Source organism: Aptenodytes patagonicus, chromosome 1 (assembly GCF_965638725.1).
Source record: "Aptenodytes patagonicus chromosome 1, bAptPat1.pri.cur, whole genome shotgun sequence".
Lineage (NCBI taxonomy): Eukaryota > Metazoa > Chordata > Aves > Sphenisciformes > Spheniscidae > Aptenodytes > Aptenodytes patagonicus.
Window position 1 is genome coordinate 140909506 of NC_134949.1, and position 72089 is coordinate 140981594.

General features: G+C 44.3%; 1 protein-coding gene across 1 annotated transcript; it reads right to left on the reverse strand.

Moving 5' to 3' along the window:
• Window positions 1-15166: 15166 nt before the first annotated feature.
• GRPR (gastrin releasing peptide receptor) lies at window positions 15167-42658 on the reverse strand. Its single transcript, XM_076357048.1, has 3 exons — window positions 41663-42658; window positions 21830-22181; window positions 15167-18203 (listed from the first exon to the last, which is right to left on the reverse strand). Exons 1-3 carry the CDS (start codon window positions 42079-42081, stop codon window positions 17811-17813), a joined length of 1164 nt encoding a protein of 387 aa, XP_076213163.1. The 5' UTR covers window positions 42082-42658; the 3' UTR covers window positions 15167-17810.
• Between the last annotated feature and the right edge of the window lie 29431 nt (window positions 42659-72089).

A 72089-nucleotide genomic window follows, 5' to 3' on the forward strand; every position in this document is an offset into this window, starting at 1 on the left:
AAATACAATACTGGAATGAGACACCATAAAAGGCTAGGGATACAGTGTTGTAACAAGCTTGTGACAGCTGATAGACTTGCACCCCATCAAGCATGGATGCTGTTCCCCTGCCCTTTAACCACTCTCAGGGACATGTATTCACCAAAGCACTATTGAAAAGAAGTTTGAACCTATGATCTAAGTCTTCAGCCTTGGTGGCATCAACACCAAGGATTAGAATGGACTTCAGTGGTACAAATGGGAGCTGCCTTGGGATGCCTCAAGATGGTCTGTTACCAATATCTGTGACAAAGGATATTCCCTTTAAGGTGAGAATTTACCATTAACAAACACTCATCACAAGAATAACTCATCACATACATGGCTCAAATGACAGTTAAAAATTGCAGTTTGAGAACTTTTTTTTTTACATCTCTAAATCCACACCACCCTGACTAACTTTCCCTTCAGCCTTTCACCTTTTGTGGAAAAGTGCCCTGACAAGACCCTGCACAGCCAACTCAGAAAATAAAAGGATCTGAGAGTGCCAAACGCAAACAGATCTGCTGATGTGGTGCTCTGCATCTCTGCCCTTCAGACACTGCCAGAGAAACACAAGAGCAACCATCAGTAGACAAGGACCTTTCAGATACACCCAGGAGAAGGCCCACACTCACATGCCTCTCTTCAATATTCAAGTCAAACCCATGTTTCTCCACTTTGGAAGGTGCTGAAGGCTATATTCAACCCAAAACAATGCCTAATTCCCTGTATCTTTCTGTAAGAAGAGTCTGATGGGTTCTCACAATATCCTTGAAGCTGATGGACCGTCCATTCCCAAAGTGAGTTAGAGGTGGTGCTGTGCTCTGCCGTGCGTCCAGCTTATAATCATTGCAGCACACAGGGAGAAGATGAACTTTGTTTGTCGTTGGGACGATAGTTTAAACTGGCTGACAAGACTGATAAATGTTTAATCAAAAAGACTACTTCATAAAGGAGCTGTCAAGGTTTCCTACAGCTCATCATTTAGAAGCATGAAAATTAACATTAGCTTTTTGTTTCATGTTGGTATAAAGCCAAACCCTTCCTTGATATTTGTGGAGATTTAGCTCTTATGGTAACGGTGCCTATGAAAGCACAGAACCAGTATTTTTCTGGTGTTTGCATTTTGTCTATATTGCACCAATTTTAATCATAAAATTCACTGCAGTGAGAAGCAAAATCTAAAACCAAAGAATCATATTTTTGTCTTTAGCCATGTGCCTTTGCTTTTGTTTTGAAATGATGTTTAGACTCACCTTAACATCCTCCATATACTGCCAACAGCTATGTTCAGATGAGAAGCTGATCCTGTGCTCATAGAAGAAGTCAGCATAAACATTATGCACATGCAAATAATGTAATGAAAAGGATTTAAATGTTTAGCAGGAGTGAAATCAGTGTGACTCCCTCTTTTCAATGAACAGCATTCAGCCGAGGCTAGGTAAGGCACAGCACTAGCTCACTGCAGTGCCCACCCTGGAGGTAATGGCAGGGGGTGCTATGCTTTGAGAAGTGTCTTGATGTTTTGACTGAAAAAAAGAGTAGGATAACCCTGTTTTTTTCACTGAAAGTAATGCTGGCCTGTGTGGCCAGTCACTTTTGCAAACTTCAGCCTTCCTCTCGGATTTCTCCATCACTTTTTTCAGTTGTCTCCCTGCCCATTTCCCCAGGCACAGCAACTTGGCCTGCTTTTCTCAAAAAAACATCTTGCATTGCTTCAGAAGGCTCCACTCGTCCTCCACAGTTTTCTTTGAAGCCTTATTTGCACATGGCATCTAGAAGAAATCTGCTAAGAAGTCAGTGCTGCTGGAAAGAGCCGACAGGGACTGTTTTACAGAGACCTTCCATCACCTCTGTGTTTGTACACCCGGTGTGCTCACAGCTGGTCCTCTGATCTCCCCTCCCAATCACCAGTTATGATGCTCGTGATCCATACCTGCTTGTATGCATACACTATACATAAAGCAGCGAGGCCTCGCTACAGAAAGCAGAGAAGATAACACATTTAATTAATAAGGGTACATTATAGGGTCTTACAACATTAGTGAGTGTTGGTTCAGCTCCCGCTCTTTGCAGTAAAAGAAGGCTTTCTGTGTGAGCAGCAGAGTGGCACAGGTTTGTGCAGGTGGACATATGCTTTTATAGAGTTGCCTTTGTGCTCTCTTATGTGAAGCTGAAAAAAGACTTAGGTGCATTGGTAGGTTTCAGGAGACTTTTTAAGATTGATCTGCCACTACAGCCTTGGACTCAGAGAGGCTTGTTAATGGGCTACCTTAAATGAGATTAGATTGAATGAATAGGAGGTATTTCCTTTCCACAGGGAACATTTTATCTTCAACATTGGAAATGTTTCAGCTCAAATTTCTCAACTGCTGACACACCACGACTCGGTTGTAGCAATGTTTCAGTTGGTCCTTCCTGCATAAACTCATTTTTGTTTCTGGAAAAGTTCTATGTATCGGGCAGACTTTGGAGAACATCATTGCAGAAAGTTATCCTGGGCTGGCAAGACAGCAGGGACAGCACATTTTTCTGTCAGCAAACATTTGTTTGTTTCCACCAACACCATATGCTATATTTCCTTTTTCAGTGCAAGAGAATGTATTTGTAGATCCTCTGCCTTAATTTGAATTTTATAGTACTTTCTAAGATCTGTTTGTGTTTGTGTGACTGCATAGTGACTTATCAGATCTGTTCTCTTCTTAAATGAAAGCTGCAGTCCCAAGTTTCATAGAATCACAGAATCATTAAGGTTGGAAAAGACCTCTAAGATCATCGAGTCCAACTGTCAACCCAACACCACCACCCACTAAACCATGTCCCTAAGTGCCTCATCTACTCGTCTTTTAAATACCTCCAGGGATGGGGACTCAACCACTTCCCTGGGCAGCCTGTTCCAATGTTTAACCACTCTTTCAGTAAAGAAATTTTTCCTCACGTCCAATCTAAACCTCCCCTGGCGCAACTTGAGGCCATTTCTTCTCCTCCTATCGCTAGTTACATGGGAGAAGAGACCAACACCCACCTCGCTACAACCTTCTTTCAGGTAGTTGTAGAGAGCGATGAGGTCTCCCCTCAGCCTCCTTTTCTGCAGGCTAAACAGTCCCAGTTCCCTCAGCTGCTCCTCATAAGACTTGTGCTCCAGACCCCTCACCAGCCTCGTTGCCCTTCTCTGGACACGCTCCAGCACCTCAACATCCTTCTTGTAGTGAGGGGCCCAAAACTGAACACAGTATTCGAGGTGCGGCCTCACCAGTGCCGAGTACAGGGGCACGATCACTTCCCTACTCCTGCTGGCCACACTATTTCTGATACAGGCCAGGATGCCATTGGCCTTCTTGGCCGCCTGGGCACACTGCCGGCTCATGTTCAGCCGGCTGTCGACCAGCACCCCCAGGTCCTTTTCCGCCAGGCAGCTTTCCAGCCACTCTTCCCCAAGCCTGTAGCGCTGCATGGGGTTGTTGTGGCCGAAATGCAGGACCCGGCACTTGGCCTTGTTGAATCTCATACAGTTGGCCTCGGCTCATGGATCCAGCCTGTCCAGGTCCCTCTGCAGAGCCTTCCTACCCTCGAGCAGATCAACACTCCCGCCCAACTTGGTGGCATCTGGAAACTTACTGAGGGTGCACTCAATCCCCTCATCCAGATCATTGATAAAGATATTGAACAAGACCGGCCCCAAAACTGAGCCCTGGGGAACACCGCTCGTGACCGGCCGCCAACTGGATGTAACTCCATTCACCACAACTCTTTGGGCCCGGCCGTCCAGCCAGTTTTTGACCCAGCGCAGAGTCCACCTGTCTAAGCCGTGAGCCGCCAGCTTCTCTAGGAGAATGCTGTGGGAGACGGTGTCAAAGGCCTTACTGAAGTCCAGGTAGACCACATCCACAGCCTTTCCCTCATCCACTAGGCGGGTCACCTGGTCATAGAAGGCGATCAGGTTGGTCAAGCAGGACCTGCCTTTCATGAATCCGTGCTGGTTGGGCCGGATCCCCTGGTTGTCCCGCTCATGCCTTGTGAGCGTCCTCAAGAAGAACCGCTCCATAATCTTCCCCAGCACCGAGGTCAGGCTGACAGGCCTGTAGTTCCCCGGATCCTCCTTCCGGCCCTTCTTGTCACCTTGGCGTCACATTGGCAAGCCTCCAGTCGTCCGGGACCTCCCCTGTTAACCAGGACTGCTGATAAATGATGGAGAGTGGCTTGGCGAGCTCCTCCGCCAGCTTCCTCAGCACTCTTGGGTGGATCCCATCCGGCCCCATAGACTTGTGAGCATCCAGGTGGCGTAGCAGGTCATTGACTGCTTCCTCTTGGATTACGGGGGGTTCATCCTGCTCGCCGTCCCCGTCTTCCAGCTCAGGGGGCTGAGTACCCTGAGGATAACTGGTCTGCCTGTTAAAGACTGAGGCAAAGAAGGCATTAAGTACCTCAGCCTTTTCCTCATCCTCAGTGACAATGTTTCCCCCCGCATCCAATAAAGGATGGAGATTCTCCTTGGCTCTCTTTTTGTCATTAATATATTTGTAAAAACTTTTTTTGTTGTCTTTAACGACAGCGGCCAGATTGCGTTCTAGCTGGGCTTTTGCCTTTCTCATTTCTTCTCTGCACGACCTAACGAGATCCCTGTACTCTTCCTGGGTTGTCTGCCCCTTCTTCCACAAGCGGTAAACTCTCCTTTTTTTCCTGAGTCCCAGCAAGAGCTCCCCGTTCAGCCAGGCCGGTCGTCTTCCCCTCCCGTTCTTCTTACGGCGTACGGGGACAGCCTGCTCCTGCGCCTTTAAGACTTCCATCTTGAAGAACGTCCAGCCTTCCTGGACCCCTTTGCCCTTCAGGACTGTCTCCCAGGGGACTCTCTCAACCAATGTCCTGAACAGGCCAAAGTCCGCCCTCCAGAAGTCCATGGTTGCAGTTTTGCTGCCCCCCTCCTCACTTCACCAAGAATCGAGAATTCTGTCATTTCATGGTCACTAAGCCCAAGACGGCCTCCGACCACCACATCTCCCACCAGTCCTTCTCTGTTTGTAAACAGAAGGTCAAGGGAGGCACCTCCCGTGGTAGGCTCACTTACCAGCTGTGTCAGGAAGTTGTCTTCCAGTTTACTGGAGTCTCTCTTGGGGTTTTAACAAATTCAGGAACAGTTACTACTAACAAATTCAAACTGATAATAATAATAATTAAAAAATCTACCTAAATCAAAGGCCAATATTCTCTGCTCCAGCAGGACTAGCAGGCAGTTGAGGTTACACAATACTTTGCAGGACTGTGCCTTACATTAAAAGGAGGTGGAGAAAGCATAAGGATCAGTTCTAAATCATATTAATTAAACTGAATTAAGTGGCCTGAAGGACCCTAGAGTAACTCCCAGTAAAAATATCCTTAGCCACATTTGACCAGTTCTGAATGAGAGTGCAGCTAATCCTCCTAATACAAACATAATATGGGAAAAGAAGCTTCATTAGCTCCATTGCCTGGTAAGGGTCTCCTTTAAACCTGTGGCAGAAAACTTAATATAACCCAATAATCTGAGGAGCTACCAGGTAGAGATTTGAAGTATTTTCTTAATGAATATCTTAATAAACCCGTAAGTCTGTGGTAGGAAACATCGCAGAAATATATTTTTCTTGGCATTGGAACAGGCTGCCCAGGGAAGTGGTTGAGTCACCGTCCCTGGAGGTATTTAAAAGACGTGTAGATGCGGCACTTAGGGACATGGTTTAGTGGGCATGGTGGTGTTGGGTTGACGGTTGGACTCGATGATCTTAGAGGTCTTTTCCAACTTTAATGATTCTATGATTCTATGATCCTATGATTTTCCCAGTAGAGTGTCTGCAAGATCTCCCATGCAAATGGAAATACATGTGAACTGGTAATTAATGTTAACATTGGACACCGTGCAGCGGAACCAAAGAAAAGCACGGAAAAGTGGGCAGAGACAGCAGTTCTGCTCTGGTACATTTCTACTACCTGCAAGTAATGTAAGGCAGCATAAGGCAATTCTTCCTATGTATTGTATGACCAAGCTGTTCAAGAATTGCTAATGCATGCTACCATACAAAGGTACAAAACTTTCTTAAGGTTAATCAATAGCCAATTTAGTATCATTTTAGAAGATAAGATCTGGCATTAATATCAAATGCCCCATTTACACTTTAAAGCTATTCAGATAATTTCTCATACTCCAGGATTTTTGAAAATATCAGTAGGCATCCAGATTTCTTTAAAAATCCCAGTCTTAAAAGCTATGCAAAGATACTTAATTATTTCTTTACTCTTCCATGTGCACAATTCATGAGATCACTGATGTGCCGGCACAATTCGTACCAGCCTTGTCTCCCTGAGCAGAGAGAAACCAGACTGCAGACGTGTAGAATTTGTGGTCTCCAGGCACTTCGTCACACGCAGTGCCACAAGAGATCTTGCAACACTTTTCTCCACACTACAGGTTTTCCAAGGAGTACCAGGGACTTTCCAGTTTGTGCAAAGTGCCACATTAAAAACAAAAAAAAAAAAAAAAAGAAAAGGGGAGATTATTTCACTCCATACCTTTTTATGTCAAATTCACAGTGAAAGGTCTGAGTTTTGATACCCATACTGTCTGAAAATACCTACTCAAATGCAGTATTCTGCTTATTTAATGGTGTTTATTATTATAATACACTGATCACTTGCACAAAAATGCAATATAAGAAGCAGTTTAGTGCAATAATATATAACAGAACTGTAACCAACAGGATGGAAAAAGAAATTCAAGATTTAAATGGTGGATAGCGCAAATGTGTAAAGAGAACTCCTCCAATAAACAGTCCTTCAACAGTTACCTATACTGTTTAAGCTTTAAATAATATTATTGACAGTAAGTCAAACATGGGGAAAGTGTGAGCAGCAATATAAATCTGAATCAAATAATGCCAAGCAGAAGAAACAGAAGTATGAAGGACTCACACAAGCAGCATCTGTTAGTATGGCAGTCTGCCTCCTGCAGCACTCCTACATGCCTAATGTCTGCGTCCAGCTTGCAATGTTTTTTGTAATAAGGATGGGAAAGATGTTAAAGGCTTGGTGGAATGGATTGCTGACCTCAAATACAATAATGCACAACAAGAGCAGCATCTCCTTCAAGCTGCGAGCTGCATTTGATTCTTGAAGGGCCAAAACTGTTGTGTAACTGATGTTCGAAGTGGTATGGGTGTTAAAGCAAAGACCACTCACAGTTTCTTTCCAGTGAGCCAGACACAAAGCCCACGGACGCCAGTGTGACACAGGAGAGCTTCCATAACATGCCTCTGTATTTTTCCTTTAATTAATCAACCTAATGCAGCTGAGTTTCACAGCTAATAGTTGTTAGGCACATTCAATTATTCTAACGCAACTGCTCTGAGCCTTTTGTTTTTACAGGCGACACCGACCGCAGCTTTTCATCGCTCTCTCTGGCTGTGGCCTCCTCTGTCCCCTGCTCCATCCACAGCCCCTTCGCACTGCATGTGCATCTCCATTGCTGCTGCACGTCAGTGGTGGCAGAAATGGGAGTACTAAAAATTTAAAAAACCTCTGCCAAGTCCTTAGGGTCTGCACATCTGTTGTCAGTCGGGTGTTGCCAACAGGAGCAAACTGTATCCGTGATGAGGATTCTCAGCAGAAAAAGAGAATTCCTGGGTTTTCTTGGTGACACTGCCTCTGCTGTTGTCTATTTGGTCACTGGAAGATAACCCTTTCTAATGCTTGAAAATTGACAAAAAACAAGTAAATAAAAATGCTTATGAAACTTGAGATTTTTTCTAACTAAAAAGCAACAAAAACCTTCTTATTTTGTGTATCATGCTTTATTAGCTCTAAGCTTTGTGTAATTCCATATTTACCTTTTGACAGAGTGTTCAGTTTGAGTCCATATTTCTACAGAAGCCATTCATGAGCATTTTTAAAAGCATGGTGTATAAAATCAGAAAATATATCCAAAGGCAAAAAAACCCCCTCCAAATGAGAAGACGTTTTCACTTTTTGACTTTTTTCTTCTAAATTTCCTTCTAAATGTTATTTCAAGGGAGCTGAAGCATTAACATTTATGCAAATTTTCATTTGATAAGGAAATTACTTTTCAGTGGTTTTCATACCAGATTACACAGCCTCTGGGAAAGAGAAAGCAAAGCATATTTCAAGTAAAATAAACTGCATTGCCTCTGTACACAGCAATTCAAGACATTTGCATTCTATACAGATGGCTGAATGCATACATTACTTTACAAAGCAATAAGTAATACTCATAGGAGATATTAAATTTACACACACTTTATGAAATATGTACAGTCTTGTAGTTCATAACTAAGCTTTTGCACACATGCACTTGGAAACTGATATGAAGTGGGTTGTGTCTTCAGCTGTCTTCAGAGTGCACTGCTGGTAAAGCCAGTCTATGATATGAAACTGCTTCTCTCTGTCATAGTTTTTATAAAAAGCAAATACTGTGTGGTATCTTTAAGATATTTTTTAAGTGCATGTCATGGTACTGGATTGCCATCCTGAATCGATTCCTGGCTTGTTCTAGACTGCCAGCAACTGGTCCTGAATGCACATTCAGAACAATTAAAAGCACACAATGATTTTTCCTCCAGGAGCAACCAACTGAACTAGAAATGCCCTTCTGGAGTTCAGCACTCACCTACCATTTATAGGGCTCTGCTTCTTGGAAATGAGATGGGTTCATCTTGGAGACTCCTAACCGCTGGGTGAGGGAAGCATTTTACAGTTGTAAAATTACTTTTTTTCAACCTAGACTTAATCCCTCAGATTGTACAACACAGTTTACCTCTTCCCTGAAATGCAACACAACACTTACAGGGAGAAACACACCCAACTTTTTCAAAGAGCACCACATTTCCTTCTGGACATCAATGAATTATATTGTTCCTACAGGTTGCCCCTTTCATGGCAGATATAATATTAGTGTGTATCAGACCAAAGGCCATGACTAGCTGTTGTGGTTTAACCCCAGCTGGCAACTAAGCACCACACAGCCACTCGCTCACTCCCCCCCCGGTGGGAGGGGGGAGAGAATCAGAAGAGTAAAAGTGAGATAAAGACAGTTTAATAGGGAAAGCAAAAGCCGCGCATGCAAGTAAAGCAAAACAAGGAATTCATTCACTCCTTCCCATGGGCAGGCAGGTGTTCAGCCATCCCCAGGAAAGCAGGGCTGCATCATGCGTAACAGTTACTTGGGAAGACAAAATGCCATAACTCTGAAAGTTCCCCCCTTCCTTCTTCTTCCCCCAGCTTTATATGCTCAGCATGACGTCATATGGCGTGGAATGTCCCTTTGGTCAGTTGGGGTCAGCTGTCCCGGCTGTGTCCCCTCCCACCTTCTTGTGCACCCCCAGCCTGCTCGCTGGCAGGGCAGTATGAGAAGCAGAAAAGTCCTTGACTTAGTATAAATGCTGCTTAGCAACATCTAAAACATCAGTGTGTTATCACATTATTCTCATCCTAAATCCAAAATAAAGCACTATACCAGCTACTAGGAAGAAAATTAACTCTATCCCAGCTGAAACCAGGACACTAGCCATTGGTCTTGCTTTTCACCTTCAACCTCTGGCATAGATAGCAAAAGCGTAAGCACTGTAGGCATGAGATCGGCCTGAGAATTTTCTGGATTTGCTATTATCTTCTCCTGAATAAGTCTACGGCAATAAGACATTTTTCTTCTCAGTTTTCCTCCTATTCAGTCTGCTACATGAGTAACCACACAGCACAGGGGAGACAGGCCACTGCTCTGTCAGACTTACGGTCTAACAAAGCCTGAGTGAGATGTCTAGAGTTATCCCAAAGGATGACTGTGGCCATTAGGAGTGTATTCGCAGCAGGTTCCCTCTATCATGCCAGCAGGGAGCTAGACAACCCAGAGAGCCAGACAAATGAGCAAACGCCTGAACCACTCTCTGAAGAGGTCTCTTATGTGCCTCATTAAGGTGACTTATTAGGAGTAAAATCCCCTTTCTCCTTGTTAAACCATTTTAACAGCCTGCCTAACGTGGCATCAGATGGTGGTGGCAGGGCTGCAGGCAGCAGTTAGTACGAACAGAAGAATGGGGCATCACGTGTGCCTTTCTGCTGGCCAGCGTGGAGGCAGGGCAGCCCAGTGAGAGGCCCTGGGCTGAGACTCAGGAGAGGTGTGGTGGGGCTTGGCTGGACAGACATCAACCATTTAAAAGTTAGGCATCTAGCCTATGCTGGTCATCTAGAGTTGGTCTGGGTGGTGAGAGATGGGGTGCTGTGTCTCATGCAAAGGGAGATATCCAAAACAGGTGGTATGATGTGCACTGGATGTGCCTGTCCATCTCCATGGATGGTGGAGAGAAGATGGCAGCTCGCTGAGGCTGGGTGCCTGATTTTTCAGGGCAACAGGTAGGAGAGAGGCACCCCACCCCTGCGGACTATGCTCAACTGTGTTGCTGACCTCCAGGGCCAGCAGGCCATCCATTTCTACCTGCTTTGGCTTGGTTTTACACCAGTCATAAAACACAGATAGAAACATCACTTTTCTTTTGGCAAAATTCCTTGAACCCTTTGGACAAGAAGACTTGTTCGATGGGCAGGTGTTATAATCGCCATTCTCTGCCTTACAGTGCAGAGACTGGTGTCAAACCCACCTCTTGCTGAAAAGCAACTGCAGGGAGATGGTGGTGTGAAAAGCAATAATATGCCATTTGACTCCGAAGCTGGAAGTGCTGACACAAAGCCCAGCTCCATCCACTTCAAAGTGACATACTGGGTGGACCTAAGGGACTGACTTGCCTTGAAAACACAGAGCAGCACTTACAAAGAGGTGTTCAACATAAGGCAGGCATTTTACCATTAAGTGTAATTAATTTACATTAAGATAGATTAAATCCTTTATTTCAAAAGAATTCTATGATCAATTATCTTTAATTCATATCCACTTATGCTAAAATAGTCAAATTAATCCAGAAATCATTTGAAGTAGCTATTTCCATAAACAAGCAATTAGGCACTTTTAAAACGAGTTTTGGATGTGATTTTAATAGAAAATTAGATATAGTCTTCATTGATAATCTTAGCATTAAGCAGAGTGCTATTCCGTCTCTGTTCTTAAAAGACATTACGATTGCAGTGATCAATTATTATGAAGTGCAAGGTAGAGACATAAATACTCATCCACTCACCTAGCAGTGATGGACTTACCAATGGGGGACTCTTTCCAAAGGGGACTCTTTCAACCCTTTTGTGGTATGTTCTACACAGATGCCCTACCTAGGTGAGGACTCATGGGTGAATCCTCATCCAGCTGCACCAGTTTCAGGGTGCTGAGCCTTCAAGGTGGCCTGTGCAATTAAACTTCGGGCTTCCTAGGGAAACTATTAGGGAGGAGAAGTAAGTTATAGGAGATCTGTAACTTGGATCCAAGTTAACTGCACTTGGAGTGCCTGAGGCATGATTTGGAGTTGAGTAGCACCTCTCCTTCCAGGGGGTCCATCAGGATGTTGTGCCCACCTTCCGCATATCCCAGCACTCTTCTCACCTAGCCACTTACAGCCCCAGCTGCAGGCAGCATGAGTAGGGGCAAAACCCTGCCAGCTCTTTTGGGAAGAGAGAGGGGTTGGGGACAATGACATGGACAGTGGGATCGAGTGTATCAATGACATAGACAGTGGGATTGAGTGCACCCTCAGCAAGTTTGCAGATGACACCAAGCTGAGTGGTGCGGTCGACATGCCAGAGGGACAGGATGCCATCCAGAGGGACCTGGACAAGCTGGAGAAGTGGGCCTGTGTGAACCTCATGAGGTTCAACAAGGCCAAGTGCAAGGTCCTGCACCTGGGTCGGGGCAACCCCCGGTATCAATACAGGCTGGGGGATGAAGGGATTGAGAGCAGCTCTGCCAAGAAGGACTGGGGGGTACTGGTGGATGAAAAGCTGGACGTGAGCCAGCAATGTGCGCTTGCAGCCCAGAACACCAATCGTACCCTGGGCTGCATCAAAAGAAGCAGCGTGGCCAGCAGGTCGAGGGAGGTGATTCTGCCCCTCTCCGCTGCTCTGGTGAGATCCCACCTGGAGTACTGAGTCCAGCTCTGGAGCCCTCAGCATAAGACAGACACGGACCTGTTGGAGCAGGTCCAGAAGAGGGCCACGAAAACGATCAGGGGGATGGAACACCTCTGCTATGAAGAAAGGCTGAGAGAGTTGGGGTTGTTCAGCCTAGGGAAGAGAAAGCTTCGGGGAGACCTTATTGCAGCCTATCAGTACTTAAAGGGGGCTTATAAAAAAGATGGGGGCAAACTTTTTAGCAGGGCCTGTTGCAACAGGACAAGGGTGAATGGCTTTAAACTAAAGGGGGGTAGATTTAGACTAGATAGGAGGAAGAAATTTTTTACGCTGAGGGCGGTGAAGCACTGGAAGAGGTTGCCCACCAGAGAGGTGGTGGCTGCCCCATCCATGGTAACATTGAAGGTCAGGTTGGAGGGGGCTCTGAGCAACCTGATCTAGTTGAAGATGTCCCTGCTCACGGCAGGGGGGTTGGACTAGATGACCTTTAGGGGTCCCTTCCAACCCAATCTATTCTATGATTCTATGACAAGGTGGTCTTCCCAGAAGAGATGTGCAGGCACGCAGCTGGTGCAGGGCCACTGGCTTTGGGGGAGCAGTCTGGCTGCAGTCTGTGCATGTGAGCTGTATAGCTCGTGCAAGAAATGCCGTGTGCAAGGGAGGGCTGCAGCAAGAGCAGCTCGTCCAGCTTACCATCTGCTGTGGAGACCCAGCTGCAGGCTGGCTGAACTCTCTTGTGAGGGGTGTCTGCAGCTACCCAAGCTAAAATACATTTTACAGCCCAACAACAACGTTTCTGTTCCTGAATAAATACCAATTTACGGAAGACCCAAATTAGCTCTCTCTTTACATGCACGTTTTTCAGGCTTAAAAGATAGTAGCATGTGTAAAGACGGTGTTCTAAAAATTAAAAAAAAATAAAATGGAGTAAAGATAGTACAAATATTTCAGTAAAGGTGTGGAAAACTTTCAGTTTTGAATAATGCTGTCTAACTATTTACTTGCCTCCTTGAACTGCTTTGAACTTTTCCTTTGAACTTTCTTCATCTTGGAAAGGCAATATAAGAAATATCTAATGATTTATTGTGAATGATACAGGCCCATCACCTGTTGTGTTTTCCCAGGATGGAGAGGATAAGCTACCCCATTATCATCGTGGTGCCTAGCACTAACAATGAGCCACGCAGTTACCATTCAGGGGATTGCTTATTGCTCAGATAAGCAGCACTGAACTTCTTGTCTTTAAAGAAGGCTGAAAGACAGTTTTTTCCCCAACTGAATACACACAGATGGTTTTCTGCTGTAAAAAAAAATTGTATTTTGTCAGAAAAATGAGCAAGAAGGTATATTATTTCTGCCAAACCATGCATAAAACTGTAATCTTTCTGTTTTTTAAGTATAACATTCATTCCATATAAATCAAGCTAATTGGGAGAATCAGGATTACACATATCAATAACAGATTTCCTGTTTTCTTGTTAGGTAAATAGAGGCTCTTCAAATGATTTTTTTTGTTTGTTTAAAACAAAGAAAAATTAATTACCTTATATATTATTTGGTAGTTTTTTTTCAATAAAATAAATATTTGTGTTCAACAAATATTTCCATAAATAAATATTTGTGTTCAACAATACAACCCTTCCTTTCCACCATGTGACGTTTTTTCTTGGTTACAACTATTGTTGCCATGCAACAGAGTCAGACACCTTTAATTTTTCATATTAAACATTTCCTAAAAGGCAATATTTGGAAACACTGCAACACAAATGCCCCTTGTAGGCAGAGAGCTGAAGAACTCTGAATCCTTTACCTGGTGTCAATATTAGAAAGTTTCTATAGTTTTTGATTCTTTGCAGTGATTTTCCAAACTTACAAGAAATCATTTTAGATCCAAACTGCACCGACTAATCCTAAACTAAAGCAAGAACAGCTGAAAGCTGTTCAATGGGAGCAAAGGGAATTCAGGAATCTCAGAAGATTCAAATTCCTAATGAAGAACAATGTTTCCTCCTATTTAATTTCTCCTGAGAAAGCATGGACATAACTCAATATGTCCCTGTTAAATATGAGTTTCATATTTCACGCTAATTCATCTAACGGCAGCTACATATTTTTAATAACCCTCTGACCTGTAGTACTTCTGACCTGGGACAAAAGCATAGCTGCACTGTAGTAAATAGCAATACTCCCCCGGCGTGTAACATACAGCATCCTGGCCCAGAGACCATTTTTCCCCCACCCTGCAGCTGGTTGAACATGACACAACTGCCACGTGTCGGACGGGACAGAGCAGACCAAACCCAAAGGGCGATCTGGTTCAAGGGGAATTTCACGTGCTTCCAGTTTTGGGGGAGGTCTGTGTGGACCACAACTGGAAAATTCCTCGGCCTCCCAGGAGCCAGGCATTGCAGGGATGCTGTCTTTCAGAGCCCTGAAGCACAACGTTTCCCAAACAAGGTGGTCTGAGACGCCACTGCAATGCTCCCAGTGCTGGTGGAGAGAGCCAAGCCAAGAACCGGCATGCAGAGCTACCCCAGGGTCACAGCCAGGGGCTCTCCCCATCGGGGACCGCAAAGCTTCCCAGCACCAGGCAGTATCTGAGCGCACGTCTCTGGAGTTGCCTGCCAGGGCAGGGGTTTTATCTTGGGCGCTTTGAAAATTTATCAAACACATGAAACGCTGTAGACAATGCTCCAGGTTGAAAGAATCGGTGCTGCGGGTGTGCCAGCAAACACCGAGATAGCTCTAGATAAGGGATTAGACTGCTGCAGCAGTGTAAAGTACATCGTGTTTTTGAAACCAAGGTAATGAGACAAGGAGCGAGAAACAAAAAACCAATTACAGCTACAAATATTTAAATTACATGCTAGGATATGGAAGAAAAGTTTCTTGAACTCTCCATTCCCTGACCTCAACTGCTGCATCAGGTTTTTTCATTATTTTAACACAGAGATGAAATAGAAACAATTCCAACCTCAGATTTGCTCTTTCCATGGTATTAAAAAATGAGTGCAAGTTTGTGAAATACATTCCAAAATACTTTTTGCCAGGAACCTTTTTTTGATGGATTCCCCCACCCACCCCCCAAAACCACCTAATTGCCTTAAAGATATTAAATGGGGGGCAGGGATCTGAATAAAATGAAGAATGCTAATGAAAACTTACATTCTAGTTTTCATATGAAAAGGCCTGATCTAAGTTGCTAAAAATTAAAAGAAGTTGTAGGCATTTTAGCTTCTGATGAAAAGATTACATTTTGCATGGAACTCCCCCTAAAATTTGCCTATCAGCTCTGAAAACAAAGAGAAAAGGAATACTCAGAAGATTAAGCAACGGTGAGGCTATGGCACATGTGGACACCTGCAGCTGCATTTTTGGAAAGCACTTTCCAGATCAGAGCCAAAGCCATCTTTCCTGTCCTCGGAGAAGTCGCTAGCTCTGTTAGGAAGAAAAGGGTAAAATCCATAGCACTTATTTAATTCCACAGTGCTGTATCTTCATAACTCTTTTGAACACACTCTGCTGTGTTCAAAACAGCATCTTTCTCAGGGAGGCAGGGTCTGTATTCAGCTTAGCCCTGAGGGAGCTATGGCAATGCTCTTTCCCCCGTACTTATGATTTGCTCACATCATAGCTGTGTTTCCCCCTTTCCCTCAGAAACAAGAATTCAGAAACTATTGGAGCCTCTTGTAAAGCAACAGTAATCTGTTGTTCATTACCGACCAGGAGGACACATCATGCAGCACAGTCGGTGTGGCTGCTGTTGAAGTATGTAATTCCTGCTTGCCTTCAATTAAATTCTTAGAAGGCTGAAGGAAATATTTAGTAAAAATACCTCAGGCCAGATAAATTTGTCTCATTTTGAAATGTCATAAACACCTCAAAACTCAACCAAACTCTCTGAAATGGTCGCAGACTGGGCTTCTGGTACTGCGTGTGGCTTCATGTTAAAGCTCAGGGAAAGCGCCATCCTGCTGAAAATTTTAGTAAATGAGGACCTCGGATAGACCAGGAAATTGAAATTAACGCCATAGCTACACAGTCAGCTAAGCAAGGGAATTCAGCCGTAAAATAACCCCACCACACTAGTTTTCAGGCTGACCAGGGTGTGAGGGCACTCAAGCCTGCAGGAGGGGGTGACACAGGTGGTGCTGGACAGGGATGGTGGCGGGACAGGGCAGGACTGCCCTTAGCAGCACATCAGCACAGCGGTATGGCCACATCCTGAGCTCACATACCTGCGTGTTGAACCTCACCCAGAGGGCACCAGTCTCAAAGGCAAAATCAGTTAAAGTTTTCAGAGCTCTGCCTTTGGCATCGCAGCCCGTTTGCAGTCCCTGGAGACAGCAGCTCCCACCAGCATCCCTGGGCAGCTGCAGATGTAGGGCAGAGTGTTTTTACACCGCACACATGACTTTTTCTACATTCACAGAGCAAGACCAACACAAAATTTTACTAGCTTTCATTTTTCTTTTGCTGTGGTAAGGAAAAGGATCATCATCAAAGAGGATGAGGGCCATTAAAAACTCAATATTCCACTACAGTGATTGGTTTATGGCCTCATTTGGCAGCAGCTTTCTTTATCAGGTGTGCGGCTTCATTGCCTGTCCTATAGCCCACGCACTTCAAGAGTTTGTTATCTGTGCTCCTGTTTCCAGGATAGCTGGGACCTGGCACAGGAACTGCTCTGGAGTGAACATTACAGAAGAGCTGATTCTCCATCTGTTAGCCAGTTTTGGCACTCTGTCTCCACAGATTTCTATGAAGATAGAAGGAAAAAACCTGTGGGTTGGAGATCAGACCTTGCATTGCTGATAGCTTTTACTGAAAAACTAGGGTGTTTTACAAAGCACTACTGCATGAAAAATAGCTGTGCTTCATTTTCTGTTAATGGCGTGCCCTTAGACAAACCCAGCTAAAATTTTGTGGTACCCTTTAGGTGATGAAATATTCACTATCTCACACCTTGAAGACAGGAGGAGCAAAATAGTAATGCTTGGAAAATGCCCTGCTGTCTCTTCCACAACATGGCAAAAGCTCACACATTTGAAAACTGTAAACATATTCCAACTCACATTTATTCATGTTACTGCTTTCACATTGATGTGGTGCAAGATACTGCTCATTTCAGATGGAGCCACCGACATGCCCCAGTAAACTCTTGATATCTTTTATACTATGTATTAATACTGTACTTAGAACATTAATAAATACTTGAAAAGTCTGTAAATGACCTACACTGAACTCCTTTGTAAAAGTATTTAACTTATTTAAATGGATTTATTTTGGTGTCAAAATATATTATACCATGAACTGCTGGATGCAACTGTTCTGACAAATTTTGTGCACCTGGAATGGTCTTTGTCACTGCTGTAAGTCTGCCTGAGTTCAGGATTGAGCTGAAAGTGATGAAGAAACTGCAGAGCCAAACTAGATTTGATCTTAAGATGCTCACTTTGCTCTCAGTAAAAGCAGCGGGTCTTGAAGCAATGCAGCGCTTCCCAGGGGGCTCCTGTGCGCTGGTGCTCAATGATCTGCTGCTCCAGACATGCCTCAGCCCAGGATGAAATGTTGGATGCTTCAAGCTCCTCTGAGTTCTCTGAGCACATCAGACTTCCTTGCACACACATGTGCATGCGTGTGTGCGTGCGTGTGTGCATGTATGTGCTACTCACCATCCCATGGCGGAAAACCAAGCAGCCGCACTAGGTACGTGATGCGGCAGTCCCTGACTGTGCTCTTTAGACATAGCCTTCATGGCAGACGTGGTTGCCGTTGATAAGGCTGAAGGTGGCCAGGGAATGGTTGGTGCTCTTGAGGGAGGTCATTCGTGTGGTGCTCCTGACCATGCTCTGGGACCGGATGAGGAGGCGAGCTCTGCAGCAGAACAGTTGGTTGTTGAACTGTTTCCGAAAGCTCTTGCTGAGCAAGTAGAGAGCAAACGGGTTGACACAAGAGTTAGTGAACGCCAGGATCCGAGCGCAGATGCTGGCAATGAAATGTAGCACTGAGGTGTCCACCTCTGAGTAGTGGTAGGACCGGTATAAATAGATGATGTGAGTGGGAAGCCAGCAGAAGGCAAAGAGGCACACAAAGACCAGCACTGTCCTGGCCAGGCGCTTACGGGATTCAATCTGGAAGAAGAAAGAGAAATGCAGATTAGCAGCTATTCCTAGCTGCTAACTATTTTTCCCGGTGCTGCAGCTTTGGGGCTAGTGTGTGACAGGCGGCTCGGCCAGAGCAGGGCAACCTGGACCTCAGGTGAACACAGCATCAAGAACCCTCCTTGTCTCTTCTCAATCTCCTTCCCCTAAAAACAAATAATTCTGAAAATTTATTACATAAGGAAGTAGTCTTTCCTTTCCTCTTTAGAGATAAAACTCCAATGGCTTGTCACTTTGTAAAATACCAGCTCAGGCAACAAAAGTGCAGACACCTGCATTAGTTATCCACACATAATATATATGATCTTATGTAATTTATATATATCAACTATAATAATAAGTTAATATTATAAATACTATTAATGTTATTAATTATGGGGTAGGGGTCTGGGATATTTCACAGAGCCCAGAGGCAGGACTTTCTGCCTTGGGGCCATGTGGTATATGTACACAAAAGTGCTGCCAACAGCTCACAGCCCTCAGAGATCAGGTGCAGCACTCGGAGGCCAAAGGAGCTGGAGAAACCGAGAGAGGAAATTCTGTACTTAGAGAAACACCGAGGCAGCAGCGAGGTGGACCCTTCATCTGAAAGAGCTGGGGCCACGAGGAGAAGGCAGATGTAGGCGGTGAACAGATGGATGACCACCTTTCTTAGCATAATTTGAGCCTTGTCAGGGAAAGGTGCTTTTACAATGTCAGCTAGCACGCAGTATAACCTTCACGCAGACAAGCCTCACTTTTGTTTTACTTACGTATACAGGCTTGGAGTCAACCCAAAGGTATTGCTTAACCAAGGGGAGCTAAGGTAAACCGTACCTTGTCTTTTGTCCACCAGTGCTGCACAATAAGATAACAATGCCACTGAAAAACACATCTTTCTTCCTAATGAAGACAAGAGCTGTGACAGAGGTCACCCAAAAGGAGAGGACAGACAGAGTTGCCCAGAAAGACCTGCTGAAATACCCTGCTCCCTGAGAGAGGTTGCACAGCCAGAAGTTTGCAGGCACGGAAAGTGTAACACCGCTGACTTTTCAGGGCTTCATAATGTTCTTCTCTCTGGTAATCCCTGCATCTCTTCCCAGGCACTACTAGGGAATTTGTTGCCACCCGCTCCCTGTATCTGAGTATGACCTGAATGGCCTGAAACTTCCCCTGGCCCTGCTGCACTTGCTCCTGCCCTGGTATGGCTGCGGTGTCTGGCCAGACTCCCAGGACACTTCCCCATCCTCACTCCCCTTCCGAGCTGCACAGGTAAATCAAAACTGAGCAGCTCACACAGGCTGATCTTTTCTCAGGATGGCTGCAAGCGGGGAGTAGGCAGAAGAGACCTGACAAGCCCATTTTGACTTTATTTTGTGCCCTTTAACGGCACCGACTGAAAATCAGCCATTGAGCTTAGGAAGGATTGACATGTACCAGATGATAATGTCTCCAGAGAGAGGGCTGAAAATTAAATCCTTTGAGAAAGGGCTCTCCTTGGCTAAACCATATATTCTTTTTAAATGTATCCTTAATTTGATATAGGACTATTGAGGCCACATCTGCACTATAAAGAAAGGAAGCAACACAATAAAGAAATCGATACCAGTTATCTCGGATGGAGACCTATAGCTCCTGAATGCACTGCAGGATGGGAATGATGGACTGACGGTGCTAGACTGCAGCCTGGCCTTTTGCTTTCTTTAGAGTTGTCTCCCCAAAACCAATGGGGGAAAGGGCTGCTTTTACTACTCACTTTATTGTCACTAATCAAAACAGTCATCGAATCAGCAGAAAAATGGCTTGCAGGGGAGAAAGATTTATGCACATTCAGAAGGGGAAAAGGATAAGGATTTCAGGGATCGCACATCATTTAACGGGCAGAAAACACAGCTTTCCAGCCCTGCTGTTTCACCTTAGCACCTGAAGGCTACATGAGATGATTGCGTTAGGTCAGCCTAAGGTGCAGATGTCAGCTGGGTGCAATTATATGGACATTTCTTCAGCTGAAGAATGGCTTGTGTCAGTTTAGCTTAGGTTGAAGCACACCTCAGTTGAAAGGAAGAGGTAAGGTAAATAAGGTAAATGTGTCAAGGTAAATAAGTTGTTTAGAAACAAGTTACCCTGTTGTTGCTTTCTTACTTGGACAGCCTAGGGCTCAGATGCATTCAAATTTAAGCAGTGACCCAAAATACCCAGTTGCTTATGCAGGATTTGGATTTCCCCCTGGATTTGACTCTTTTTCTCTCCAGTTGCTTACAACAGGAGCAGTCAAGAGGAAACAGTCTCTGGTTGAAAGGCTGGAGTTAGGTTGGCGAAAGCCTAGCTAAATCCCCTCACTTGGTTCAGGACTTGCACATTTTCAGCCACACATTTTCAACCAGAGCATGAAACTCTCTTGAAATACATGGGTCCCAGCTGAGCCAGCCCAACCATGAGCTCTGCGGTGGGACAGTTTGGGGAGTTTTATAAAAATGCCCACTCACGACTGACAGTAACAGAAGTAACTTTGCTTTCAAGGGTACAAAGGGAAGGTTAAAAGACTGCATTATTCTGGAGCAAATGGTCTGCTTATGTAAGTCAAAGACTGTCTTAAGATGATACCTGAGGCTATCAGCTATTGGATCAGAAGAAGATTGATCAGTCTGGCTTATTAGAGGGCAAATAACAGGTGGACAGGTTACTCTGTCCAACACCACTCCCTTCCAGAGATCCTAGAAAAAGAGGCATTTTTAGGAGGACAATTATAATGACCAAAGGGTTTAAGGGAAGAAGCCAGGACTCTCCTCTTCTCCTGAGATTCCACACTGCAAAGATCACACCATCCACAAGGCACGTAACTTCAGCGCGTCTGTGAGGACCCCGCACTGTCCTGCTCTGTCCTCCTTCCTGGGGACCCTGCACCCACCACTGTCCTCCTCTGGTCTCCACTCCCCCAGTCCCTCTCTAGCCTGTACTGGTTTCTCAACACAGCACAGCACCAGCGGACAAGAGCTGGAGCTGTGGTGAGCGCAGGAGGCATCGCCTCTCTTGCGGAGCAGCCGTGCGTCTCCTGCCCTGACTGACCGGTGCTCCTGGCCCTGGGAAGCCCTTGCAGAAGGGGTTTCCCCCACCTCCACTCCCTCATTGCTGTCTCCCATTTGCTTTTCAGTCCTGAGGACCAAATTACAGAGCCAGCATTTTGCTCTGTGTGAAGAGGGACCGCTTTGCGGAGCAAGGCTTTATCCGAGGTCCTCTCTCTGACAAAGCAACTCTGAGAAGTTTTGCTTTTCTGCTGTGTCACTCCTCAGCTTCAATCTCCAAACACTGTCCCCAGCTCTGCCTCTTTCCCTGCATCCTAGTCAATACCTTCTTAGGCTTTGGCATGGGTTTTCTGCTGTGTTTGCCATGGTAACCACCCTGCCAAAGTCTCTGAACTTAGAAACACAAGAAGATACTTTAACTGTTTAGCGCTGTGCCATGGCTTGTTTCAACCATTTTAATTCTTTTAGCCCACCTAATCTATTAAAATTAGCACAACAGACGCAGTCTGACCCAGTGTATATTTTCCTGAATGCTCACTCTTTACTCCCAGATTCAAGGGGAACGTGGATTTTTGAAGAAAGTCAAGTCTCTACCTGTTTCCTCACATGCACGTTTCCTTCCACAGGGATGTTGTAAGCGCTCCGGATCAAATTCTTAGCAATGAAATAATAATATACTGAAATGACAGATAGGGGAATGATATAAAAGATCAGAAATGATGCCATCGAGTGAATTTTGGGATGCAGCCCGTCAGAATGTGGGTAAGGAGCACAGCTGATGAAGGTTTTATTAGTCCCTTTGTCATGGAAAGGGTGCAGATCTGAAAACACTGCTTCAGGGATGGCAAGCAACATGGATACAATCCAGATTATTGCAGCTCTCACACAAATCTTCATCAGTGCATGGGATGCTTGGATCTCCATTGGCCTTACTATAGCTTTATACCTAAAAAAAAGAGAAAGAAAGAAAGAATTTATTGACCTCAACACTCAGGCATTGTATTCTTGCTCGTCCCTTCCATTTAGAAAAAAAACCCAAACAAAATCCTTCTTTACTCAAGACTGTGAATTTTTTTCTGGTGTTTTATATTTCAATGTTTGCAATAGATTTCTCATTTTAAACCAGAGCCACCTGTCATAGGTCCATTCAGTTTCATGTGTATTGATTCTGAGTTCATTTAATTTGTAATCGACTCAACAAAGCACGGTGCTGCCTGACATTAATATATATGTGTCCAAATAGCATTAAGATAGGAGGTGCAATCATAGACTTTTCCTCAAAAGCATACAGCAGTTTACACCTCTTCACAGAATAGTGTTGAAGGAAACTGGATTGAGATTTTGCCACACATTTAATTTTAAGTTGTGAGTACACTGGCCTCCTGCAAGCCAAATCTCATATTTCCTCAAGCTACAAAGAACATGTTGCCCGTTGTAATTGCTGTTTGGTGGTGTAGCTGGCAATTAAGAGTTGTCCATAACTCAGTGCACCCAGGCTAAGTAGCCAGAGCTGCTAACTGACTTTCTTGAAGAAAAAAAATATTATTGCTTGCTATGTTAGATACGTAGAAGACCTTTTTTGATTTGCAATTTTGTCTTTCATGATTTCAGCCTTTCAGAAAATTGTACTTTAGAATCCAAGAAAATGAAAGAAGCAAACTTATTTGAACCTGATGTGTGTAACGAGAGGACCAGAAAACAGAAGAGCTTCATATCTGCTGGACCCCTGCTCTGGCAGGAGTGTACACTCCAAGTAAATGACAGTTCACATATGCGTATAAGGAACACAGTAGAAGAAAAAAGATAATTAGGAATTAATATCTACAGGTTTCATAAGTTATTATTTAGGGTCATTATCATAACAAGTACAATCTGTTGGATGTTTTTTCCAGGATCTACCTCACACTGCCCACTGCCCCTTTGGTTCATAGAATCATAGAATCATTAAGGTTGGAAAAGACCTCTAAGATCATCGAGTCCAACCATCAACCCAACACCACCATGCCCACTAAACCATGTCCCTAAGCACCGCACCTACACGTCTTTTAAATACTTCCAGGGATGGGGAGTCAACCACTTCCCTGGGCAGCCTGTTTCAGTGTTTAACCACTCTTTCAGTACAGAAAATTTTCCTCACGTCCAATCTAAACCTCCCCTGGCGCAACTTGAGGCCGTTTCCTCTCGTCCTATCGCCTGTTACTTAGGAGAAGAGACCGACACCCACCTCGCTACAACCTCCTTTCAGGTAGTTGTAGAGAGCGATGAGGTCTCCCCTCAGCCTCCTTTTCTCCAGGCTAAAGTTCCTTGGTCACTGTCAGCTCTCTGGGGATTGATGGGTGCCTGGGTCCCAGGCTGTCCCAGCCCACTTTTGGCCTGGCAGGGTACATCCCCCATTCCCATGTGGCTGCTCCAGAGTCCGTTTCTAATCTCCTACCAGGATCCCAGCTCTTTCAGCCAGCCGAATTGCCACTGGGGCGGGAGCAGAGGTAGCAAGAATAACGCCCTGCCTGAGACCAGGGAGCACGCAGTAGGGTCCATCCGTCTGGCAGCCCAAACCAGGGGCACTTCATGTACACGATCGATTCCCTACATATTGTAGCCTGCGTTATCCTAAAGCTCAGCATTTCAGAGAGGACTCTATCAGTCCTGCACTGTTTTAACCGGGTAATTGCCTTATTTTCAGGATGAGCACACATTCAACTTCTAGTTATAAGCAATACCCTGTTCAGCATACCTACCCTTTCCTTCTATGTATGTATATGTGTGTACATCTGTGTGTGTGTATTTTATATATACACATATATTTATATGCATATATTTTATACATATGCGTGTATATACATGTATACATAAGTGCATACATACTTACATTTACATTTATTTATATTTATTTTTATAAAGACTGTATCTGGACATCTCGTCATTTGCAGGTGTTTCTTCATACAATCCCACAGGTGTCTTGTGTAGATAATGTTTCCTTTAATGGACTGCAAACACCTTGCTCAATAGTCTTCTGTTTAACCACTTATTCTCCAAGCTCTCCAGCTCCCCTTTATTCCCGCTGTACAGCTGCAGCAGCCAGACACAGTATTTCTCAGGCTTGCTTAGCACCTCTTTAACTTGCACTCTGAACTTGGGGATTAAGTGGTATCATACTACAAAGCACAATCTTCCAGTGCAAGATCATCATCTCAGGTGAAGAAAATCACAGCACTTAAATACGATGTTATGACTATTGCAGTAATAAAAGGGAAGAGCTGGGCAGATTACTAAAACAATGTAGCTGAAATAGCTCAATTTATAGTCTGATTCACCAGTTATAGATTATTGACAGAAAAACTAGATAACTGAACAACTTCAGTAAACCCTAGGGAAGATAAATGCAAAAGGAAATTAATTACATATCAAGGTATTCATAAATTTAGTTAATTCAAAGGTATTTCAGCAGGTGCTTATTGTATGCTTATCAACATGGCATGTTAGCATAATTATTTCAGGGATTTTCTTACATAATATAGCCAGCTGGGAGAATATTTTCCACTATTGATTTCCAGTAACATGAATGAATTGAAGAATACAGAGAAAGAGAGATTCTGTTTTATCTTTATTGACATTAATAGAATAGGGGGAGTCAGAAAATGAATCCGTTTTAAGTTATTAGTACATTTTAATTAGAGATGGCATTCCAAACAGTATAATTTTGAAAGAACATAACTAGAAATGGCTAGGAATGCTGGCACTGATTATAAGGCATTTAGTTTATTTTTTAAAGCCTGCTACAGCAGATATAAAAGAAGATCTGAGGGATGGTTTGCTTGCAAGGGACTCAGTGTAGACCCAGATCATGAGGCTGAAAGCACAAAAAGATAAAACAGAAAAAACAAAGCTAGAAAATAGGTTTTGAAAATGTAGGTTCTCAGATGTGGGAACACAGGTAGATATTTTCTTAAGAGCCTGACAATTGAATCAAATTATTTTGCTGACTATCTGCATGACTTCTTTGATGGTGGGCTAACTGATTCAGAAATCTTCAGTAATCTGTTATCCTCTGAGTATTAATGCTTAATTGATCAGTATTGATCTGGTGGGAGTCTCCATTTCCAGTCACCTTGCCGATGCGTCGACGGGTCTCTCCTCAGCTTGCATCTCAGCAGCTATACTCTCCCACACCAGCTTGGGTTCTGGACAGCAGCTGCAGGGGCTGCTCTGTGTAAGGGTATGGGGCACGAGCGATCAGACCCCCGGCCTGGGGCTTGGGCTGGGAGACCACTGGAAGATGTGCTTATGGTCGGTGCTCAGGGAGTGAAAAAGCTGCACCTCCTGGTTGGTTTCTGAGTAGGGCTCAGAAACTCCTTCACGCCTTTACTTTTCCACACCACTTTCCTGATAGGGTCAGCCCTGGATTTCATAATTTATTTGACATTTCTGAAGAACTTCAGCAAGGCAGACTGGATTTGAGCAGCAGCTGGTCCTATTTTTCAGCATCTGTATTTCCAGCTTGTGTGTCAAATATTATTTCAAGCTTTCCACAGCTTTGTCCTCTGCAACTTCTTTTTCAATGAGTTAGCCTGAGGCACATAACTTTCCATATTTAACATCTAACATTTGAATAATCCAATCCACTTTGAAGGGGACGTTGATGAATATGCCTTTATACCTCAGTGGAGCCATGGACTGAGGTGGCCAGCTGAGTGAGCCCTCATGCAAAGGTCTTATGACAGTGTTATTTTCAACCCATGCGGTGACACGGGCTCTGAGAGTACATGTCACATTGCATGCTCAGCTTGTCTGCAGTAGATCCAGACATGGCTCTGGATTGACCACCTCTGCTTGCTCTCACATTCAGTCTCTAATTATTGATGGATATAACTTTTTTTCAGCTGAACTCCTTTCCCGACCCGCTTCTAAAGAAATTTTTGAAAAAGTTTAAAAACCACGTCTTACAACAAAGGCCAAAACTTAAAAAGAAAAATATGCCTTCTGCAGATTCAGCTGAATAAAAAATGATACAGTCAAGAAGTTGGGTCAGCTCCAATCTCTCTCCAGTTGTCAAATGGCCCAGATGAAAATGACTGGGTTGCCCGTCTGATAGGAAATATGAAAGAGACGCTGACCTTTACTACTGCTCAGTCTTTGAACTTCTTTGTTCCCACTGCACTTGTGAAGCAGCAACCTGCCTCGTGCACAGCAGCTACCAATGACCTTCTGTCCAAGATGGATGCCAGTGATGTCTGTGTCTCACAGTCTCGTTCAAAGAAGCCCACACAAAGAAATTACCCATGGGGCTATCTTAAGTGCAATGAATATAATCACAGTTCATGAGGCACTGTGAGGATTCACCTTGTAGGGCAATCCTCCTCTCCACCGGCCATGGTGGTTCCGGTGCTGTCCCTCTTCTCCAGGTCAGTCTCCAGGCCTCCAAGAGGAGCCTCGTGAGAGGGTTGCTTCAACCCAGAATGCCAGAATTCAATAACATATAATGCATGATCACTTCTTAACCTAATCCCCAAAATTCACTGGGGATTGGTAGGAGCCCACAGAGTGCGTGCCTCTCCATTGAATCCTGGAAAATGTGTTATACACGTTTCTTAGGATCTCTGTTGTGCTCATTGAATAATTGTTTCTCACAATCAAAACTACTGAAATGACCATAAACCACTAAAATGTGACACACACAAGGTTTTTCTGTGGTAAATACTTTTCCCACTGAGGTTAATATGCCAGGGAAACTGGAAAACTGTGTCATTATCCTTGTGTTAACAATAATGTAACTAACGATAACACCACCTAATGTACTCTAAAACATTGACTATGCAAACATTGGTTAATATCGTACACTTAGCCCCAAAGCCACAACTTCAAATATAAACACAGAAGTAGCTTTATAATGAAAAAGACAGTTACAGATATACTGTCCAAAGACACAGGCCAAAATAAGGCCCCAAATGGATGTCAAAATTTCCTAGATGCAGCTTCTCTGCTGGTGCAAAATATTTTAGCTGTCTTTGTGCTCCTCAGCTGAGCCAAGAAAATACACACCAGCTGAAGTATAAACAGACTTTGCCTTCAAATACATATTGCCTATACGTTCCTAAGCATAGAGATATGAAGGGTCGCAATTTTGCTCTTACAACGGGGAAGAAAGGACCTTATCCCTAAGGTGGCAGCTCCAGTGCATCCCTCATATTTTTTTCCTGTCACCTTTATCCACTTAGTTGTGCCTGCTACAACAGCCACAAAAATTAAAGCAACTAAAGCATGGGAGGAAAATCAGATATTTCCCTTGAATCTTAAATTAATTTAGCTCCATATGTCTCACTGTCTGGTTTTTGTTTTTTTTAGGGAGGTAACTTTATGCTGTGTGGGGAAGCTGGTGCTGTAGGCAGCCTTAGTGTGCTTTCCTCTTTTATGATTGCTTTGTATTAATGCCTTTCCCCCTTCCCTTACGTCAGCAATTAAAGCTAATATAGATGGCCCGTACAACAGCCCTCATTGTATGCTTGGTAGGTATGGGGTGCGAAAAAAGAGACAGGCTTTTTTAAGATGGGAGATACCACCTTCTGCAGTGTCTTTACAAATGGTAGGTCAGTAGATCTTAATTTCAGCCAAAATAATTTGTGTCCTCTGTAATAACTGCAGTTGCTGCCAGTGACAATGGAAAAGAAACCTCCCTCCCTCACGGCAGCGAAGGCTGCTGGTCACACAGGTAGGTGGCTGTCGGAGATGTTCCTGGTGACCAAATATGACAGCAAGGATTGTATAGCAGCTATGTGCTGGCCACTACATCCCTCTCATCTGTTGAATTCGACTTAGTAAGAGGCACTAAGTTGCTTTCAAAGCTCCTTCTCCCTTACTTTTTTCAGCAGTAGGAGTGTGGCAAGAGAAAATGGCTGAAATAGGTTCTGTCACAAAGTACTGCCCTTTTTTATCACAGTCCTTCCAAGCATTCCTATCTTCTTGCAGCTCAACCTCACGCTTGCAAGAAATGCATGAAGAGAAAAAAAATCCTCCCCATCCTTCCTACAGGGAAATGGGACACTGCCCCTCCAAAATGAATTTGAAGGAGTACTTTAAAGTCAAGGAAAGTTTCCTCTAATAGTATCATCCATTACTATGTCCTACACTGTTTACCTAAAAAGATCCTGGGCCCCACTCCTGAATTTATATAATGGTTTAAAAAAACAAGTGCATTAAAACCTGTTCAAACAAAATCTCAGGCTTGCCTGCCCTTGCTTCATTACCAACCCCAGTGTTTAGACTGCATCAGGTTGAAGGAAAGATTTGCCATATTGTTGCTTTCTGTTTTTTCTCTGAAGTGAGAAATCCACTTACAGACTTTTGCATCTGTTTAAACTGAGCTCTATTCTGAGATGTTGAGCTAATGTGAACCTGACACTTAAATAAAAAAGCAGGGATTAGTTGGAATGGACTAATGTCTTACAAAAATATTCATATAAATTACTGTGAAGTGAAAATGCTAAGTTCTTCCTAGCTCTAGAAAATGAGCTCCTGAAATTGCAACCACTTCCTATTGTAGTGATGAAAGAACTGCCTCTCAGTCAGCATGTCCCCATATTTCCTCTGTTCCCACCTGTAACCGAAAGAGGGAGAAAAGATATGCAATTCACAATTCCTCTGATCCCCAGTCATCTGTTCCCATTTATAAGCTTAATGTGCGCACATTGTTTTGGTCTTGGCCCATGAAGAGACTGAACGAAAATCTTCTCATTAAAATTTTGTAATTATGTCCTACTAGTATCACATTATTTTTTTGCCCACATAATATGAAGGACTGGCTCAATTACCATGCAACAAGCCTCAAGCAACAGAGAAAAAGTTGATGCTACACGAAGACTGCATAAATGAAGAATGTGTAGCCTTGTTAAGTACGAAGCTCCACTTGGAAAGTAAAGGAAAAGTCTTACTAAGAAGAAATTTATGAGAAATGCAATGCCCCAAACTTTCTTTATTGTTTCCACCATGAATGTTATGAATATTTATAGCTCTGAAGACAAATAATTCAATAAATCCACAAAATTGCTACACTGTCTAATGCATCAACACACTCCGACAGTCTATTCTGGGTCTATCTGTTTTCCGCATACTTAGTTAAGATTATCATTATTATGCATGATTCTTGGGTTAACATCTGCTTTTAAAATCTTTACTTTAGTAAATTGCATATGGGCACAATGACATCTCTAATGGGTTAGTCTTACATACATTGGCAGGTACTGCCTACTTTCTCTTTTTATTAATTATCATTTAAATGGAAAGAAAAAGGAGGCATTGACGGAAGTGGCATAGTTCTCACTTTTTGAAGCGTGTGTTCAAATTTCAGTCTGTATACCTGCATACTGATACATCATCCTGGAATCTGGATGAATGGGAATTTCAGTCCAGGAATGACTAAGGTCAAAATTGAGACAAGGTGTTTTAGAGACCATTGAACTGCACTACACACGGGGGAAGGAGAGCTTAAATAGTAACCATTTGATGGTGACTGCTATTCCTAACCATGACCATCTAGAGCATAAAATATATCAGAAATTAACTACGCAAATGGAGAACAATGGATACAAAGGTTACTGCAGGAAATAGTGGGAGTCCCATGAATGATGCTTTCCTTACTAGAAATACCCCCTTTGCACCCAGGGTATTTATTCCCTGTAGGTGATCTTCAGCCAAGTCTCTAAATGAAACCCTGATCCCAAGTCAAAGATTTCAGTGCGGCCAGCCTCACAGTTTGTTACAGTCCTTGCAATTGGATATGAGACCTGCTGTCTGAAGAAGGATGGGGACCCATTAATTTAAAAACATCCTTTGACTTCAAAACCAGTGAGTTCCCACACACAGCCAATGCCCCAGCACCTCAGCGCCAGCTAATCACTGCGTACCTTTCTACATGCCCAGTGCTCGGTACAGGCAGAGGGATGTGCCCATGCTCACACTGAATGCTGCCGGATCACGTCCTGGCGGAGCAGCTTGCTGGTGCCGGGGTTGCAATGGGGTGTGCACCCGGAGCTGAGCTGGGAAGGAAGGTGCTGGCACCTGGGCCACAGGGCGTGGGAAGGAGCAAGCCCTGATGATGCTTTCCATCCAAGGCTTTGTTGCCTCAGCCCAAGTCACCAGGGTTGTCAATGGCATGGGACTAGGGGCTCGGCGTGCCTGCGGGTTGAACCAGGGCAACCAAAGCTGGGGCTTCAGACACGGACCCCTCGTCTGACTACAGAATCAGCCTAATTTCTCCTGAAAGCACCACCTTTGGTGCATAAAAACAGCATCACTGGGTAACCTAAACCCGTGGTATAATTGCTGGATATCTCACAGAGCCAGTTATAGAAACTCATTGGAGTTTCTAAAAATAGCAGTTTCTCAACCCAAAAAGTCCTGCCTGCGATGTGCAATAAATCAATATTGTACCTTGTTCTGGCAGAGAAAGAAGAGTTCATCATTAACCTTAAAATTAGCAGTTCCTTAAACTATAGCAGCCATGGTGTGCTTATCTTAATTTTGTGGGAAGGGGGGGGGGGGGGGGGGGAGAGAGAGAGGTAAAATATGTATATATGGAACTTTAGAGAAGGTGGTTTCCTAAAGTTAAAAGCAGCTGTCAGATCAACTGACTGGGAACATAAATGTAAAGGGAGCATGCTAATGATACATGAGTAGCTGAGCCCCAGCCTCCTCCCTTGTCTCCCCCACCTTGCCCTGAAAAAAATGTGCAGGGCAAAAAGCTGCCCTGAATAAGAGAAAATGAGGAATCATACTAAAACCTCAAAGAAGTAACTAAAAAAAAAAAAATACACCAGATGGGAAAAAAGGAAAAGTAAATGACAGCAAATATTGGAGTTTAAAAATGTCGGTGACTGATAAGGGAAGCTAGAAGAGCCAACAAAATGTCAAAGGTCACTGTGTAACTGACAAACGTGCATTTTTAAATACATCAGGAACAAAAAAAATCGGTAAGTCAGGCATACATGTAAATGGTGAAGATATGAACAATGATGAGACAAGGTGAAAAGCAATGACTAGATATGTGTCTTTAAGACCAAATGTGGAGGAGGTATCTATACCATGTGTGCAGTGCTATAGATACAGCAGAAAACTCGTCAGCTGTATTAAAGAAGATGTGAGCCAACACCTGCTAACACAAAACACTTTCACACCAGCAGGCCTGCGAAATTTACACCTAGGAATATTAAAGGAACCAGCTGGGGAACAACTGGTGTCAATTTTTTTACAAATCTTGAAAAAGTGGAGAAATTCCCAAGAAGTGGCTCCGAAGTTGTAAAGTTTGGAAAGCTTGAAGGTGTGACTGAGAAAACTGCAAGTATTTGGGTTGCCCAAGGCCACTTGTAGATAAAATAATGGAGAGTTTAATCCTACTAACAGATGATAATTAATATCAGTCTGTCTTGTTTAATGCATGGCAGATTTAGTATTTTTTTTTTAATTTTGTCACAACGTTGCAGGTGATGTAAAAAGGGTGTGGGCCATGCTGGTGTACACAGGAGGCGCAGCCCACATGGGCACATTGGCATGGGTGACTGTGCATGTAGATATGCACATGCGTGTGCCAGGGCACATGTGGTCCTCCCTCCCCTATCCATGCCCATGCAATCCCAGCCCCTCTCCCATGGGACAAGGGTTAAAATTAGCAGTCCTGGCCTGGGAGGTGGAGCCGTGCTAGATGGGGACCCCAAGCCCCATGGCCTCCCCAGCAGTTCCTCAAACATGCCAGTAAAAAGGTAGAAGTGCCTCGAGCCATGTCTAGCCTGGGTCCTGGGAACCTGCTCTAGCTGCAGTGTTATTTATTGGATATATCAGCTGCCTTGAGCAGGCTATAAAACCTTTGCTGGGAAAGTTTGCAGATGACACAGTGGCTGACCAGGCTGTAATAATATTGTAGAGTCATTGGGATAAATGGCCATAGTCTAACAGAAGCCATTTTAACTCAGACAGGTGTAAAGTAGTATATCTAGGACCCAAGTGAGCAGATTATGCCAAATTGGGGATCTTTGGAGGAAAGAGGAGACTAAGAGAAGACACTGGAGTGTCTGTTCTGCACCTGGCAAAAGGAGATATCCTGTGCCATTCTCACTGTGTCATGGCTTTAGTGTAATCAGTACCTGAGCTAGCTAGTATAAAGCTAAGTCAGTTATATGACGCTTAAGTCCTTTCTGTGGCTTCGGTAAACATAGGTGTCATAAGAGACCATCACCTCTATACGAACTTTCAGCTGCATGTTGGGGCTGAACAGTCTCGTGCTATCCTTGACTGCTGTTATCACAGAATCACAGCAATGTTTGGGTTGGAGGGGACCTTTAAAGATCATCTATTCCAACCCCACTGCAATGAGCAGGGACATCTTCAACTAGATCAGGTTGCTCAGAGCCCCGTCCAACCTCACTTTGAACATTCCAATGATGGGGCACCCACAACTTCTCTGGGCAGCCTGTTCCAGTGTCTCACCACCCTCATCATAAAAAATTTCTTCCTTATGTCTGATATAAACCTACCCTCTTTTAGTTTGAAACAGTTGCCCCTTGTCCTGTCACTACAGGCCTCCGTAAAAAGTCTCTCTCCGTCTTTCTTATAAGCCCCTTTAAGTACTGAAAGGCCACAATAAGATCTCCCTGGAGCCTTCTCTTCTCCAGGTTGATCAACCCCAGCTCTCTCAGCCTTTCAGTCACGCTATTAGTTAGATTATTATGCAGTGCTTAGAGGTCAGACGAATTTTGATTTGAAATATGACATAATTTCTAAGCAGTGAGGATAATAGGATGCCGGAGACACGAGGGGGACAGGGTGATATGTGCACCTTTAGTCTGAATACTCAGGAAGTTGCCTGGTGTCACTGAAAAGTTCTGCTTTAGCCCAAATGCTATGAGATATTCAGCAGCCTCTGTGCACAGGTTGGGGCAAGAAGAGCTACTGAACTGGATGGCTAGTGCAGTTGGTGCTAGCCCAGCATCCGCATCTCTGGCTGTCCCAGGTCATTTGGCTATCCATGACTAAATCACACGCTTCAGGGCTGTCTGCAGGTGTGAAGAAACGTTTCTTCCTTTCAGGGTGTTGTGGTACTGTTTTCTGTTCTGCCTTCCCACGGAGCTGCAGAGACTGGCCGTAGCTGGAGGGCAGGCAAGGACAGGATAGGCAGGGCTCTGACAACACTTTTCCCTTTGATGCTCCACAGTCTTCTGCACTCTGGTTAAACTGATCACTAGCCTGGCGTCAGGAGGGGAGTTTCCTGCAAGGGACTCCAGCTTTCTGCCTTTCTCTACAGCATAGCAATTGGCTTGCTGCCTTTTGGTGCCTCACTGCTGCGAGGGGCCCAGGCATCACCCTCGGTTCCTGCCCCAGAGCAGACTCCTGCTCCACCCGAGGTCATATACAGCAGGAGGTGTGGGTGCGAATTGAAGAGCCTGCTATGGGCAGGAGTTTGGACAGGATCTCGTGGCCCCTGGTGTCTTACATGGTATGGGGTGGGGTGGGCACATCGGTGTGGAACTGGTGAGAAACAAGGCGAGGGGACTTAGCAGGGCTAGCACTGGAATCTCTTAAAAAATAAAACAGGTTATTGCAAGGGCTGTCTGTAAGCAAAGCAGCTACTGGACATTTCACTGCACATACAGGACAGGCTGTGCCTGCTTCTCCTTTTCCAGCTCAACTCCCATCTACTCTTTCGGCCAGGCTGTTGTCTAGATCTGAACGCCAAGTACTAACGCCTGAGCTGATGGGACCACCGTGGCTCTTCTCCCTGCAGCGATGCTGACGTCCCAGCCCACCACGTTCAGTCTGACACACAGCCGGCAAATTCTCCGCAGCCAGTCACTCTCCTTATTAACGGTGTGTACAGCACCTCGTACCGTGAGACCATGACAACTGATTGGGGTTTTTAGGTTTTACTGAAATGTAAACAATAGGTAATCCAACTTTTCTTCCTTTTGATTGCTTAAATATTGACAGTGTCCAGCACATTAGCACTGGCTCTAACCTTGGATTTGTGCACGGGTCCCACTGATAAAAATGGGAGCTCTAATGTTCCTGGTTATAGAAGTGCATCTATTGTGTTTTGGCCATCTGCTCCAGCTAATCAAGATATTCAGAAAGTTTGTGCTGTTTGATCTGTTTCTCTTGGTGCAGACGGATGCAGGGGCTGAGGAAATGAGAGATAAAACCAAGGGTGTTGAGTGTTTATATTATATTGACTCAGTGGCCAGCAACACAGGATCTAAGACTCTGTACATTGGCTGAGAGAGGTACGTGTATCTCTCTCTGCACGTACTCTGTGCCATCAGCACAGGAAGAGCAGCAGCAGGGACACCGTGGCAGTGGCAAGGGTCGAGGAGGGGCTGCCCGGTGCTTCAGTGGGAGGGAAGGCTTTGGGCTGGGGTCCGAAGCCCCTCCGGTTTTCTTCCCTGGCTTGGAAGGACTGATGATCTGGTTGAGATGACGTCAGTGATCCAAAATGTATGCGTGGGGGTCTTGCTCTGCCAGCTTGCATCGACCGGATTAGAGGCTGTTTTTGTAGTACAGAGAGTGGCTTTCTCCACCACCCTCTCAAAACCTTCCCAAGGCTGCACAGTAAATTACAGCACAAGTAGATTGCCCCAAAATAGTGCCTTAGTGACCTGAAGGGATTTCATGAATGATGTGACTAGACTGCCCAGAACAAATTCATAACCACTATGGACCTGACACTTTACAACTGATGGTATTAAAAAAAGTGTCACTCTGTAAATCAACTCAATGGAAATCTGGTTTGGCTTTCCATAGCTTTATTTTGGGGTGGCACACTTCCCTTAATCCTCTTGTGGAGACATAATCCAGTGATTGTAAAATAAAACAAATGAACTGACATGTAGATATTACTCCTCCTCTGGTATTGTATGTAATATTAATAGTAGGGGCTGGAGACATCCAAATCATGGAAGAGATGAGTCCACTAAACAAAGATTTTTGCATGTTTAAAAGTATCTTTCTAGAAATTCTGGATTCGTTTCTTTCCTTCCACCACTGTTTTTTTAGGAGAGAGGGTTGTTTGAAGTTTTTTGTATTTTTTAGATAAACAGTCATGTGAGTTCGGAGGAACATCAAAAGTTGTGGCTGTGACCCACTCCAAGGGACCCAGCGCAGCTGGAGGCACTGCAGCATCCCTGCATCCAAGCACTGAGGTCAACGTGCTTCAACGTTTCCAAAGCTAACGTCCTCATTTCAGGTCTCCCACACAACTGCAATTCCTGCTGTCTGCAGCTGGTCCTACCAAGGTAAGCCACCTAACCTCATGCATAATGTCACCCCATGTGTCTCACTATACCGTCATTCCCTTCTACCACGGGCCAGCAGGCAGCTCTGGCTGGCAGGCATTGCTGCAGTTTTCCAGCACTAAAATCCAGATAATCCAAGGTGCTTAAAGTAAAGATGCTGCTTGTAAACTCTAATTACACTTTACACTTACTCTGCTGTGTACTTGTAAAAACAGCATTACTTCAGGAAGGTTTCACTGCATGAGCACCAGGGCATTTCGATTTTTTACAATGTCAGCAAAACAGTGGGGAAGTATGATCAGTGCTTGACAGCTTGGGTAATTCAAATGCAAATGTATAAACCCTGTCAGTCATGGGAGAAACAGTCAATTAAATAAAGACATCTCCCATGACAAGGGCAATTAAATGGGCTGCTTTTCCTCTTACTGCGCAAAGATTTTCCTTAATTTCCTGTCACTTGCTGAGCCAGTCTTGGCTTTTCTGCCTGGGCTAGCGGCCCAGTTGTGACTGCTCTCACAGGCACCTCTATACCCCTTCCCCTTGCACCGAGGAGGAGGAGGGCAGGCGGGCGGGCAAACCCAAACTCCCTCTTTGCTGGGATGAGCTGAAGAAATCCACTGCCTCGACAGAGCAGAGCAGCAGGGCAGACAGATGTCCTTCCCCTGCCAACCTCATTTACAGTCCTTCTAAAACACACAAACACATACAGACACATCGACTACTTGTTTCCTTGCTCTTGTATACTCAGCCCTGGCGCCTTATCGCTCATGGAGGGTGGCTGTAAGCACAGCGCAGGCCTTAACCCTCTCCTGGCTGCTCTGCAAATTTGCCAAGCTCACAGGAAAACAGGTCTCACCATCAGCTCCCATGGCTCCTGCAAACACAGCTAGACAGACGCAAGCTCCCTGCAGCCAGCGGAATAGTCCCACAGAAAATCCATTTCTAATATTGTTAATTCTTTTTTGCCCTTTCTCGCACACTCTCTCAAATAATTTAACTTTAGCCTGATGCAATCTCATGATTTTACACAGAGCCAACCTAAGCACCTGGGGATCCCTTGGCTATGCCCTACCTAACCAAACCTGTGCAGGCATGCTCGTCTGCATCCATATGCACGCAGAGCACCTTGCAGGCTGGGAGGCTCCCACTGCAGAAAAGCTGAGGTCAGCAGTTTGTCCCTCTGTTTCTCCTTGAGAAAAGTTTGCAAGTGAGCAGTCAATCCTCTGGACAACCACTAGGTCTTGGTGGGTCAAACCACTGAGCAGCTTTAGGTGCTCTGTGGTGGAGGTTGGCACTTAGCTGAGTGTTTGCAGTCGCCAGGAGATGATAGATCTGGTATTATTAACCCTGCCTAACACATGGGAAAGTGGAAATGGAAAGAATAAAAGTGTACCTCAGGAAGGTACACCCTTGTGCCCATGATGTGGGCTGTGCAAAAATCTATTAAAACTGGGCCACTCGTCTTCAGAAGGTGATCCAAAGCAACCAAGGAGCGGCTGAGGTCACTTGGCTTGTTCAGCTTGGAGAAGAGAAGGCTGAGGGGCGACTGACCTCAGTCACACCTTCCTGAAGGGGGGGCAGAGGAGGGGGAGGTGCTGATCTCCTCTCTCTGGTGACCACCGATAAGACACGAGGAAATGGAGTGAAGCTGCATCAGGGGAGGGTCAGACTGGACATTAGGAAAAGGTTCTTCACCGAGAGGGTGGTTGGTCACTGGAATGGGCTCCCCAAGGAAGTGGTCACAGCACCAAGCCTGTCAGAGTTCAAGGAGCGTCTGGAAAATGCTCTTAGTCATATGGTTTAGTTTTAGGTAGTCCTGCGAGGAGCAGGGAGTTGGACTTGTGATCCTTATGGGTCCCTTCCAACTTGAGATATTCTATGATTCTACAAGATGATTTATACCGTTGTTGTAACAAGTAGCATACGTGTTCCACTGCTCTCTCATGTACTGTATCTGCCCATCACACCTACCCACTGCCTTTCATCTTGTGTTTTGATGGCCACCTCTTTGGAAAAGACCCTGTTGTATCACACTCCAATGCTTTTCTTTACACAGCAGATTTCTGATCCCAGAGATGCCAGGTCTCTCTAGGCATCACCACAGTACCTTCAGACCTTCAGTAATGCCAGCAGTTGTTCCCACTTGCTTTTGTCAATGGAAGAACACTGGAACTGAGGGGGTTTTACTACTTTTTTTTGCAGAAGATGAATTATAGACAAAAGGTCTGTGGTGCACTGACAAGTCTCCCTTTCCTTGGAGACAGTGCCATGTGATGCTATTCACAGCTGATGGTTTAGGAGATTTTGCTCTCCCATGGCCCATGGCTTTGATTCATGTGAAAAGGGACATTCACATGCCTCATGTGAACAGCTCAGGTAAGGTTCACATCACTGAACATTAGCCATCACAAATATGGGCATCTAATCAGTGCTAAACAGCAAGGCTTCCTCTGCACCCAAGGAGGGAGATAGGTATCCTTGACACAGTGATTTATCCTGTCTCCTCTGGAATCACAGAATCATAGAATCATTAAGGTTGGAAAAGACCTCTAAGATCATCGAGTCCAACCGTCGACCCAACACCACCATGCCCACTAAACCATGTCCCTAAGCACCACATCTACACATCTTTTAAATATTCCAGGGATGGGGACTCAACCACTTCCCTGGGCAGCCTGTTCCAATGTTTAACCACTCTTTCAGTAAAGACATTTTTCCTCACGTCCAATCTAAACCTCCCCTGGCGCAACTTGAGGCCATTTCCTCTCGTCCTATCGCTTGTTACTTGGGAGAAGAGACCGACACCCACCTCGCTACAACCCTCTTTCAGGTAGTTGTAGAGAGCGATGAGGTCTCCCCTCAGCCTCCTTTTCTCCAGGCTAAACAACCCCAGTTCCCTCAGCCGCTCCTCAGAAGACTTGTTCTCCAGACCCCTCACCAGCCTCGTTGCCCTTCTCTGGACACGCTCCAGCACCTCAACATCCTTCTTGTAGTGAGGGGCCCAAAACTGAACACAGTATTCGAGGTGTGGCCTCACCAGTGCCGAGTACAGGGGCACGATCACTTCCCTACTCCTGCTGGCCACACGATTTCTGATACAGGCCAGGATGCCATTGGCCTTCTTGGCCGCCTGGGCACACTGCCGGCTCATGTTCAGCCGGCTGTCAACCAGCACCCCCAGGTCCTTTTCCAACAGGCAGCTTTCCAGCCACTCTTCCCCAAGCCTGTAGCGCTGCATGGGGTTGTTGTGGCCGAAGTGCAGGACCCGGCACTTGGCCTTGTTGAACCTCATACAGTTGGCCTCGGCTCATGGATCCAGCCTGTCCAGGTCCCTCTGCAGAGCCTTCCTACCCTCGAGCAGATCAACACTCCCGCCCAACTTGGTGTCATCTGGAAACTTACTGAGGGTGCACTCAATCCCCTCATCCAGATCATTGATAAAGATACTGAACAAGACCGGCCCCAAAACTGAGCCCTGGGGAACACCGCTCATGACCGGCCGCCAACTGGATTTAACTCCATTCACCACAACTCTCTGGGCCCGGCCGTCCAGCCAGTTTTTTACCCAGCAAAGCATCTCTCTCCATGGACTAGGGGGCACCTTGCTGACCATCCTGGAGTAGCTCCTCACCTCAGACAGCAAAAGCCAAGTGAGACGAGCCGTGCCTGAGCAGCGTTACCTGCTGGACTCCTGAGTCCTCGTGCTACCCTGCTCTCACCACCATGCCCCTGTCTTCCGCAGGTGTTTCCCTGCAGGGCTGGGCTGCCGCTCATCCTTTGTGCAATGCCACGTCTGACCTCGGAAATGGTTGTCTATGAAACCACCCCAGGTGCCTGGCTCAGCATCTCCCTGCCCCAGGGGCCACAGCAGGGAATATTGGGCTGCCAGTCCCTTCACAGACCCAGGCAGGCATCACCATGCTGGTCACAGTCAGCTCTCATCTTGGAAGTTTTCCCCGCATATCTTAAGTTTATTTTCCAAATGATTCTGACATGATTAACAATGGGTCCTAGAATTCAGGGTGACAGTTTTAAGAAAATAAAGATAGACTAACAGGCTGTGAGCTGAGAAAATATTGACTCTATTATTTTGTAATGAAATTATCCCAGCACCGTTGTTAATATACAAAAACAGAAACTTCAGTAAACATAATAGATAAGGCCCATTTGTGGGTCAATGCACAGCATTTACGATTCATAGACCTAGCAAAGGTAAAAGTTTTGTTATTATCTCCTTCTGCAGTGGACAACAGATGCATTAGAAGAGGGTAAAATGAACCCTTAGAAATGGGAACATAAAGTCTTCTCCCACAGGCATGCCTGTCTCCCTTATAGCCAAGTGGCGTTGAAAAGTGTGGTAACATTTGATTACCAGTGCAGCACGATGGTTAACAGGATCCAGATAAAGCTGAAGTTAAGAATTTAAAGTCACCAAACCCCAAGCTTGTCACAGCTACTGTTTTCTGTTCTGTTCGCTCACTTCAGGCAAAAAACTTTGTTGATGTGCCACTCAGTAAAAGCATTTGCAATGTTTACTTTATGTGGCATGTGATCAGATAGCAACAAATCTCTCTAACATAATCTTCTTTATGATGCATTTTTCTTTTCCTGACACTCTTTGAAACAACTTACATTACAGCTTTGGAAAGATGAGTTTCCTGGAGAAATACTTATTATTTTCCTACCTTTTTCTTCAGAGCAGGTGGGGGGTCCAGCCACCACATGAAACTCAGGAGTGAAAGTGTAGGTGGTCCTTTACTAGAGGATTTGCACTTTTCCTATTTTTCCAACTCTTTTAGAGCAAATCGCTTGAAGAATTTTGTCTACACATAGGCCTGTTTGTCATCTTCTATTGGGGCAGACAGTGCTATTTTTATACATACACCAACGTGGAGGAGTTAATAAACATATTGACCGTTCTGTCTCTGAAACACTATGGAGTCATCTGCTTTCATTGAGACCACATACTGTATATTGAAATATGTGTATGAACTAACTTGAAAACTGAACAAAAATAGTCTGATGTTTTGAAGTAGGAGGTTAGGAGGAGAGACAGAGTGGCGTGCAAGGGACTACCTAAAGCAAACCTAGTTTCACTTCTTTGTGACCAAGAAATACAATTCCCAGGTCTTTTTTGAGCAAAACAAAACTGAAATAATTTTTCTCATTGAAAATCTGAGTACCTCAGTGAGATTTCATAACTTTAGCGTGGTGACAACGTATTCCTTAATCTCTTTCTGAAGCATCCAAATTAGAAACAAAATATCCTGGCTTCTCTGACATACATAGCAGTTTCTATAAAAGCCAACAGTTTAATAAATACTTAAAACCTTTCCAGAAAGGTAGGCTTCATCCTTCGAAATAGCATTCAAATTAAAATGTCTTTTGAATTTAAATCTGAATGCTCGGAGACAGTTTTCCAAAGCCTTGCAGAAATCTGAAATAGAGCTGGCTTATTAGAAGCATATCATTTGTTAAAGTCAAACTTGTTTTCACATATTCTAAAATAGCATAGTTATTACATGTTATTTTTACCAAACTTTACTGGAAGATAAAGTTTCCAAACCAACAGGACTGATCAGTTTTGATTGGATAAGGGGCAAACGGTTTAATCAAGGGAAATATACTGGCTACAGTGAACTGAGATGCCTGGCTTCGGGCATCCTCATTTGAATATTTGGAACATATTTCATGAAATATTGCCTCACATGTAATTAGCCTTAAGGAAGCAAGCCACTAGAAAGAACTGATTCTAACTGCACTTTAAATTGCTGGTCCAGTGCCTTCACACTCCATGAAATACGGATCAATTATCTTTTTGGCAAATATGAACATGCTATCTTTTAACAGTGCTTCATTAATGGTATTTTCTCCCTCTGGTCTTTAGTTTGATCTGCTCTTGTTTTTCTTTTAATTAAGCTAGACTATTAGCTAAACCGCACAAACATTTAGTTTAGCCTAGAAAAAGTATCCTGCGTTCAGTCTGCATCCTCCTCAAGTTGTGTGCTCACAACCACCAGAACTTAACTGAAGTTGTTCTTCTTCCCTCATTAGGTTAAAAATATACTTGTTACCTGAAAACATGCATTCATAATCATGCATTTTATGGAGTCGTAACTATGCAGACTTCTTTTCAAGGCTACAGCAGCCAGCTTACCTGTCAGCCGAGAGAGCAGTGAGAGTGAAGACTGACACCCCTACAGAAGTGAGCTGTATGAAGGGGATAAGTTTGCATCCAGTTCTGCCGAACAGCCACTCATCAGCAAGGTACCTGCTGGCATCCACGGGCACGCAAGTCACTAAAAGCAGCAGGTCTCCCAGAGCCAAACTGGAGATGAACAAATTAGGGACATTTCTCATGGATTTCACAGTACAGAAGATCTTAATCAAAGTGATATTGCCAATAAGGCCTATCAAAATGATGATCCCGTAGATGGTGGGGATGGCGTAGAGGAACGCTGGGTACAACCAGTCGTCACCGAGGAGGGAGAGGTTTGCACTCTGGTTGACGGAGATGTTGTAGAGAATGAAGTTTTCTGTTTCTAGGTCTAGCAGAAGGCACTCTCCAGATGCCATTGTCCTACTTTGCTCTTCTCAGAAGACAACTTTCTTCTTTGAAAATCCTCGAATAAAATTTCTTGCTTTAATTTTGCTGCTGCTTGCTGGCTTTGAACAGTCAGAAGAGTTTAAAAGTCAGACCACTTTGTGAAAGTCATATCACTTTGTGACACATCTTGAAAATAAACAAACCAAAAAGCAGCTGCACATTGCTTAACAGTACTGTTTCCATAAGGTGGAAGGAGAACATCTTGTAGCATAGTCTGAATCCCGAAACTTGCCTTTTCCACATTGACTTGTCTCGCTGTTAGGTATTCCTCAGCTCTGGAAGGCCATTTATCAAATTCAAAGACCAGTAAGTGTGAGGCATTTTCAAAATCGAGGCTTGTTAGATTCCCAGCTTCAGGTCTGCTGAACAGAATCGAGTCCGAAACAAGGGAGTTACAAAAAGCAGGAACTTTTGGTAGTTGCTGTCACGCTGCATTGCCAATCTCTCCCGGCTTTCAGCAGCTGCACTCGCCAGCTGGATTTAAAGTGAGGAAAAAGCAGGGCTCCGCCGACGGCTCGGATCCTATAGGCAGGATCCTCTGGACGTCAATTCTTCCCCTGCTTCCCACGATGAGAGCAGCCTTGCTTACATGATTGCGGTAATTCCGGGGGAGCCGCCGGCGAGCGCCGGCGAATGCCAGCCACCTGCTGGACAACCTAATCACTGCCTGGGTGGAAAGGGAAATAAAACCCCCACCAAAATCACCGTTAACTCTTTAGATGGGGGGGAGGGGGGGGGGGCAAACAAAAAACTCAAACCTGCTCATTTATTGGTCGTGAGAACCTATAAACCTATTCGCCAAAAAAAAAAAAAAAAAAAAAAATTAGTTTATTTCATACTGCAAATAATGTGATCAGAAAAGCAATCACACCTTCTTAAATAAGAGCACGCACACTTTGTTTGCACTCTGGTATTCAATTGTTCCAATGAAAGAGAATAATGATATGAAGCCAAATTCATCCCCCAGGGCAAATGAACTGAATAAAGCCAATTAAGATAAAATCAACATTATAGTTAAGGCAGGCAAATGAGTATTAGTGCTATTCACCTGCAGCTAACCAGGGAAGCCTGAACTCTGCACATTTTTGTTAATGTTTTAATCTGGAGGTAACAATAACGAGGGACAAAGTTTACCGTTCAATGCGATCATTTCTATTTATGAGGTACCCATCATACTGGCATCTATGGGTAATGCATGTTTAGACGCAGCAGAGGGAAACTTGCTTGGCTTATAACAGTCTGAAAATGCTCTTTCTTAGAGCTTAATTAAGGTCCATTACCGATGCCTTACTGCTTTATAACAGAGAGGCTATTTATGATTATATACAAGGACTTTCTGGACTGCGGAGAAATACAGTTAATTCGGAAACCAGCCTGCAGAATTAAATGAAGCTGTAATTTACATGTCCCCTTGCAACTGCTCATTTTTGCAGGCAAAAGAATGTTTTACCAACTTCTAGAATTACTTGGAAGCGAGGGGGGAGGCAATTCGAATCAGACATTAGAGCGTGATCACTGGTTTCTAGATAAAGGAGGCATTTCAGGACACGATCTGGAAAATCTCCAGGCGCTCAGGAGCCGTGTCTCAGGGTGGGATCCTGAGCAGGAGGCTTCAGTAGCTGTTTTTCTGCCTCATTCTTGTGACCTGGGTCAGTGGTTTCAGCTGCTTTGCCACTGTTCACTCTAAGTCAACAAAGGACTTAAGTGTACCCTTAACTTTAAGCAGGGCTACTTACATTTTTTTTTCAAGCCAAACACCCCAGAGAGTGCTGTGCTGAGAACTCGAGGGAACACAGGAGAAGCCAAATTTTCTGGTATTCCTTTCCTTCAAAAGCCTGTTTTTAAAAATAGACCTGAGGTTGCCACCGTTTAAAGCAGAGGACACAGGGAGCTACTGTGCACAGTCTGCTCAGGGCGCGCAGGCGAAAGCGCTTCGGTGGGGCAGGGCCGGCTCCGTGCCGGGCTGCCAGGTTGGGCAGAGGCCAGCCGGAGGCAGCGCCGTGTTCGGCACAGCAGGACGTACCGAAGGCAGGGAGAGGCACCGTGGAGCTACTGAAGCAGCCCAGCCACACGGCGTGGTGGGACACCTCTCCCAGAAGTCCCCCCAGGATATTTGGGAGTCTGGTCAGAGGGGCTGCATGACAAAGGGGCGCACGCGTCCCCCTCTTTGCTTTCCGAGCTTTGTGATAAAGCAGAAAGGACATTGCTGGAAGCGAGAGGAAGAAGGGGGAGCAGCCGCTCAGTGTAATCCTGATGGACCCCTGTTCCCAGCAGCCTGGTCGGCAGTTGGCAGTGACCTGCTCTGAGCAGGAGGTGGGACCAGAGACCACCCGTGGTCCCTTCCCGTTCAAATGACTTGGTGACTTTGGGATTCGTAAACCCACCACTCAGAGACATAACAGCTCTAGCTCTCATCGTGAGCCTTTATTCTTCCAGATGCACAGCAAAATGGTCTGTTTGCCAAAAACCCTGTGATAGAACCACTAAGTCATCATTCGTCACAGTTTAAACCCTTCTACACTGAAATCTCTCATAGCGTTACATAGCGAACTATGTGGGGTGAGCAAAGCGAGGCAAGGGAAGTAATGTTAGAACCACTTCTTATCTTCCAGCTGACGGTGGTGTTGATCACTATTCTCCTCTTTTGAAGTGACTGTAGGCAGATTACCATGTCCCAGATGTCTCCATCAGTGATGGAAGAGGCTCTCCTGACCTCTGCGAGGATTCACTTCACCTTCACCTTTGCAAGGCTCATATTTTGTTCCAGGAAGCACTTCAAGTTTACAGCTACAACTTTCTAATTTTTGTTTTTTCTAAACCCAGGCTTCAGGTTTTAGGACAACCTATTTTGGCCACAGAGAGTGAGAAATTGAAAAGACAAATGCAGAAAAGGAAAAAAAAAAACCCAACAAACAGATCCTGTGAAGCTTGAAACTTAGTTTAGATTATGAAAACATTCATTATTTATGTCAGATGTAATAGATTGTTTCAGGGCACATGACTACTACCAAAGTGAAGGACAGGTTTTATTTACAATTGCCTAGCCTGCAGACGTTTCCCAGAAGTAACTTAGAAATGTTGAGGAAGTTTCCCAGGGGTGTTTTTGTCTTGTCATAAATTGCATATGAGAGGTTTTGTTTATTATAAATAATGTACCTTTTTCATCATGTTGCTCCAGCATTTATCTTCCCTCAGCAGGCAAAATGTCTGGGCATTTGTATGAGCATAGCCACCTCTGCTGTAGTATTCATTTCAAGCTCCCAAGCCTCTCCCCAAAGGAAGGTAAGCATCAATACCCATATTTCACCAGTGGAGTAACCTTCATGCACACCAAAAAAAAGAAGTGACTGGCACAAAGTTACTTAACAGGCTGTTGGCAGAGTTGTGAATAGAATAATGCAGGTCTCCCGAGCCTGGTCCTGCATTATAATGGTTTTCTGTTGGACAATGAGAGATTCCACAGATACTTTCAATAGATGCTTTTTTTCAGCTCTCAACCTTTATCCAACCTCTAAATGACAGCTGCAAAGAGACAATCTTACTCCTTCGTTGTGCACAATGGGGGAGATTTGTAAAAGAGCTCCATGGGTAAAATTTTCAAAAGCAGTGAAACCTATTTGAAAGGTAATGAAATTTAGGCTCCTACATTGCTCATGAGCTCACCACGCAGAATTGGAGCCAGAGTTTCGAACAAATGCAATCTGCATTGAGAAGAGTACACGAGGACCCGTTTTTCAAAGGCGCTTGGAAAGCTGCAGCTGCCACAGTGACAGCTACAGGCAGATTTTCAAAGAGCCCAAACACCCAGTGTGCTGAGGTCTTTTGAAAGACACTGATCATTTATTCTACATACCTAAATGGACTTCTTTTGAAAATCCAGTGCAACAGGGGGTTTCTGAGCCCGTGTGAGGTCCCATGGGAGACACTCCAGTGATGGGAGCCAGAGGACACTGCTGCAGCCACTTGCAGACCCTGAGGCTGGCCGAGGCTGGCACAGCCATTGCCTCGGGGGACAGGAGCATGCCAGCTGCACCGGGGCGCGCAGCCCACGCAGCATCCTCCACACCAGGCACCTCCAGCACCCAGGAGATGGGTGTGTGTGTGTGTGTGTGTGATGGGGGTCATCTCCCAGAGAGCATGGCTCTTTGCCAAGGGTGTCACGTATGTTATCTTGCCACGATATGACTTTCCTTTGTAGTGGCCTCTTGCATATCTCCTCAGAGGAGATGGATAAACTCCCTTCCACAGCAAACTGTCAGGAGAGAAGTCCCTGCGCTCAGGGCTCCACTGTTTCCTGATAACTGGATTACTGGGGTTAGGAGCCAGTGAACCAGGGATTACTCCCTGCTGAGCCTGTGGAGTGCAACGTCCACTCATTTACTAAATATTCTACTTCTGCAAACTGTTCATCTCCCAGAGGGAACAAAGTGGTGGAAAGCATCCTGCGTATAATCTCTTCAAGCAAATTATTCATTTTTATTGCTGTCACCCCTACCTGCTCATATCATGCTCCGTGTCTCAGTTCGCCACTCTGTTTCAGTCACCAAAGTTAACAGTAACTCTTCACAAAAGGGTAATTTTCTAACCCAGTCCATTCCAGGGATCTGATTTACAGCAGTGCTTTACAGACAGTTAATTACTTTTTTTTTTTTTTTTTAAATTTTTGAGCAGTGATTTGGGCTCATACATGCATGACTGGAGGTCAGAGGGGCTGGGGACGGAACTGAATGTAACAGTGTAAACATCCCCTGAGTGGATACTATGTGCTGGTTTCGTGCATGTGTAAAAATGGAAATGAAGCATTGTTAAGTTTTCTCCTTTGTCGCGCAGCCTTGCTGATGCACAGCCTGTACTGCAAATGAAGATGCAGGCCACACAATGTGAAGTGCTCCCACTGTGCCTTTGAAAACAGCTTATTCATCCTAAATTATACAACTCCTTCAGTTTGTTATTGAACTTCATAAATGCCCTACTCACTCCCAGCATCTCGTCATGACACAGAGTCATCAAAAACTGACACAGCTGGAAGGGATGTCTGAACTGCATAACACCTAGGGTGCGTGCTCACAGGGAAGGAAGTATTTGAAGGTGAGACCGTTTATTTACAGGAGTCTCCTGCCAGGCTTGAAGGATAGCACAGCCAAAAGCATAATGGCGTCTGAAAACACAGCAAGTGAGAGAGTAAGGTTGCATGGCGGGCCAGTAGGAGCAAGGAACCAGCCTGTGCCTGGTAAACGAGGGATGAGAAGGAACTTGAGAATGAAGAGAGCTGCCTGCATGAGATGCTTTCAAGGAGGGGCAGTTGGATAAAGTGCACAAAGAGTGCTGGTGTGAGCCAACTGCAAGGAAAAGGACCTTGGCAGCAGCCCTCTGCACAGATTGGAGGAGCAACACCGCAATTTTTGAAAGCAAAGAATGCTGTAGCAGGCAAGATACGAGATAGTGGGCATCTGGGCAAGAAACCTTAGTTATAAAGGGGTTAGGAAAAGCTACATCTCACATACTTTATACAGAACTCCCCCTGCAAGGTAGGTAGACCTGAGGATGCAGAGAAAGGAACAAGTAGAAAGCGGGCTTGAGTGATAAGCAATCAAGAAAAGTGCTGCCACCTTGGTGCAGAGAAAACTTTAACATTTCTTTTAACCATGCTGAGCTCCTGCTGGCAACTGATCATTCCCAAGGAAACACTGCAGGACAAGATTCCCGTCCTGATAGATGGAGGCAAAGCAAAGCCACAGAGATTTGAAAGTCATCTGCATGAACAGAAGACATAAGTTTGTGGATGGGGACAGCTCGGGGGGGCAAAGAAGGGTACAAAGGGAAGAGCATCCCAATATCCCAGAAACAGCTGAGGGGAGATGAAAAGAAGCCATCAAAGATTCTGCAGAAGGGAAAAAGTGGGCAGAAAAAGAGAGGGCAGCTGAGGAAAGCAGGGGAAGCCAAGTTTTTGGGTTAAGTGTATAATCAAGTATATCATCCTAAGTAACTACCTGGCCGAGGAAGGTGAGGCTAATGGCACAGTTTAGGCTAGATTAGGCTAAAAAGAAAGAATTATAGACTTTAGTGCAAGAAATTTCAGTGCAGTGGAAGGGGAGGAAGCCAGATTAAAAGTCTGGGCTGGAGATGAAAACGAAGATGCTCTTCTTCCATGCAGTCTGTTTTCCAGGGTAAGAGGAAAAAAAAAAAAGCAGCTGGGTGCCAGGAGATTGGGGATAGCAGCATTAGGAAGGGCAAGGAAAGTGCACATATCCCATGCTTGTCCTCAGCACCCTAATTCTTCCCGGAGGGCTCTTCATAGCCAGGCACTTTGGTCAAAAGTTCCTGAAAGGGGTACTTCTGCTCTCCGCTGTCAGCAGAGCCGGCACTTCCCTGAGGTTGCTAGCCCTTAGCAGGGATGTGGAAGTGTTTCCCCGGAGAGACAGCTGAGGAGAGCAGAGCACGGGACGGCATACATGCTGCAAAACACCATGCCACCTGTAACAGCAACCTCAAGGCTACAAACCCATCCTACTAATACATTTTTTCAGGACCTACTGCCAGAGAGCGCTGAATGCTACTGGGACCGTTATGGGTTACCTCAGTACCAATTTAAAAGACTTTACTTGGTAGGTGAAATCTGGGCAGAGTCAGCCTGAGTGCTTAATCAAATACTAACTCTGGCAAGGCCAGACAGGAATGCTAAAGGCAATAACATCTATGTTGAGACCTTGAATTGTGAGCATCAGCTGTATCACTTCACAGGCATCTGTACACGCTGATTTAAGAAGGCTAAATCTTCCCTCCTGGCCCCTGGCATGCAGAAGCAGCATTCAGGACCTGCCGGCCCTTGTAGCTCTTTCCCTGGGCTGAGCGGTGCTGATGGTTTCACCCCTGGTTTCACTCCCTTCCCAGCTGCATCCCAGTGCCCTCCTGGGGGCTCCTGGGGTTGGAACGTTTTTTTCTTCCAGTGCTGTCACTGACAAGCAGCTGGTGCAATAAATTATTGCTGAATACATGCTATTCTTTCCCTTTTATAAGGAAAGTGTACTGAAGAAGTAGGGTTTTTTTTTTTCATCGTAGTTGTCATGGGAGAGGACAATTCCCCACCTAACAGGAAAACAGACAAAAATGGCAATATTGTTATTATTAATAATAAAAATTGTACTCTGGGAGATGGGAACAAGTGAAACAACACAGCATCAAGTACCTATTTTAAGAAAAAAAAAATGGTAAAATTCATTGTCAACAAGGCTGTTTAAAGTTTTTTTCTAAACAAGTGATTCCAAAGCTGGCTGGCAAAAATCACCAGGGAAGTACTGGAGAAACACAGCAACATAATATTACCATTTACCATCTTTGTACTGTACTTGAGGGATGTTTCAGAAAGAAAATCACGTAATATAGATGCATACAGTACCGATAAGTCTGAACAAATTGTTTTTCTCTACATCTAGCATCTGATTTGCTTTCTGTTATCTTCCCTCACATGAGAAGGAGAGCAGATCTCAGATAAGGGCAATGATTTGCCTCCCAAGTCACCAGGGTGGATGGCCGCAGTTGTGACAAGAAAGAGGGAGCAGAGCCGGCCGAGGCCCCGGCGATGCTCTGGATTAAGCCCTGTGTGAATCCCAGCATCAGCCTTGCACCCCTCTGCCCAGACCTGCATCCCTGCAGTGTGCCACAGCGGCTTCCCACGGGGGGGGCGGGGGGTGGTGGTGGGGGGAACCCCCAAACCCTTACAGAAACGCTGAGGGCGGGAGTTGTGCTTGAGGAAGTCCTCTGTGATTTATTCAGGCTGATCGGACGGGGCCCCGTGCGGAAGCCGGTCGGCGGGGCCGGAGGGCCTTCACTTCCCCCCGGGGCGGGCGGGCGGGAGCTTGCCGCCCCGCGGGAGAGGCTGAGGCACCCCGGACGCCCCTCCTCGCTCTCCCCGGCCGATGCGTGAGCGCGGCCGCTAGAGGACGGGGCTGAGACAGGCTCCGCGCCGAAGCCGCGCTCCGCGGAGCGGGGCCGGGGCCGGCGGGGGCCGCCCGGCTCCCCCTCGGTACGCCTGCTGCGCGTGGGCTGGCCCGTCCCCTCGCTAGAGGTGGGAGGACGTGGAGGTGGCTCCCCCCTGTACCCCGGGGTGGCTCCTTGCAGGGTACAAGTTTTCTCATCGAGGAAAAGGCCCTGGAGAGCACAGGCCGGTGTTTACCTCGGGGACTTCTCCCTCCTGATCAGGGAGACCGCAGGTAGCAAGAACTGGGGGAGGCTGGGCGGGTGGGTAATTAGAGACTGTCCCTTTTTTGCAGTCAGTGTGTCAGCAGGAGAGATAAGCCGGCAAGGAACAGGTAGCAAACCATAAAGGACAAAAAAAAAAAAAAAAAAAAAAGAAAAAAAAAAAAAGATCTTTAATAAGGTCACAAATAAAGCCATGTGAGAAGGATGGAGAGCCAGATGTGAAGGTGTTTGGAAAGCATCCCACATGAGCACTTGAAAACCAATCCACGTTCTGGGACAGAGAAATGACTGAGAGAATGTCACTATGCTCCTGGGAGGACACAGAGAAATGGGAAAATGAGATGCCAGCAAACTACTCCGCTGCACTGAGCTGTGCTGATGTGTGACAGATTTGGAGGATCCTCCTACAGCAGTGAGAGGAAGAGGCAGAAATGGGACAGAGCTTCCTCTCTTGCCTCAGTTTAATTTAGCTCTGGGTTTAATTTGGTGGGCTGTGCTCCCTCATCCCCACCACCCATTCGCAGGATTCATTTTAGTGGCTTTGCGTATCAACGGCGCATCTGTCTGACTGGCTCCATCTTTATTGCTTAACTCCAGCTGAATTTAAGATACGAGCATGTCTGAGGAGCAAGGGAAGAATGGGGTTTTCTGGAAAGCAAACCCACCTACCAGTGTAGTCTAGTTTCTTAAAACACCTCCTATGAATTTGGCAGTGCTGGGTTTTGTGCCAAGGAATGGGTTTGCTCTGACAAAGGGTAGCAGAAGGAAAGATGGTGCAAATGTCACATGGATGTCCAAAAGGTGTGGAGAGAGAACTACGGTGCTGCAGGACAGACACCTTGCTTCTGGTGTCTGAAGAAGACAGTATATTAAAAAATAAAATCAGTAGCTATGTGGAGAAATACACAGTATTGGGGAAAAATCAACACGACATATATAGAGGGAAGTCATAGTTCACACACTTAATACTGTTTAAGTTAGCTGTCAGTGAGGTTGTAAATAGGGGTAATCAGATGATACACGTGTGTTTGGACTCTCTGAAAGCTTTCAGAAACATACGGTTTAATAACGGTTACAAAATAGGAAACCAAGAGTAGGAATGAGTCACTCTCTGCCAAGGAGGAAGGCAACCAGGGGCAGTCTGGGGAGCAGTCCTGCACTCTGTGCAGGCCAAAATATTCAGAAGTGATCTGGAAAAGGGAGTGAGCTGTGAGGGATCAAAGTTTGTTGGTGGTCCTGAGTTGCTCAAGGCAGTAACAAGGAAAGCTGATTGCTAAGACTGGTAGAAAATTTGTTGTTTGGGTTGAGGGGATGGACAATAAATGACAAGAAACACAATGTAATACTCATGGGAATAAATGGCTTCGACTAATCATACCCATATTTGATCGGATCTAAACACCCTGTTTCCGGAAGGAAAAGTAACCTTGGAAACACTTTGATTAATTCTCTGAAAACATCATCTCAGTGCACACAGACCTAAAGGTAAACAACAAGGAAGGAGCGATGAAGGAATAAGGAGGGAACGAGTCACTCATTTTAATGCCTGGGCTTCCTGTCCCTTACAAACTGTAGCGATAATCGCACTAAAGAATGGGAACTACTCTGCGTGGCATGAAATGCCTTGATCTGCATTTGCCAGCAGTTATCACATGGTAGTGTTTGAGGCTGCTGGGACATACTTATTTGCAATACAGCAGAAAATTGGACAATGCTGAAGCACTGGCTGGCAGTCTTTAGTTTTTAGTGTTTCCGAACGGAAGTACTTACATTGTCTTATGCTGAGAAACTGGTTATGTGCTACCAAAACCATGGACGTTATCGTCCATGCCTCCAGAATTCATCTGCAGGCTGATCAGAAAGACATATAACCACCATTGGCCCAGATCCATAAGGACATTTAGGAATATAAGTCCCATTGTGATCATTGGGAGTTAAGTACCTAAATGCTTTGTGAATCCAGTCATCTGCAGCTGACTTCTTATTCGGTAGCTATAGATCAACAGAACTGATAAAACATGGATTAAATTTTAAATAATGATCTTTGGATGCTCTTGACATTAACATATTGACATATCCAAGGCTTACAGTCTCTGATGGACACTCCTATTTCATCTGTAAAGACAAGATATGAGCCCTGGGCTCTGCCAATGTGCTAACCAATGCATCACTGTCAAGAATATCCCAATATCATCAGAATCCAAGCTGAGATGAAGGTTACGGTCTATCAATACTCATTCCTGGGCTCAGAGGAGAGAGTTGATGTTTGATGTAATCACCACCTCAGTGACATCTGAAAGAGCTCCACAGCTCTGCTCATTAGTGAAGTTTACATCAACTGCTAGAGGTGCCATAAGCTTAAGAAGTCAGAATATTAGAAAAAAAAAATTAAAAGTCAGCATCTGCTATCACCATTATTAGATCTTCTAATTAGCTAGGCAGAAAGGCAATGAAAGGGAACTACAATTTCAGACAAATACGGCTTTCTGTGAGAGCAACCATGCTTTTAGTTTCACATTCAGTTCCCCCGAATGAAATCCCAGATTCCCATCGTAAACTGGGATAGCTCAGTCTTTTTTTTTCAACCCAAATGAGGGCAATTGACAATGCACTCAAAACATTTCATTTTAGTGTTCTCCAATGAATTCAAATTAATTGGTTTCAATTCAGCTAAATAAGCCATTGCATTTCCCATCTTGTGATATTACTGTGTGAAAGTTTTATTTAGGGAGGCAACAGTCATATTTGTATATTTGTTACAATATTTGTAAGCCAAATCTTACAGCATCCTCTGTGATGCCCCACAGCACTGACTTCACAAGAAAAAACACATTTGCCCTCTGGAAAATACAGCTGGATCCATAAAAGAGAACAGGGCCATAAATTACAGCTCTATGCAGGAGAGGACTGATATGGTATGTAATTTAATATTTTTTTTACAATTGATGCTAAATGAGACATTTCTAATTTGTTCAGGAAAATGGAGGATTCCAGTTTGAACCAACCCAAATCTAAAGACTTAATTTGGAGTTTCCTGATGGGAAATTTGATTTTGTATTTTCAGTCAGAAAGTAATTCTTACAAAAAACACAAGAGCCCCTGTAGTGTGCCATGGATGTCATGCTGTCCTTGTCCCTGCTGTAGACTGCACAGTCATTGTTCTGCTCTTGAAGGGGAAGAAGATTCAGACTCAAATAAATAAAGCTAAGACATTCTTTCTTGGAAAAAAAGCTAAACTGACTAATGCAAAACAAGTGAACAGACTCTCGGATTGCTTTGTAGCTTATTTAAATTTAGCTTGCAACAAACTACCGTTTTATCAGTTTGTGAACAGTTGAAGGAAATATTTGATGACTGTACCAAATCATGATGATGTAGGTGAGTGGATCTGACAGCAAAACTGTCAAAGAAATTTGCAGCTAAAGATCTGCTGGTTTCAGTGGGCTCCATTATTGAATGAAGACTACAAGGTGACAGGAAATTATAGGGGATTTTGGACTTTCTGCAATTTATAACTTCAGGAAGTGGAGAGGTTAAAAACAAAATAAAGCAAAAAGTTGGAGGATACGACCAGGTGAACAGCTATTCAAAACTTAGATACCTATACTGAACCAGGCTCTCAATTTAATAAAGTGTTCAGTAGTCACAGTATGGTGATAAGCTGCCAGCAGGCTGGTGGATGAAATTATCTTATTTTAACTGTCCGTGCGTGCTTTCTCTGATGTAAGACCCAATTCAGTAGCTCCCTGAGAGAGGGCTTTGAGGACAGCAGATGCTTAAATAATTCCCCTCTTCTCTCCACTAGCAAGAACGTTTCCTCCACCATCGTGCTGAGAAGGAAGAGAAAGGTGGATGAGGAAAACGCAGCACGGCCGCGAGGCAACACACACTGGCGTGGGACTGGGAGCAAGGACCTGGGGACTGGGACTGAGTGGGACCTCCTCACACCAGGACTTCTGCTGTAGCCCTCCCCGTGTGAAATCACACCCTTGCTTCAGGCTCAGTGGTTTTGACTGAAGGACAGACTCTGTTAGAGGAAGGCAAGGCTAGCTGGCCAAGGAGAGGTTGTATTCAGAGGAGTGCTTCATATAAACAACTTCTGAAAAAATATGGGTTGACAGATATTCAGAACGGTCTTGTGATATCTCTGAGCATCTAATGTATGATGAACTCATGAAGGAAACAAAGGGGAAAATCAATCATTTGCACAAGCAATTAGATTAGCTACAATGAAGACAGAGGGAAGGTGAAGGCTTTGAAATAGAATTACAAGGCTGAAATAACTTAGCTTTTATCCCCAAAATAGATACTGCATCAGAAGGGAACCTGAAAGTGTGAGACTGGTCAAGCTTTGTCTTATTTGGAGCATGGCTTTGCTTGCAATGAGACAGACAGCCAATTCTGATATCACACTGGTTTTCTAATGGCATAACTTCCCTGAACTCAGTGGTTTACCGTCTTGATTTACCACAAAAATGCATGTAACAATGTTCAGCAAATTCAATTCTGCATTTATAGCAACTGCAGAAAGAGGCATGATTGAGATGCAGAATTATGCATGCACTTGGAAAAGCCAGCCCTGAATCAGAAGAAAGCTTGCCACCCTTCATAAACAAGAAGGGCGCGGTGTGCAATTCCCACTCCATCTACAGAGAATTAATTCATAAACATGTCCTAAACTTCACTGGGAAATCAGATTGCAAAAGGTTTGTACAGAATGTGCCAATGGATATGATTTACCGAGACCTCAATTCGGTTATGTCATTCCACTAAAACATAGCTCTTCTTTGGCCGCAGCTTCCTACGCTGGGTGTTATCTATATGAAATAAGAGAGACAGGAGATCCCTGGAGTTTACAGCCCTAACGGTGGCTGTAATGCCTCACTGTGAGTGCTACTGGGAAATATCTTTCAGAAAGATGCATAAACCCTCAGCTAAAATTAAATCAAAGTCAGCGTAAAAACACTATCTGTATTCATGTATGTATTGACAGCTCTCAACACTCCTTTCTAAGTTTTGGCAAGTCGGTGTCCCATCTTATTTAACTGAATAAACAAATTATTAGTTTTCTGGGCAGACAGACAAGTGGGTGGAAAATAAATGACTTTTTGAATCATTTCCTCAGCTTAGCATTGTGCTTCAGCAAACATCCTATTCATAGAAATCCCAGATAAGTGGCTTCTGATACAATACAACAACCAGTATAACTATTGCTTTTTCTGCATTTCATGGAAGTAATCCTATTATCTGTCAGACTGCAATATTAGAAGAGACAGGAATTCAAGTACAAAGTGAATATATAATTTGGAAGTTCAGTGAAACTTTGAATAAAGGAAGAGACAAAAGTATCTGACAAACGCTTTGAGGATCCTTTACCAAGAAATGATTCTATGCAATCATTCAACTGGAGCTGTAGTTGTGACACCTTTATCCCTTTGCTTTCATCCCTTTTCCTGGGACATGTGCACATAGGACATTTACTTAGTTCGGAGTGATTTTCATCCACCATGCAATCTACTTATTAGCCTACTTCTAGTTTGCCTGGGTTGTTAATTTGGATACGATATGCTGTGCTAGAAAATGCAAAAGAACTGTTAATAGCTGTCAGTAAATTTGTGTTCACAGAGATTGCTTCAAGCTGAATTAAACAAATTGGATCATAATATGCTCCCGTATGCTCAGTAGATGTATGTCACTTCTAGGAGATCTTCACCTTTCAGCAGCCATCGGGCAGGAGCTACAACATTAATACTCACACAACACAGGGCTCCCAGTTGGTACGGAATATGCATTTTTTCACTCAAATGCCAAATATAAAGTAAACCCCTTAAGTAATTTATGATCATTGGTAGTTTCCCTGCTAGCTGAATTCCCTCTCAAACTATCCCTGACCCTTACACTGAAAGCTGGGATGGAAAAAAGGGCAAGGAAGTTCCCCATCATGAGCAGGTGCTGTACCATCACGTACATGGTATCTTCCAAAAAGTCACAGGTGAGTAGACTGAACAATAACGATATAAAGTATGTTTATACAGCCAAAAGACAGGTCTCCAGTTCATTCCCAGATCCTGGTCCATGCTGCATAAAACATGACCCCAAGGCTGAACCAATTAGTTTCCTCCCAAACAACACCAGGGACAGCTCTCAACAGTCAATAAGTGAGTAGGCTTCATCAAGTTTGGCTCCTTTAAGCCAACACAGTCTTCCAACACTATTTGTGTGGGTCTGACACCCTTATGTATTCTACAGCTGTTCTTACGCCACCACATCCCGAAGCATGTCCTACATGGTCTTGGTGTCCCACTGAAAAAATGCCATTCTGGTGGGCTGCAGCCCAGACCTTCATGTATTTCACACACTACGAACTGAGAAAACACATGACAAAGTATGTGAGTACTGGGCCGTGAGTTGGGACCCAGATGAGGCCTGCCTCAGGTGCTGTACAGTGTGGGTGCACCAGCCAACCTGTGCAGGGCCAGCTTGAACAGCGAGGGCGAGACCCTGTGAACCCCGGCAGTCAGAAACCACTTCCCAGACCAGGAGCATTTAGCAGTGCAGATAACACCAGAAAAGCAAAAAATGATCTTGCACACTCATGAGTGGCACATTATTAACTGTAAATACTGACTGTCCCAAAATGGCTGCATGTGTCTTTTGTTAAAATTAAATCAACATCAGAAATTCTTGACTGACGCGTACCCAAATACCAGTATTGGGTCTGGCTGATATGCAGCTGGGGCTAAGTTATTCACTTCTTTTCAGGCAGAGGAGTTAAGATCTTACACAATATGAACATTTTGGAAGAACATGTGGGTCCTCAGCTTCCACCTAACAAATCTGACAGGAAAGATAAGAACTTTAGTAGGCATTTATTTTGCAAAGCAAAAAATATTTATTTTGAAAAGTAAAGGAGAATGTCCACCCTCAGAAAAATAACTGTTCTGGTGGGGTATTTGACACACAGAAGAAAGCCATCAGAGGAGCTTGAATTATGAACATCTGTAACACGCCAGTTATGCTGTCACACTGCAAATCCTTTCTAGGAACTTGAGCAATGGCTGAGAACAAGAGCATCCTTCACTCACCTTCTGTGAGGTTAAACTTTTGGTCTAATCCAGTCTGATCTGGGTGTGCCAAAATACAGATAACATACTAATGTGAAAAATACTAGGGAAAGAAAGAGTAGAAATAATTAAATGCTTTGCCCACCAAATCTAAAAACTATTCAGTCCTTAGATGAAAAAAAATCAGTAGCACTGAGAAGACATTTTACAGCAGTAATAGTTCAGGCTGGTCTCTGTAATGTATAGTGCAAATGGACCATGCAAATGAGACTATGTCCACGGCAATATTGAAAACAATTTTCAGACAGACCCAACCCAACACAGCTGTAAAGCTTCAGCCACATCTGAAAACTCAGTATAGACTTCGTGGTTCCTTTTCAAACTCTCAGTAGTCAAATGGGAGGTTTTCCATTAACACTGGTAGGCTGAGCTGTGAACACTCACTGCCAATGTCTAACCACAGCCGTTTTCCTGCCATGAAAACCTTGCCTAAACTGGAACTAAGAAATATCAAGTTACTTGTACACAGAAAGACACCCTACATTTCCCATCTGAATAGCTCTAATTTGAGACTAAAGAACCAGAAAAGCTAGAAAATATTATGAAATCTCTGTGAGGGAGCTGATAGATGGAAATACCTTTTGTGACAGTGACCTCTCTGTGTGTATAGGCAACTTGAAGTGCTCTTTTTATCTGGGCTAACACAGCAGGTGGAGGCACTTCACCTCACTGCCCAAGCTGTTCTTTCACTCAGAATGGTTATTAACAGTGCTCATTCAGTGTTTCATGAGGATAAACTAACCCACAATAAAAAGCTACGAGCAAAAGTCTTCCACTCTGAAAAATCAGGTATCAACTTGCCTGTGGAGCTCAAAGACTCTTAGAGTTGTGGGAAATTTGCTCGGAGTTTCAGTATATGTCTGTCAGTGTTTCCAAACCCATAAACTTTAGTCTGAAACATCTAATTTCAGCAAATTAGGTTCATAAAACTGCAGGATTCCTGAGGGGCCGGGTCCACCAGTCCGAGCCCTGAGAACGAATGCAGGTCCCAGCGGTAGCTGCGGGACCCCTAAATGCCACCAAGCTCAGCGGCGATGGAGGCACAGCACTTCCAGAGAGACTGTAACCTCTTCACCTCTCAAAAATGCGGCTCCTCACCTTTTCCCCCAGGAAATTATTAGCAACAATCGCTAAATTTTGGAAATAAGCATGGCTGGCAAGAACTTGAACCTACAGAAACCAACAGTAAAATGCACGCTGACTTCAGCACAGTCAGGATTTCACCCCTGTTGCCTTGAGTGAAAAGCACTGTGTGATGACAGAAAATAAAGATACTTCTGTAGCTTGTTTCATTCGTCTGCAGCACACTGAAGGAATGAACAAGCGGGAAGATGGGGAAGGTAAGCATGTGTTAGTGGGGCAGGGCTCCCACTTCACTCCCAGGACCAGGGCGTAGAGCACCCACACAGCGCCGCGGCTGGCCATCCTTACGTTTCTCACCCTGGCTTTTCATCTTCTTCCTGTTCTTAAGCCTTGCACTCTCTGTTAATGCCTTTGGCTCTGCACCTTCCTTGAATGCAGCGGCCATTGCTCCAACCAGCCCATCAATAATAATTTCCCTCATCTTATCCTTCCTGTAGTTGGTTCAATAGAGTCATTAACATTTTCACTGGAGTTGGCCCAAATGGCCCTAATGGCACGCTGGCAAACTCTCTGCAGATACCTGTCAGGGATGAAGTACTACCACCTTTTCTGTAATAGGTATCAGGATTTGAAAAACTACCCCTCTCCTCGTCTCCCCCAAGATCATTATTTATTAGAAATAGAGGAAAGGATTTCAGATTTTTAGATTAATGCCACAGGCCCTGCCCCTGCAGCATGGGGAGAGATGCAGGATATGATGTATGTTCCTTTATGTAATTTTTTTTTTGGTCTAAAATGGGTTGATGCTTCCTTTTAGGTTCAGGCATCACAGCCTATAAATAAAGAGGTAAACATCTGTTTGCTAATGGGTTATGCTCTGAAAGTTAAGTAACTTCTCTTACAAATGCAATTCTTATCAGACAAAGGAGGAGAAATGTTCAATTCTGGAATTGCTGATATTTACTAACGATTTATAGAAATACCAGCCTCAGCCAGATAAGCAACTCCTTATCAGTGTAATCATCCAGCAATTTCATGGCGGTTGGAGCAAAGCCCTGTGAAGTATGTGGTGACTCACTTCTCTTTCACTGAAGAGAGAAACAGACAATGAGGATGGATTGAGACAGAGCTGAAATCTAACCCCTCTCCCTGCAAAACAATTACCAATCTTAGGTGTGCTACCTTTGGCAGAAATGCTTGCTCAGAGCAGCAATGCATATTGTCTGAGGGATTCAAAGAAATAGGAGTGAAGTGCTGTTATAGAGTGAACAGAACGAAGTCATAAACAAAACTCTTAACCACTCTGGAAATAAAGATTCTTCTCCTTAAAAAAAAAAAAAAAAAATCACCTGAAAAACATTAACACAATCCACGGTCTGTCAAGGCTCTCATGTTGTCCTACTGCATGACGAGTCTCTTTGCCAGGTTTTGTGCCCAGTGACATCCCCTCTCTCTGTGTTTCAGTGACTCTAGTTCAGCTTGTTGAGCGCTTCTGCTCCTATTTACAAGTGCAGTTGTAGTCTCTCTGGACAGGTTTTAAAGTGTATAGATCTGACTGATGTGAGACAGTGTTTGAGTTGACATGTGAAATGAGAAGTATGCTTCTTAATAGCTATTTATTTCTCCTTGCCCATGCTAACAATGATTTGTGTTTATGAAGATTTATGAGTCATAGATACTCTGAAATAGCCTGATTATCCCACAGCAAGTGTGTGACAGTGTTGAAGATTATCTTAAGTTTTACTGAATCTTTCTATGTTTGGTTGTGAAATAATCAACTATAAGAACATCTTAATTTCAAGAAGTTAGCCTATATGTTAGCGTTATGTATGGGTTGCTGTGCTACTTGTTATCCGAGGCTGTGTTGCTTGAAGTCCCTATTCTCTGGACCATGTTAGCCTTAGTCCTTATTTTCTGAACCATAACCAGAGCCCCTAGGTTCTATTGTATATGGGATGAGTTCTTTGACAACCTGGCAAGGTAGATATCTAGCTGGCCAACTTGGCAACAAAACTTACTTTTAAGGTATTCTGAAGTGAACTGCCTTCATTATAATATTAAAAGACAAACCCACAGGTCAAGAAGACCCTTGCCCAGGTGAAGACCCTTCCCCTGTGCAAGCGTAGTAACAGAAGAGAGTGACATAACAGATATTATAATTGTATGTAAATCACTAACCAATCATTGTAACTGGGAGTGTACTGCCTTGTAATTCTTGTGTATAAATGTAACGGTGAACTAGCCATAGGTGTGCCTGATTTGTGGAATACCTCTTAGCACCCGGCACCGCAATAAAGAATGCCTGCTTTCTAAAACTCCAAACTGAGTCTTAGAGAGTTTTTCATCTGCCGACTTACGGTAACAACAGGAACGTCTTCAGGACTAAAGAGGACTACACTGGGAACACTAAGACCTTTCATGCTGACAGAATAATACCTTGACATTTTATTGCTCTTTCTGCTATGGCCACCATTGCACCTGGGACCCTACTGCACTATCTGTACTGACGTTGGTCAATACCTTATTCCATAGGTGAGATCAGTGAGACTACTTGTGATGTAAGATGCTGCTCCCTGTAAGTGATGGCATTGTGGTCCCTAATGGGTTTAAATTATTTAAATAGTGCTCAAGTGACAAGTGTGGTGACTACAGTACCAGGCAGGGATAATGAGTTACACTGTGTGTGTGAAGGTAAATCTTTTTCTACCCTTATAAAGCTAAAACATTTATGAAGGGAGATCAAATTATGAATTACCCAACTGACTTTTGTATCAGATGTGTAATTCCTCTTTCCCCACTTTTGCAGAGCAGTTTTTCAGAGGACAATCTATAAAATGAGCAGCCTGGGCATTTTTTGAAGGAATCTTTCCTTTTTCATTAAACAGGATAAAAACCACAGCAGGCTCTATAGTACATTTTTCCTTAGGAACATGTGAATTGAGATTAGTCAACAATTAAGTTATCCGGTATTGATTTTACACACACTATAAACTGACTAACTCCCAGTTAGCAGAAACTCTTGACACTGTGAGAGGTAGAGTCTTTACTTTAATGTTATTTTTTTCAAAGGTAAACAGTAAAACATTATCTGTGGCAATTTTCACAAAAACGTTCTCATTCTTTTTTTACCCCTCTCAAAAAAATACATGAACAGCTTTCTTCCATAAGTAGTTGTTTGGCAGAAATTATTTTGCACTCAGCTGAGGAAACCTAATCCCCACACTTTCAGGCAAGTAAATAGTACACTAAGTTTGAAAAGAAGAATGCTTTAGCTTTCACTCATTTCTCGGTGACTGCCACCAGTACATGGTCAAGACGGTTCCTTTGTTGTGAGGGGGACTATGATTTCTTACTCAGATCAGTGAGATTTGGGAGTGCTCAACATCTTGCAAATGAAGCAAAAAGTCTCCCCTTTAAAAGCCTGTACTAAATAGTATCCATGGGCAAATCAAAAGACGATCACCTTTTTTGATCCAAAACAAAATAAGCACGCTACCAATTCCACCTCAGCTGGAAGGTGAGCAGCGCTGCAGACCGGCTCTGCTCAGAGAGGAGGCCATCTCGCAGGCCACACAGAACCCATGGGAACAGCCACGTGCCAGTCGCAAAGAGCTGGTACTGCCTTGCTTCTGGAGCTGCAGAACAGGAAAAGGACAGAGGGATCAGCACAGAGAGCAACAACAACGCGGGTGCTGGGGTAGCACCTTCCTGGGGAAGGCAGTCACTTTGCAAGAGCAAAACACAGGCCAGAGGTAGCCCGGGAATAAAAGTGCCTTTGCTCCCAGCAGCAAAGCTGGGTTGCAACTTTATGTTCATCAGCCTAAAGACACCCAGCAGCGAGCACTCATTCCTGAGCATACGCTCTGAGTGCACAGGCAGCCCAGCCCACAGAGAGCTGGAAACTCGCCTGCAGCAAACTCTTTCTCAAAGCCCTGCCAGATCGTCTGTGCCAGGTTTCCCCTGCCATGAACTTCAGACAGCTCTGTTACACTGGCGTAGCGGAGACTCTTCTGAGTTATCTACACTTTATCTTGACTTGAGTGTAATGTGATGGGGATCAGAAAGCTGTATTACGTTTGGAGCCTGATACAATGTCAAGCCTTGTACCTCTCTCACTGATTTAGCTCTCTTCCCCACTGGGGTCTCTGAGGTGAATGAGGCTGTTGTATCGCAACTGCTCTAAGCTGCAAAAAGTGGGGGGCAGCTGTCTGAAGGGAGGTCTTGCCTGCCCCTCTGCTGGGCCATGCATTTTCCACATCCACCTTTGTGCTCCCATGAGCACTCATGCAGCTGGGCAGCCTCAAGAAGCTGGTCCAGCTGACAACAGGAGCAGGAAGAAATGAAGAAATGCTTTTTTAATCCAGATTAGCTCCCAGCCGTGGCCAGAGAAGGCCAACGGAGCTGGAGAGACTTCAGCGGGCAAACTGTGCGCTGCGGGAGGATGGGCCAGACCCTCCTCACCCACCGGGCGCTGCAGTGGGGTGAAGGATCTGGCCCAGAGGTAGCATGCATTGCATCAGAGCTTGCCTCATGCTACAAAATAGAGGGCAGGATCTTTCAGCAATCCATGCCAATTCCCAGTGTGTGTTGGAGCTGCCAGGTACTCCATAAGAGACAAACCGTAAGCCAGGAAACAGCTGCCTCCTGTGCTGAGGGTACATTGGGATACCATGAGGAGGGTACCGTGAGCCCTGAGGTTGGCAGTGCAGCTGGGCTCTGCCTCCCGACCCCTGTAACAGAGGAGTGCCAGAAAGGCCAGAGAAGGAAAAGATGCTCCTGCTTTCTGAGCTGTAGGAAAGCCTCCAACACCTAACCAGATGCGTGACAGCGTATTCTCTCCTCTCATCCCAGCACTGCCTTGTCTTCTCCATCCCACGACCCTCAGTTTGGGGGTGGAAGTTGCCAAGCGAGATACCATGGGTAAGCTAGAGCACAGGCAGGCAGGCAACTTGGGGGCAGGCAGCAGGGCAGGCAGCTACTACTTTATGCTGAAGATGGAGGGTATACCCCCACCTCTGCATCACCCACTTGAGCACCGGGGGAAGTGTGTTATCTTCAGTGCCTCGTGTGCTCTGACTCTGGCTGCAAGGCGCTTTCCTCCTGATCCCCACGACAGTAGTAGGGAAAAGGTGTCGTTGCAGCACCCCGTCTAACTGTGCAACAGCACACGACCACCTACAGCTTCTCCTCAGTCTCTAAGCTCCCGATGTTCTGTGAAGTTTCTTTTCCAACAGCAATTATTCCTCTGATAAAAAGCAGGATTTTTAACGACAGCTTTTTTCACTCTACTGCCTTTAAAGCAGGGCTATAAATCATACTAAATGCCTCCACATTATGTAAATTGGCTCCTTTGCAGAACATTTTTCATTCAGTATAAACAGAGCAATTACACCCTTTGACGTTTGCCCAAAATTGCTATTTCTTTTGCCCTTTCCAAAGGGGGACTTTTCATCTGTGTCATCTTTTCTCTTGTGTTATGCATTAGTGAGAATGTGTTGCAAATGCTTCGTCCAACCCTCCTTTTTAAAAAACAGCTGTGTTTGACCTGCTATCTCTCTAGCCCGCCTTCTGATCTGTGTCCTTTCCACTGGTCCATTCAATCTCCTTTGCTGATTGCACATTCCCTTCGTGTATTAGGTGATACTTTCTCTTCAAGTTTCTTTCTCCCTTTTCTGAACATTTTTTATGCTTTGATACAGGTCATTTAAAAAGTATCCTCTTTCACCACATCATGGCCAAACTTCCCAAGCAGCTTCTTTTATGTCGGTTCATTCATTGTTTTGACAAAGCTTCTCCAGGTTTCTATACCGTTCATCCTAGGGACGTCCTTGACACAAACAGTTGGGTACTAGAGCACTTCTGCCTCTCTGTGGCACTTATGTTGCATTATGTGCTGACTTTGTATTTTGCATCAGAGTTACCTCTAACAGCGAGGTTTTGAATCTAAAGATCCAAGAGAGCCTGAACAAAATAAGGACAGTGAAAGCAGCAATTCCAGAATATGGCTTTTAGAGAAAGGCATGGGAATTTCAAAAATACAGCAGAGCTCACATTTTCCTAAGGTATCGAGAGAACGACAGAAATAAATAGACAGAGACTGATATTCTCAGTGACGAGTTTCTTTTATCTAGTTAATGACCTAATTAATTACTGAGAATTAAGATTGGTGTTGTGTGCCATTTTTATAAACTGAAGATGTAAGCTAAGGGATGTCTGGCTTTGGACATCCAAGATGATTGCCGAGTTGCTCGAAGTCTAAGCTACAGTGCAGTTAAGAAACTCCAACACACTCTTCAGTTTAAAGATGCATTTTGGTGCAGTTAAAGTCAGATAGATCTTCTTCATTGCTGTAACTATTTCAGATAGAAAAATCCATGATGACAGTTCGCTCCTCTATATCATTTATTTTCTTAATTGTTTTCCCACAGTGCTTCTTTTAACAGAGACACATGGAGTCAGTCACCCTGACAAAGGGCTCTCTCAGTTAGCAGCATTTTTCAGACTGAAGTCCCTATAGGTACTGCTAGAAACTCACTGTTGGTTTCATCCCTACAGGCGTCATCTTTCCTTGTCCTTCTGCCAGTGTTTTTGAACAAAAAAGTCAAGTAATTCTTCTGCAGCCATAGTTTTTTAGTCAGATTTATCTGCAATGCTGTAAACTCTTCAGCACTTCTGACGCTAAAGCAATGAAGTGTGTCAGTTTTTGTCTTGGCCAGCATCTACAGTGCATCTTTAATTGATACAGACTTTACTGCTATTTTCTAAAGAACACTCTTCATAGTCTTTTTAGGAAGCTTGCCGCTATACAATTATTTGAATGTTTCCAGCCTCAGAAGAATTGACCACACTGACTCCAGAATTTACCACAGAGTGAATTTTTTCTGCTACAACTAATCTTTTTCTTCTCTATTTTTTTTCTTTTCCAGCTAATTAATATTCCAATGGCTGAAGGATATATTCACTTTGTCAATCAACATCACAGCTCTTGACAAAAACGTTGGTACCTCTGCAAAATCAGGGCTGTGCTGAAGGAGGTTTTGTTCACTTCAGTATAACTGGCTGTTGAAATCTCAGCTGGCTTCCAAACCAGCTGAACACTTCCAACAAATGCCATTTTTTGCTTCCACCTCACCAGCACCCCCCCCAGCTGTATTATCTGTTTTTGAGGCAATGAGCCTCTTCTTAATCTTCTACCAGCTAATTCTTTATCTTTAACCAATCCATCAAACATCCCATAACCTTGTTCTTGGAAATAGCTGATGTTCATTCAGTAACACACTGCCATGACCAACTGTCCACAAACAACTCATGAACAATATTGGATGTTTTTCATGTAGTGGGTAAGGCAGATTGATGGCATGCTTAAAGCAATTAGGATCAAGATCATGTTGTTTTCTTATGGATTGTCCCATTTGTATGTTCTTTCCTTTCTGTGACCTGGGACAATTTTCTTTAAAGCTGTCTTCCCACTTGAGCTCTCAGCTTGCAAACACAGTCCAGTCCCGTAAGAAGTGGAGGTGAGGGGCAGGATTTTGCCTCAAGCCTCTGGCAGCTGCAGTCAAGGAGTCTGGCTGGAAATATTCTTAAAATCTTCAATTGCTCTCCTTCCAAATGAAAAATTACTTGCCTACTTACAGTAAAGTTGGAGATATTTATGGCCACTGACCACTTCCATGTGCGTGACCCTGTCCATGCTTTACCTTTGCATTTAAGGGTTTTACATGACGTGTTTTCCCCGGCCTCAGAAGAAGAGTAAGAAAGGAAAAATCTACGGACTTTAAACCCCTCAGGAGCCTCAGCTCACAAACTAAGAAATCCTCTTCTGTGAGAGTCACTGTTTACTGTCTCCAGTCACAGAAAATGCCTCATGACCAAAATCGTAAAAAGCGTTTATTTAAATGTTTAAACTGGTGACAGTTCTTTCATTCCCTGTTAAAGAAATTTTAGTGTATCCTTTATTTTATTTGAACACCCTGTAGGCAAATCATCCTTGTTTGCCTCCATAGCAACCCCTTCTCACTCTTCTTTTCAGTCTTTAAAGGGGGAAACCTTCCTTTCCTTTGGGCCTCCCAAAAGCTTACTGCCAGCCCTGGATGCCATTTCGACACTGTTCCTGAGCCCTTCTGATTCATTACGGCCCCACGTGGGAGCTGTTACGCACTGTTCCTGCTGCCCATGGGCTTTGGATGGAGAAGAGGGGAGAAGTCGTGACTTGTTTACAGTAAACCATTACCTGCCTTTGCCGCACAGGGTCTAACGAAGTGGTGACTGCGCTCAGCAATGCTGCAGGACATCAGAGACGTTATCCGTCTTGCTAAAAGCAGCGATGTTAATTTTACAGCACTCTGTTATGCAGGAAAAAAAGGGACAAATTTCTGGTCATGTAAGTTTGCTCTGTAAGACGCCCTCCAACCCAAATGCTGAGGACAGGCGGAGAGTCTTCATGCCGAGTTGGGCTTGGCCGTGCTTTTGGCTGGATGATTTGAGAGGAAAGGGCAGCTCATCCCTGTGGAGCAGGTGGAAACGCAGTTAGAAAATCGAGTAATAAAAAGATTTCCCGTGGGGCTTGCTCTGCATGGGTGCCGTGCAGGAAATCTGTGATGTGCCACAGAGCCAGCATCCCCACTGGGACTAGGACTTTAAGGGCCAACAGAGCTGTCAACCTTATTTCCCATGCTTGCCTTATAAATCATGCCTCTTTCTAAAGCTTTGGCCACCAGCAACGATCCCTAGTGTCGGTGTAAGCCAGATCTCCAAGGAGCACAATTTTTTCAGAAGAAGAAAACTGCACCAAGTTTTCTTAAATGGAAATGACACCTCTTTAATCCAACCTTTTGGTGTATGCTACGGTGGTGGGCAAGGGCCGTTTAGTGAGGTCTGAAATCCCACCCTAGACAAAGCCTCTGTCAGCAGACAGGAAGCATGGGTGTTCTGTCCCTAAAGGTTAGACACTCTGGATCCGCTAGACTGTAGAAGTATTTAGTCTTGACTCATTACTGTGAGTGATCTGTGAATATTTTGAGGAATAAAAGCGGTTACTTAGTTTTCATTTATTTTCATAAAAATATTTATCACTTATAGTAACTAGGAGTACCTAGGACAGCTTCCTGAAATTTGGGAAAACCTTAATGAATTCTTACCTAATTTAATGAATCACCATGGAGCCCATATTGCATTTCAAACACTTGGAGTGTGCTAGTCACTACTCACCTGCCTCCAACTTTCAATCAACAGCTCTGGGAGGCAGAAAAATGAAAAAAACATCTGTTGAAATATACTCGGAGAAAACATTTGCTACTGCTTACAGAAATTAAATGTGTTTGTAGCAAATGGAATGATTCCATAAATGCTTCACAACAGGAGTATATTTACTACCAGTTTTAATTGTAATGATTCAGTCAGCAAATAATAGAAGTAAGCACTTGATGATAAAAAATTACTGTTACTTAGAAATATGATTTTGACATTGATGCAAAGACAGTCTTGATAGAATGGCTCGACTGTTTTGCATTTAAAGTGGGGGAAGATAATTGGAGACCAAGATCTCATTGATATATGACGTAGTGATTGCATCATACATTGAGAATGGGAAGCTTACTACAAAGGTTTGTGAAAAGGACCTTGCAAGCTGAAATCGCAGATCAAAGCCAGCAAACAGGCATGCTTCATAGCATAACATTACTTCAAAATCCCATATAAAATTATTGATATCCTCCCAAACTGCTCAACACCACTAAGTCCAACTGATGCTATGTATAACAAGGACGTGTGTATTAACTAAATACAATTTATTCTCTTCCTTTGTTTCTCATTCCCAGATGGAGGACAGTAAATATGGAAATAAAATCTCAGCACAAATCAGAGGCAAGTGCAGTTTCTTGTTTGATGTTCTGAATAGTTTAGTTTCTTTTCTGAAGTGCTTCTTTCCCAACTCTTTCCATTAAATGTAAATGAACCCAATGAAGTTCATGTGGAAAAAAGTGTGAGTGAAGTTTGCTGATGGATATATTGTCGCAGTCTGAAAGAATGTTGGATAGTTCAAAAAGTCATTAGTCTCCTCTGGGAAATCCTTTCAGTGCAGAGTGGGACTGACTGTACTTACCTTTGTGGAAACTTACGTCACGTTAACTTCTGGCAGGAGAATATATGGATGGCCAACGGCTGTATGACATGTAAGGACATATAGAAGAATGAAGTTCAAAACACTTAAGTAGACAGAAATTAGGTCTGTACAATTCCCCATCAAAACTATCAGCTCCATGCTTCTTTTCTGTCCTTTTTTTCCCACAGAAAATCCTCAGCAAATTGTACTGACTGCCCCAGAAACACCCCTTGTCTGGACTCTCGATGATTAAACAGGTTTTGAAGCGCCAGCCACTTACTATAGTCGTGCTGTTACCTATAGCACGGTAGAGGACATTCTGAATAGGTAGAGTAAGGCAGAGCTAAATCTTCACTACGCCCTCACAGCAGAGATCAGCTGGCTCGTGTTTTTGTGCGAGGCTTCACTGCTTTAGCAAAACATCGCTTCGGGCTGCTTTATGACATATCTTCTTCCTTCAGCAAGGGTGCTTATATTTTAGTTACAAGGGAGTAATCTCTTTTTGCAATGTTTGTGTCTGCTGTAGCTTTGCTCCTCTAAGAGCAATCACCTTCAAGGGAGGGATAAGTTCTTTCTTACTATTTTATAGTCATTTTTAATATTGGTTAGGTCTTCATGGAATTTGCCATGAAGAAGATAATGCTTTTACATCTACAGGAGGAGTATGCAGATGCCTTGGGCCACCTTTCCCCCTGCAGGGGTTTGCACTGCAGGAAAGCCCAGCCCTGGGTAGGCGAGGGGCCATGGCTCAGGTCCCGGGGAAAATGCTGGGAGAGGGCTTTGAACATCCAGGCAAGCCCAGGGGCTGGGGAGCTGCATCGTGCAGGGCGATGGGAGAGAGGAGATGCTGCATCTCCCATTGCTCCTCCCCAGGCAGCTGGCCTTCCTCTCGTCACACTCATTTTCAGCAAGGCTCCGTGGCCACAGCACTGAGCGCTTGCACTGGTGCTGCGGCCCCTGCACCTATGCTTGAGCTGATATCCCCGCTTGCTGTGCTGCAGCTGCTCTAGCAAACAGGTGGCTGCTCCTGGGCGTGTTAACATTTTCATGAGATTTCTGTCTGTTTGCTGTTATTGGCCCGTGCTGGGGCAAGCCAGGGGTGCAATGAGGTGGCTGTGTGCAACATGAGGAGACAGACATCTCCTCTACCCTGGCTGTTAATAACATTTTGGCTTTTCACTCAGGTCCCCTCCTTACATAGGATGTGCCAGGCTTCATTTGCCGGTGTCTCTTGAACAACCACCCTCTGAAACCAGTTTATGAAGCAGCCATCCTTAAGGTGGGTAATGAATTTTAGCGAAGGGATTCTCCTTAGAGCTTTTGGCATGAAATGCTAAAGGAGTATCAACAGGGATGACGTGACTGGATGTGAAATTCATTAAGGGCTTGATATGGAGCCCATGAAAGGCTCTGAATCACATACAAATACAGTTTACAAGTCCCGCTCCCCCGATTTTGGTGTTTGTACATCTTGAGAGAAATGTTAAAAGACATTTTCCAAGGTAACATACCAAGAATATACATATGTAGTCAGTCTTCTGCCAGGTTGTCTCTTCAGACTTGTGTAAATGTGTCAATGCTTATATATATTTGAGACATCTATACACCACCAATTAAGGTCTCTGTGGATGTACCATGACATGTCCAGGAGCAGACTAAATGCGTTATGTCCACGATGTGCTGGAAATAATTCCCCCCCCCCCCCCCCTCAGAAGTGTCTGTTAGCCTGAGCACTGCAACAGGCTAACGGAGCTAGAGCGGTAATTAATAGCAGGAGTCTGTGTGCACTCCACAGTGCAACCTGCTCCCCTTACTGCTGTAAGTTCCCATAAGAATGAGCTTCAGCACTAAAGCAGGATTTAAATTCAGAAGAAATTGCACAAAATAACATACAAAATCTGGCAAAGAATTACTTACCAAAGAATACTCTTTTCATCAAAGCTTTTCTATCAGTCTCTAGAATACAATAGAAACTCTATTAAGCTTTGTAAGACATATTCAGTCTGCTGAAGCAAACAGGAAACATCTTCCAGACTTTGAGGTGTTTTTATATCAATCAGGGAATTGTCTATTCTCTTTGTTATATTGTCAGATCTTTTTTTTTCTTTTTGGATGCAGTTCTCCAGAAGGACGTAGAGTCTAGGCAGGTTATTACAGAATTAAAGCCAGTTTCAATCCGGGGGTCTAGAGGAGCAGTTCTTCATACCATGCAGTGAAACATTCAGGAAATCAGCCTGAGAGAGGCAGAAATATAAGTAAACAGGAGCCTGACATTTATGAGCATGCATGCATCTTTGTATTTCAATCTACGTATGCAAAAGTTACTCTGCAACTGACTGGTTTTGCATCTGAGCAGAGAAGGGAGCAATACTGAAAAAACCGACTAATTCAGAAGATGACATGACCACTTAAATTCAGTTTTAAATTCATGCCTATTTTTGGAACTGTAAGACAGGGACACTTCAAATGTAAATCACTGCCACTTGAACACAGCTCACAAGAAAAATTTCTGAGCAATTGGCTCTGTTTCTGTCTCAAAGAGGCTGAAAGAAAAAAGAGTGGCTTTTTATTTTCTTTTTGATTATGAGGTTTCTTACTCTACTTATTCACGACGTTATATAGCCGAGTTTTCAATCTTTGTGAAAAGATACAGATTTTGCAGGATTGTTCTAATCCTCCATGATGTTCGAAAGGCTTCTCCTTATTTACCAAATCTGTTTTGGTGTTATGATTTGAAAGTATTCAATACATATTCATAAAAATATTGATAGAATAGTTTGTGGCTTGTTATTACCTCATGTTTTTCTTTGTGCAGAGCTTGTTCTGGGAAGTATTTCCAAAGTAACACTGCTAATTTTTCCTTTCAGTTTGAAGACCTTTGCATGACGTTAGCATATAATCAGGGGTAAAGCGTGGGTCTATGTATTTCTATCACATCTTACAATAAAATATGCTGCTTTCCTTCAAAATACCCTAAGGGAAGAGTCTTATTTTCAATCTGTAACTGTACAGGCTTTTACTAGGTGCTGACATCGGGCTGCAACATCAGAGACAGAGAGAGGGAGACCTGCTGATATGATGCATGGGAGAACCAGTCTCAAGTTGTACAAGCAGTCTACGTCTCTGCTTGTAAATCAAACTAGTGTGAAACAGCCTGTGTCCACAACATCAGATGCTTTTGGGGGGTGCTCCAAAATGGGACAGTGCTATCCAAACTGCCTGCTTTTGTAGGTGGCCTTGATCCGTGCTGGCTCCCAAACGGTGCCTGGGGCTGTTGGGTACCAGCTGGCCCAGACCAGAACCATACCTGGGACCCTTCTAACAATTTGCCAGTGGGGGTGAACAGGACTGACTGTCTGGAAAGCTCCCTGGTACTGCTTAATTTTCAGGCAAAACCACACAAATCTGGAAAAAGAAACTCTCTCACCAGTTGTGTTCCAAATCCCAAGTCTCTGTTTATTGTGGCTGA

Coding starts and splice junctions, on each gene's coding strand:
- GRPR (XM_076357048.1), bottom strand. CDS start 42,081: ATGGCATCTGGAGAGTGCCTTCTGCTAGACCTAGAAACAGAAAACTTC. Junction 22,182..41,662: donor ACTGCTCTCTCGGCTGACAG/GTAAGCTGGCTG, acceptor TCTTTTTTTTAG/GTATAAAGCTATAGTAAGGC. Junction 18,204..21,829: donor ACGTGCATGTGAGGAAACAG/GTAGAGACTTGA, acceptor TTCTTCTTCCAG/ATTGAATCCCGTAAGCGCCT.